The sequence below is a fragment of the Macaca fascicularis genome, chromosome 4, assembly GCF_037993035.2.
Source record: "Macaca fascicularis isolate 582-1 chromosome 4, T2T-MFA8v1.1".
Classification (NCBI taxonomy): domain Eukaryota; kingdom Metazoa; phylum Chordata; class Mammalia; order Primates; family Cercopithecidae; genus Macaca; species Macaca fascicularis.
The window spans coordinates 146,132,697-146,204,785 of NC_088378.1; the positions used below are offsets into that span (position 1 = coordinate 146,132,697).

General features: G+C 41.5%; 8 non-coding genes across 8 annotated transcripts; 2 read left to right on the forward strand and 6 right to left on the reverse strand.

Annotated features, from left to right (window-relative positions):
• Positions 1 to 5,670: 5,670 nt before the first annotated feature.
• TRNAI-AAU (transfer RNA isoleucine (anticodon AAU)) lies at positions 5,671 to 5,744 on the reverse strand. Its single transcript has one exon. It is a non-coding gene; the product is annotated as a tRNA-Ile (tRNA).
• A 13,568-nt stretch (positions 5,745 to 19,312) lies between these two features.
• Positions 19,313 to 19,385, reverse strand: TRNAM-CAU (transfer RNA methionine (anticodon CAU)). Its single transcript has one exon. It is a non-coding gene; the product is annotated as a tRNA-Met (tRNA).
• Positions 19,386 to 25,980: 6,595 nt separating this feature from the next.
• TRNAM-CAU (transfer RNA methionine (anticodon CAU)) lies at positions 25,981 to 26,053 on the forward strand. Its single transcript has one exon. It is a non-coding gene; the product is annotated as a tRNA-Met (tRNA).
• Positions 26,054 to 30,433: 4,380 nt separating this feature from the next.
• On the reverse strand, positions 30,434 to 30,506 carry TRNAA-AGC (transfer RNA alanine (anticodon AGC)). Its single transcript has one exon. It is a non-coding gene; the product is annotated as a tRNA-Ala (tRNA).
• Positions 30,507 to 39,621: 9,115 nt separating this feature from the next.
• On the forward strand, positions 39,622 to 39,695 carry TRNAI-AAU (transfer RNA isoleucine (anticodon AAU)). Its single transcript has one exon. It is a non-coding gene; the product is annotated as a tRNA-Ile (tRNA).
• An 8,850-nt stretch (positions 39,696 to 48,545) lies between these two features.
• TRNAA-AGC (transfer RNA alanine (anticodon AGC)) lies at positions 48,546 to 48,618 on the reverse strand. Its single transcript has one exon. It is a non-coding gene; the product is annotated as a tRNA-Ala (tRNA).
• A 3,809-nt stretch (positions 48,619 to 52,427) lies between these two features.
• Positions 52,428 to 52,500, reverse strand: TRNAM-CAU (transfer RNA methionine (anticodon CAU)). The gene has a single exon. It is a non-coding gene; the product is annotated as a tRNA-Met (tRNA).
• A 16,846-nt stretch (positions 52,501 to 69,346) lies between these two features.
• Positions 69,347 to 69,419, reverse strand: TRNAA-AGC (transfer RNA alanine (anticodon AGC)). The gene has a single exon. It is a non-coding gene; the product is annotated as a tRNA-Ala (tRNA).
• Positions 69,420 to 72,089: the final 2,670 nt, after the last annotated feature.

Consider the following 72,089-nt stretch of genomic DNA (forward strand, 5'->3'; position numbering starts at 1 on the left):
TACAAAAAAAATACAAAAATCAGCCGGGTGTGGTGGTATGCATCTGTAGTTCCAGCTACTCAGGAGGCTGAGGTGGGAGGATCCCTTGACCCGGGAGGCGGAGGCTGCAGTGAACAGAGATCGCACCGGTGCCCTGGCAATAAAGTGAGACCCTGTCTTAAAATAAAATAAAATGTAAAAGTTAAGCCCAGGCCGGGCGCGGTGGCTCACACCTGTAATCCCAGCACTTTGGGAGCCCAATGCAGGCGGATCACCTGAGGTCAGGAGTTTGAGACCAGCCTGGCCAACATGGTGGAACCCCATCTGCACTAAAAATACAAAAATTAGCCAGGCACCTGTAGTCGTAGCTACTTGGGAGGCTGAGGCAGGAGAATCACTTGAACCCGGGAGGCAGAGGTTGCAGTGCGCCAAGATTGCGCCATTATGGCGACCCCTAGACCCCTGGGATGGTGATCCCTAGACCACTTACGAACCAGATTTAAATAAACTGAAATAAACTAGGAACAAGAACATACAAGAATTGAGACAAGGGGAACAAATGATTAATAGATCATTAAAAAGTAGATCTATGGGCGCGGTGGCTCACGCCTGTAACAACAGCACTTTGGGAGGCCCAGGCAGGTGGATCACCTGAGGTCAGGAGATTGAGACCAGCCTGGCCAGCATGGTGAAACCCCGTCTCTACTAAGAATACAAAAAAATTAGCCAGGCATGGGGCCGGGTGCCTGTAATCCCAACTACTCGGGAGGCTGAGACAGGAGAATCACTTGAACCTGGGATGCGGAGGTTGCAGTGAGGGGAGATTGTGCCATTGCACTCCAGCCTGGGTGACAAGAGCAAGACTCCACCTCAAAAAGAAAACCAGTGGATCTATCTAAAAACTTATGTATAAAAACATTAAATGTAAATGATCTAAACCCATGAGTTGAAAACCAGAAATTGTCAGAATGTGTTATAAATGAATATGCTGACTATAGGAAAGTCACTAGTAATATGCTTATATATGACATTAAAAGTTACATAGCATATTGAAAGTAAAGAATGAGAAAAGACATGTCATTTAGGCATTACTCAAAGAAAGCTGTGGTGGATATATTCAAATCAGACAAACCAGATTTTAAATTGTAGAAAACTTCCAGGGATAAAGCTGTTACATAATTAGAGGTGTCAACACACCAGAGAAATAATGTCCCAAATGCATATAAGGACACAGGGCTTCAAAACTCATAAGCAAAATTGGATAATCCAGATAAAAACAGAAAAATCCAATTACATTTGCAGACGTTAACACTCCTCTCTCAGTAATTGATAGATCCAGCAGATAATAAACCAGTAAACACATTTGAGAACTGAACAACACTCATCCAGCAATGGATCTAATCAATCAACTTTCTAAAGCAAAATCACAATTTGGGTAGAAAGAAGAGGAAAAAAAATCAAAGAAAAGCAGGATCATGTTATAACTAGGAAATCAGGCATGTTCAGAGTGCAAAAGAGTGATATATTGAAACTGACATTTTTGAAAGCGTTATTTAGCTGTAAATGACACGGAGACTGAAATGGTATCTTCCCTTGTCCATATTGATCCTGCCTTCTCTTGAGGACTGGGCTGCTTGAATCTTTAGAATCTCCTGAACTTACAACAGTGTCTGGCACAGAGCATCTTCCCTGTGAAAGTGTACTGAATCAACGGAAAGGAATTGACAGATTCAAAAATGTTTTGCGGGAATAATGTTTACTCTTTGACAAATCACTGAATGTGGTGTTTGAAGGAGAAAAATGTGTCAAAAGTTGACTTGGAAACGAAGCCCAAAAGGTAAGTAAAGGGGATTTGGGGAATGAGATATTTGGTGTGTGAATGAATGCGGTGCTGTGGAGAGGAGTAGGCAGTAAGATTGTGAACTGGAGCAGAGAAAGAATCACGTTTTAAGATCTAAAACATCTTCTCCGTTCAAGCTTTGATACTTAGCAGCTCTGGCACCTTAGAAACGAAACTTATCTGAGGTTCCATTACTTCTAGAAAGTGCAGATTAGGACACATAGTTTTGTTGGTGAAGTTCCATTGGACTATATGAAGTAAACTCAATAAATCTCTCAGTATAATGAATGGCATACATGATTTGCTTTATGCTTTTTGTAGCAGGATTGTCTCCAGTCATGTAGATGCAAGTGGAGATAGAGAGTAAGACAAAGTAGTATGGACAGGAGACACCTTTAAAGACTATTTTTTCATTCCTTCATTCATTCAGTTGGTCAGTCAGTGAACTATTATGGACTGAACATGTCCTGTGTGTCTTTTCAAAAAAGGAGACCATGGGAGGTGTAAGAGTGACTAAGATCTCTGAAGGAGGGAGAAGCCAGATGACTGGGCCACAAGAGGGAAAAAGTCAGCAAAACAGGTGCAATTGTTCCTGGCCTCTTGCCTCAAGATGGTTGTATTGTTAGGTGAATACTAGAAATGGGTAGATTCCGCCTGTCCTGAGGAAAAAATTCTTTGGTTGCAGGATTGGATTGGCTGATAAAGAGTGATTTCCAAGCACCATTGATTGTGTTCTTTGAAAGTTAGGAACTGATAAAGCAGCAGTGCTTGGGAAATAACATGTGGGATGTCAACTCTTAGGCGAGAACTGCCTTCTTTCTGCAGCAGGCCACACGTCAATCTCAAAATCTAAAGGTTTTGAGTTTGAACATCAGAAGGGATACAGTTTTTGCTGCTATTTTGGTTGAGGGAAACAAAATGGGTGCACTAAATAATGAAATGCAAATGCTATGAGATAGCAATTTGAAGACTGACTCAGTGTTAGCTTAGAATGGAAAAGTGATTTAGGTTTTCTTTGTTTTTTGGGGGTTTTTTTGGCTTGTCAGTGTAAAATGAGTGGTAAAGGGATATAGATGACACAAGAAACTGCAAGCTATATCATATAATTGGCCTTTCTCGCTAGCTGATGGAAGAAACAGGAACTTTTTCATCCAAATTCCTGCTCTCAAGGTTACCTAATTGTAATTATGAGGTGAGTGGGTGAAGTCATTTCTTTTAACCTACATGTATTTCTCGAGCACATATCTTGTTAAGAGACTGTTTGGGGTACAGCCGTTTAACAGTGAAAAAACACATATATTCCCACCTTTGTGAAACTACCTTCTAGTGGATAGGAGTGAGGGGAGAAACAGAGCAGAAGCAAACAAGAAAAATACATAAGATGTTATGTGACAATGTCTACTGGGAAGGAATCCGTAGGCGGTAAGGGACTTGGGAGTGTGGAGGTGGCCCATTCAGAAGCTTTTAGGAGCGGAATCTGAGAAGTTGTCACCTTGAAGACATCCTTTACCCACTCCCCATCCCCTTCCCCACTCCCCACTCCTGCTTCTTCCTTCAATCATCTTTCTTCACATGGGAAATGAGGACTCTGGGATTCACTGGCTGGATCGCAGCACCTAGAGATGGATCTGATCAGTAAGAACTGCTCAGTAAGCATTAGCTACTGCTTTGGTTGCCTTCCCCCTGTGGAGTGCTGGCCTCTTGGATTGAGCTTGCATCATAGGTGTTCAGTAGGAGCTTGCTTAGTGGACTTACAGGTTGAGGTTAGAACCCACCAGGATTCTTCTCCTGGGAAGAACAGGCTTCCCTCTAAGGCTTCCACAGATGGTGGGTGATGAAAGAGCCCTAAATTGCTTGAAAAATTGATTGCTCTTTGGGCAAAGCAAGAAACCCTCCTACGGAAGGGCATCATTTGGGCATCTATCGGGGTCTCAGTACAAAGATGAGTGCTCAAGAGGTCAAGATGCTCAAGCGGAGAATCTGACCAGAATGTTCGTGGTACAGAGAAGCAATCCTGTTGGGAGAAGGAAGACAATTGAGGCCTTGGAATATAAGCTAAAGAAGCTTCAAAGGGAATACTAAAAAGATTCAGGCACAAATCCTTTACTACATTCTTTTGTACAAATCAAATTTTGCCTAGAAAATCATACCTTACTATACATCCCTATTGTGTTCCTCCACCATCTATTTTATTTTTTTAAGCGTTATTTCATTTTTATGTTCACAGAAGCTTGTTGCTACAACTAAATGAGCAAAACAGCCAGTAGCAACAGAAATGCGTTAATCTCTCTCCTCAGACCTTGAAAGCATTTTCCTTAAAGGTGAACAATATTCCACATACAAGGACTTTTACAGCACTCTGTGCCAGAAATTATACTGAATGTTTATTAATTTTTACGTAAGTCGGTCAATACAGTTTTTCAGCTTCTCCCAGTATTATTACTCCAGTGTTATAAATGACACTGAAGTAAAGGACATATCGCTCTCTTTATTCTGTGTATGTGTGTCTGCTTACAGCTAAGGACTTCCCAAATTATAGTTTTGTAAACATTAGTTCTAAATCATGCCGATCACTTGAATTTTGAAAACGTCAAAGCCAATCACATTAGTGTAGTAGAAAATACGGGTTTGCGGTGCATTGGCTCACTGTTTTATTCGCTATGGATCAGTGGAGTAGAAATTCCCAACGCGGAAAGGGGTTCATTCCTGTCTCTCAGCCTCAGCAAAGTTAAGACATTTCAGACCTTTCCTGACTTTGGATCTATTGCGCATGCTCTGTCCTTTACCACTATCCAATCCTAGGGGCATATAGAGCCACTCAGAGCCTTAGAAGTACATTCAGCGAAATGGAACCAATCACCATATAGTGTAGCCTATTGTTCTTCAGATCAAAACGCACCGTGTTGAGATAGCATGAATTCTACAGACCCGTGAAGCCCATGTGGACCACAAGACACTCTTTCCATCCTGCCTGCACACATATCCCTCACTCTTCATTGATTCATGCAGACTTTTAAAAGTGTTTAGCAATAAGCATCCTACCCCCAAGAAGCTTATGATCTCATGGAGAAGATGGCCAAGCAACAGACAATCACAACGTGGTGAATGCCACAAAACAAATTGTACCTGGATCTCCGTGAGTGCTAGGAGGAAGGCAACCCAAACTCAGAAAACTAGGAGAGGTGTCAGGGAAGACATTTCCCAGAAGATGGTGTTGTGTCTAACAAAGCCGTGAGACCAGCAAAGAGGAGGTGAAAGGCTCAGCGTTCTGTGGGACATTTCCTTAAGTCCTGTATCTCTAGAATTGAGTGTGGGAAGCTAAAAGAGCGGAAATAGAAACGAAAAATGGGAGTTCTTGAGAGGCTTTTTTACCCTGCACAAGCCAAGGACTGGTCTGCAGGAAGTAAGCAGATGCACAGTTAAGAAAGCCCATATCAGGAGTTAGTCATGATAGAGAAGGATTTGTACACTTTGGAAATCGTAAAAGAATGAAAAGCCCAGGTCTTTATTTCCGTGTTTTCGCCTCTGTTTTTCACGTTCCTCCCGGATTTCAATTTCCTTCTGGAATCTCAGCTCTCTTCATCATCTGCTCTTGCAGGAACACTAAACTGCAAACGCAACCCTACGATTCAGGGAACTACGTCCCATCAAGATTAGTGGGTACGTATATATTTTCTTTCTTGTTCTCTTGCGACTTTCTATACCACTGCACACAATTGTTACCGTGAAATAAGCATTAAGAGTCTGCGCAGATTACCGGGTACATATACATTTACTTTCTTGTTCTCTCGTGACTTTCGATATCACTACGCACAATTGTTACTGTGAGATAGACATTAAAAGAGTGCGTGTGGCCCGTACGGGGATCGAACCCGCGACCTTGGCGTTATTAGCACCACGCTCTAACCAACTGAGCTAACCGGCCCCGCTGGCGGAGGGGCACCCTGCGTCTTATGAGAGGCTTAAAGGCGAACGTTATTCCAGTCACCAAAGGAAGTTTCCTGAAAGTTCTCGGAGCTGGAAAGAACCTACGGTCTTTGCTAACTTCTTTACGATCCTCGGCAAATTTCTTCGAACCCTGCAATTTCATTTAAAATACAACTCGGCGGAAGGAAAGTTCAAATGTCACCTGCTTCAGTGTTTCATGACGAGGGGTTTTAGTGACCACCCTTTTAAATGCAACGCCATCACCTTCCGCTGGTACTGTAGCCCGACCCTATCACTCCTTTCTACTTTGCTTCCGTAGCTTCTGAGCGACCCTTGAAGAAATTGACGGAAAACGGGAGGAATTACCGCCAGTTCCTCTCCACGGGCGGTCAAGGCCAATATGAGTCTCCACCCCGGCTCCTCTGCTCGTAACTTCTAGCACAGTTCCCACTGTGTTCGCCCATGTTTCCCGAAAGTGAATATTTGATCCCTACCCCACCCCATTTTTAGCAAACTCAGGAAAACGCTCTCGTTTTTCTACCTGAAAAGGGCACTTTAGAGAAATACGTCCCGTTACAGTCTTTGTGTTCGCATTTTATTCCATCTCGATGAAACAGGTATAAGTTCGTTGGTATTTTATGCACAAGACAACTTTGAAGCCCGACTCATGGCCTTTGGCCTTTAGATTAGGAAACATTCTCCGGGAGCTCTGCTGATGGCTAGGTCTTACGAGGTTGACGCCTTCTGTCCCAAAGAGAACTATTTCTCTGCGTGTTTCCGCCTGGCTGCCCACTTCTCCAGTAGAGAAACGGCTGTTGCTCGGGATTCATTTTTGGAAGTGCTTTGGGTCCTGGGTAATGAGGCCGCATCCTGCAGCATCGACAAGGTGGTTGAATACGCAGGAGCACCCACAGTACCCAGGGACCAATAAATAGCTCAGTAGACCCATTTCGAATAATTGAATAAAGGAAGTCTCAACCAACCCCCTTGTTGTATTACAGATGGTCCATCTCTCTGCCTAGACTATTGTGCTGACGTCCTGTTCCTTCTCCTGGCTTTTGAACTAGATTCTCACCTCTCTCCAATCCATCTTTCGCGGGGCTGGCCTGTCTTTCCGCCTCACTTCTGAAATTCAATCCATTGCCGCCTCTATGCAAACCGACTCTGGTTAATACTTCACTCGGTATGGCTCCCCTCTTCCTTCCGCACTTTGCACTGCGAGAAATGCCCTTCCTTGAGTCAGCTGGAGGCCTCCTTCTGCTGAGAGCTTAGTTGTGGACACAGCCTGGAGTAGAGGCGAAAAGGAAAGAAGGCCGGGAGATAATCGGGGAAACACACACACCTTTCGTGTGGTTTGAAAGCTGGTGCCCGAAAAGGGGAGCGAAAGAAACAAGAAAAAAAAACACGCTCCAGAAGTGTCTGAGATTGCTGCGGCCATAAAGGAGAGAGCACTAACCGCGGTACGGATACGGGAGGGGAGGAGGGCTCCACCCCCGGGCCTGTGCCCACGGACCTAGGTGAGGACGGGCACTCCTGCCTCCGCGCCCAAATGTTGCATTTCCCAAGAGCACCCCGGCCCGCCACGACCCCATCCCGTGCCTATAAAAACCCCCGAGACCCTAGCGGGCACAGACACAAGCGGCTGGATGTGAAGAGGAACACGCCGGCGGGAGAACACAGAACACCCACCCTCTCTTTTAGTCACCCTGGAGGCGTCGGAGAAGGCGGTTTCAGGGATCCGTGAAGAGACCCTGAGTCTTTTACATCCCGGAGAATGACGAGAGAGAGAGAGTACCTAGGCGACGTTTACTTTCTGGGATTTCGGGAGATGCGGTTTTCTACACGCCAGGGGCCAAGCCTGAGAGATAGGTAGACGGCAGGGATAGGAGCTCTCTCCGCGCCCCAAACGCCCCTGTTCATACCTGGGTTCCTTGATTTTCCTGCCTATATAACCGAGCCTCCCATGGCCGGGCTCTGAGCTCTCATTCTGCGAACTGGGACAAAGAGGTTAACTGTGATGCGCTTTGTATAACCCCAGGATTCTGCACTTGCCCAAGGGCGAGGCGCAAATCCAAAACCAGGCACAACTGAACACGGAGATCAGCTGAGCCCTGAGTGTCTCACGACATAAAGTCCCTACGATTTTAACAAGGGCTGTATGTGTGCTAGTACTGTTACTGACAAACGCATGTCAGATCCCATCTGTCTTTAGCTCAATGTGTGACGTTAGACATGTCGTTTTGCTCCTCAACTTTCTTATTTGTAAAAAGAAAAAAAAAAGTGTTCTGGATTTGCAGAGGGCCTCTTCAGAGGTAAGTTTCAGTAGCTGTACTGTAAATTGATCTCTTGGGCAGTCCTGTTGGTGAGGAAAGAGGACAAATTGAGAAATGAACAAACAGAGAAGCTGCGAAAGTCTTGTGACTTACAGCACAGGACAAGTCTACAAACCATGCCACGCCGCACTAAGCTCTAATTGTTTTAACACCAGCTTACTCAGACCGGGTGATCCAAGATAAGACCAAAGCCAAACTGATCCAGCAACTCTGCACAGATCTTCATGTTCCGGCAGCTAAGTTCCGCTGAATAAACCTGTGATTCGCCTAGTTTAGAAATTCTGTCCAGTCCCTCCTGAGAAGGACCTTGCTAACTTTCCCCCTAAAACTGTCCTTTTAATATCTCCAGTCCCCAAACCCTGTAAATTCTGGTCTCTGACTCGCCCTTGTTTTAGGCAGTACTGGGACTCCACAGAGGTGGGGCTCTTTGCTCAGCAAGTTTAATAAATCCAAGGTAGTAGAATCGATTTGTTTTCTTGGTCGTCTTTTTTTGGGGAGTGGGTCTTCTAAATGTTGATTCTGATCCCCGCCTATGGATACTTATAAATAAATAGATATTTGCACTCCATCATTATGTGGAGCTAAAAGTGTTAAATTTAACTATCTAATTACCTCTAAAATAATCATGAAATTCAACGATCTGAAACTTATCTAATGAGTTCCACATTCTGGAATGAAGGGTTGTAATAGGTAATAACAGGTCTCAGTCCTGAATGGAGAAATAATCACACAGACACCAGGTGAAAGATGAGTAAAGTGGAAAGCAATAGGCAGAACAATAATTTGCTTTATGCTACGATTTTTGGAGTGAAGCAAGAAAATTAACCAAGGAAACAAAGAAGAAATCCAAGACATAGTAGTGTTGGAGTTGCGTTTTTGTCATATGACACTACTTCGATTCTACAGGATTCACTTAGTCTCCATCTGACCTCCTCAGAGTAGACTGCTCTTCCCCAATCACTCCTGCAATTACCCTAGGAGATTTGTGATCCTAAAGTAAGGGGGAGTTTTAAATTTACTCCTAAGTACACCTGCATGATGCCATTACTCAGGACAGGGTAGCTGAACAAACTCAGCTCTGAATCCTTTAAGCAGAGGCAATAATTACTGACACTCTATTTAATCAGATTCTGAACATGATGTGCCACTTTTCCTTTTGGGTCTGAAGTGACACCAGCCATTTTCACAGTTTCTTCCACTAGGAGAGTCCTGGGAGAAAAGTGATAAAGGTAGATTCAAGAATGGTTAGTTTGAGAAGAGAAATAAAAAGGCAAGTGTATTTTTCACTCAGTTCACCTTGGTTCTAAGAGTGGGTCTATATAAAGAAATGGAACATGCTTCTGCTAATTAATATTCAGGCAGAAAAAGTCATGAATTTCACTACAAACCCATGTCCCTTCTTCCACATGACAAATTGATGAGGGTATTCTTTCTTCTGTCGGTAAAACGAAGTCTGGGATATAGATTGCAATATTAGCAGTGCCATAGTGCAGAATTTCTCATAATTAACACTTTTTACTTAAATACATAAGAAAACAGAATTGGAATGTAAAGTTAATAAATTAATCAGGTTATAAACAATATGAACATAGAAGCAACAATTGCATGGTCTTTGGCATGCAGTCTTTGATTTGGCGAATGCATTCTTTTCTATTTCTATCAGGAAGGAGGAAGAGAAACAGTTCATATTCACATGGAATAGACAAAAGTATGCATTTATGCTCTTGCTCCAGAGGTATATCAAGTCCCCCAATTTTTCATAATCTAGTCCAAAGAGAATTGAACTGTCTGGACTATCAGCAAAACATTGGTACACACTGTATTGATAGTATCATTTAAATCTTCAGTGAGCAAGAAGTGTCAAGTAAGGTATAGATTTTGTTAAGCCCTGCATGTTCCAGAGGATGGGAGAGAAACACAGAAACCATTCATCGACCTGGTCCGTGAATGAAAGTTTTTAGGATCTGTGAAATTCTCAGACATTTCCTCCAAGGTAAAGACTCATTGTTGCATCTCGAAGTTCCCATCACTTAGAAGGGAGTGCTGTGCTCACCATGTTTCTTTGGGCTGTGAAAGCGGCATGTCCCGCACTTGGAGGCCCTTCTCTGACACACTTACCAACAGATACTGAATTAGAATATTAACAAATTGAATCCAGCATTATCTATAAAGCATAATGCACCATGAGTTAAGGGAGATTGCCTCGGGAATAAAAAATTAGTCAAGCATTGAAAAGTCAATTAAATGTAATATACTACATTAACAAAACAAAAAATACATGTAATCATCTCACTAGATGCAGAAGAAATATTGGACCAAATTTGCCATTCATTCGTGGTTTTTAAAAATTATCTCAGTAAACTAAGAACGGAAGGAAAATTCCTCAGATGAATAATGGGCATTTAAGAAATTCCTACAACTAACAACAGAGTTAATAGTGGAAGAACAAATATGTACCCTTTAATATTGGGGAAAAGTGCAAAATATCTGTTCTCACTTCTTCTACATGTTACAGAAAGTCGTAGCTAGTGCCAGAAAGTAAGGAACGCATGAATAAAGAATAAATGAATAAATAAATCATTTTAGAATAAGAAAAATATATTCATTTGCAAACAACATAATCAGATACACGAAAAATCCTAATGCATCTACAAAAATAAGCATTATAAGTAAATACAGCTATGTCACAGATTACAATATACAAAAATTAATTGGATTTCTATGTACTAGCATCAACAAAAATGGAAAATTAAGTTACCATTTTCAATAGGATTAAAACAAATGAAATATTTAGAGATAAACTTGTCAATGTGCACAAGACTTGTACATAGAAATCTACAAAAGATTGCTGAGAAAAACTCAGGAAAATCTAAATAATTGGTGTTTTTGCCATATTTACAGATTGAAAAATTTAATATTATTAAGACATCATTTTTTTTCTCTGAGTTGATCTGTAGATTTACTACAATCCCAACAAATATCCCAGCAGGAGTTTTGTTTTGCTTTGTTTTGTTTGTTTGTTTCTACAGAAATTGACAAGCTTATTCTGAAGGACCTAGAGTGACCAAAATAATTAGGAAAAGAAAAACAAAGATACAGGACTTACACCAAGTGATTTCAAGACTTACTATAAAGCTAAGGCTAATCAAAATAATGTGGTATTGTCTCAGGGATACTTACACAGATTGATGGAATAGAATAGATAGTCCAGAAATAGACCAACGTTTGTGGTCAACTGATTTATGACACAGGTAAAATGTTACTTAATGAGCTTTTTAAACAAATCGTCCCAGGCAACTGAGTATGGAAAAAATGATTCCCTACCCTTACCTCACATCCTATACAACAATTAAATCAAAATGGTTTATATACATGAAGTTTAATGTTAAAGATATCAAACTTGCAGAAGAAAAGAAGAAAAGAAGTCTGCACATATTTGATGTAGGCAAAGCTTTTTCAGAAGAGACCAGGAAAGCATGAGCCCTTACAAAAAAAGATACATTGGATTTCATAAAATATTAAAATGCTTTTTCTTTGAAAGACAATATTAAGAAATTGAAAAGGCAAGACATAGACTTCAAAAGAAATTTCATATATGTTATATGCACACACAGTTGTTATACATCATATGTGTTATACATACACATATAACAAAGGACTTTTATGGAGAATATAAAACACATTTTAGAACTCAGTGATACAAACACTCAGTAAGGATAAGGGCAAAAAACTTGAGCAGGCATTTCACAAAATAAGATACTTATATGGCCAATAGACACGCTAAAAGTTGTTCAACAACATCAATCAGTACAAAAATGCAAATTAAATCTATCAAAGATTAACAGGAAACAACAGATCTCAAATCCCCTAAATGGAAAAACAATTAGTAACACAGATATTAGATAAAGATAAGTTACTTGAAGGATCAATTGATAAAAAGATACTTGGGTTTATTTCCAGGTTTGCGTTATCAAAAAGTGATGCATTCAACAGAGCATTTGAGGTAACTGCTAATTAGGGACGGTACTTCCTTCTCTTTCATCTAATGGGAGAGTGAAATCGGATTAGAACTAGAGCTTTCCTAATGAGATCTTTTCTCTCTTTGTCAGGATCCCGACTCAGATTGAAAAAGCAGAGGATGGTCACTGCCTTCCAGGTCTGAGGCCGTCTCCCAGAAGCTTCACTCCTGGCTTCGCCCTGGTAAGGAAGTTTCCGGAGGTGTTTGAAAACCTGGACACTTAAGTGGGACATGGAACGATATTTGTACTTGTGTCCCGGTTATAAGAACAGGCAGAAAGGACAAGTGTAATATGGGGGAATTAGCTCAGGTGGTAGAGCGCTTGCTTAGCATGCAAGAGGTAGCAGGATCAACGCCTGCATTCTCCAGCTTCTTTTAATCCCTAGTCTACCAGCGGTGTCTGATAAATACTTTCAGCGGATTTACCGCTCTTTATTCAATTCAGTGTCATCCTGTTATGTACATCTTTTTCTTTTTAAGGAAATGATACGTAGTATTACATGGAAAAGCAAAAAAAAAGGAAGAGATTAGTCACAAATGAGTTTTGCAAATACAGGTTTTGGGGCTTCAGCTCGAAGTTAATAAAATGTATTTTCGTGGGGAAACCAAACCTTAGCCTTTTGGGTTCAAAATATGAGAAACAGCCTAGAAATAGTGTCCCGAGGCAAGAGCAGGAGATTTGAATGTGCCAGTCTTTTGCTTTTAATTACATTGACAACACATGGTCAGGTAGAGGATGAAAATGTGTCTTCTATCAGATTATCTGAGAGTTGGCCAGGTATTTAGAAGAGAGACATGCAGGAGAGAGGTAAGGAAGGAGTATAAGTGAAGGTGGGAACTAGCATATTAACTCTAGTAGTCGGATACACTCACTAAGAAAAGTGACATTCAATCCTTCTATTCAACTCTCTGAAAGCTCGTTGTGACAAAATGTGCTCAAAACAAATTGGGACCTAGGTCTTCCTCTAATTTCCAACACGAACCACAATGTAAAAAATAAATAAATAAATAAATAAAATGTATTTTGGAAACTGCAACACTATCCTCTATTTAAAGAAACTACATGAGGCTCTGTATTAACAACACATAGGTTGACTTTAGCTCAGCTGGCCAAAGCAGAGCTCAAAATGCTGAAGAGAGTGGTCTTTGTGTAGGTGACTCCAGGAAGTTCTTGTAGGTCCCTGGGACGTGCCACTCTTTCCATCCTTCTTTCTTTCCCATCACTCAGATCTCTCTCTGACACCATTTGACTTCTCAGCATTGCCCTTTGTCAATTGTAATAGAAAGACCATGTTATTGATTACATGTTTTTCTATCTTATTTCCTTATTCATAAATGAACTCAAAAATGAATGTCAGACATAATGAACATGTTGTTGAATTTTTGTCCCATAGGAGCAGCCTCTTGCATTCTCAGGATGTGCCCTCCTAATAAACTGGGACCATGAAGGAGGGACCTGAAGCTGCCCCAAACCACCTGCAGCTCCATGAAGGTCATGCCTCCACCCACTAATCACTCTGAAAGTAGCGCCCTCCACTCTTCCCCAACCACATTTCCTTTTCAGGCAAAAACATTTCTACGGGTTTGTTAGACCCTAGCTTCTAATCCTTTCTTCAGTCTTTACTGATCTGAAGCCACTCTCTCCTTTGAGGCTTCTAAATTATCTGTATAGCCTTTCTCCATTCAGCAAATTTTCATCAGGCAAAATCCTACTTGATGCTACTTATACTCAGAGAAAAATGACTATGTTACTGTCTTAAATGAGAATTCTTCATAGGTGGAAAGCAGATTTGGAATCCACTACAACTCCAAGGCAGTGGAGCTAATGTAGCTTCCCCTGGGCTACAGGGGAAGTCTTCTTCGGTGGGCCTGGGAATTGAAGAACTAGACAGGCGTAAGAAGGACAAGTGTGGTGCCCAATGCAGCAAGAGAAGGGGGGAGGAAGCTGACAGGGAAGGAGAATGGCAAGGGAAGCACCTAAACAGCAGACACTGTATAGCCTGCATCTGTTTTTCCTTTTGCCTGAGAGATCCCTGAGCCCTGTGGTGACAAATTTCCATAATTTTTCCATATAAAAAACCGAAGATTAGAAACTATTTCTAGGCATTTTACCTGCATTAATATTAGTATGTGTACAGCATCCAAAATAGGGCCTAGACGACAATTGCACAGTACTACTACTTGTTGTTGTGGCAGTTTCTATGTGGATCATTGGCCTCATCCATTGTGCCTGGTGCTGAAGAAGTGCTTCAGGAATGACTCCACAGATTGAGATTAAAATTCTCAAGCTTTCTCTTTCTCAGCTCCTCCAAGGTTCTCTATCGCTTTCTGAGTCCTACAGGAGGAAAGTGCTCTTGAAGATGCGGCCGCGTACGGCGTAAGGCTCTGGGGCTGGGAGAAGGCGCCCCGCTACTTCCGGGCGGCCTTGCCTGCAAGGAGCAGGTGACGATCACAACTCTAGAGCAGGCTGCAAGAGCCATGCCCGCTAGCCAGGCAGTTCCGGGTGGTGCTTCTCCGTCTGGAATGTGCTCTCTACTTCCGAGAGATGAGGAAGGCGAAACTGGGAAGTGAGGAGAGAGGTCTCCCTCATGACCTTCTTTGGAAATCCCTATTCTTCACACTGTCAGGCTCATAGAACTTTGCTCAAGGCAGTATCTGAGAAGCTCCGCCCTCAATCTTGTCCTACCAGGGGTTTGGCGGCCCAGAGTCCCGGCAGGCTCCTAATAATCAGGAAAATGGGTGGGGTGCGGCGTTCCCCCAGTGGGGAATTAGCTCAGGCGGTAGAGCGCTCGCTTAGCATGCGAGAGGTAGCGGGATCAACGCCCGCATTCTCCAGCTTCTTGTCCGGTTTATGTCTCTTGGTCTGTATACCACGTTCTTTCTCCCGTTGGCGACATCGGTGCTTCTTACCTGGGAGAAGATCAGAGGAACCCGCCGCCTCCCTGGAGCCCGTGTTTCCCTGCTCCCCATACAAGAGTCTTGTTGCCCCTGCTTCCAGCCTCCCTTCTTTTCCACTCCTGCCTCAGGTTTGGCACTTCTAGGTACCCAGGTCTCAAGGCAAATTTCCCGTCTTTCGGCAAGTACAGCTAAAAGTGATGCCACACGATCTCTCAGTTCCTGCTATAGCTTCACAAATATCGTCTCCTCCGGAAAGTATGTCTTTTAAGTTATTCGCTTGTTTTTCTCTCCCCTAGATTGGGAGCTTCCTGAGTACCAAAACACTATGTAGTCTACGTAGTCTGTGTAGACTGTGCTCAACTCACTTCATCCCCATGTGTAGAGTTAAGGTTCTATAAAATACAGTTACTACCTTGAACAGATGAGGTGGGTGGTATAAGGAAACAGGGAGATAAAACACAAAGCAATACTTAAAAACATCATCCTGCCACATTTCTCAAATCTTAATAATAGCATTCACTAATGTATTTTGGTTTTTCTTTCTGCTTTCTCCATATCCATTTATTTATTTATTTATTTATTTTTACATTTGACTGACAATTTTACTTTTTTTTTTTTTTTAAATGACCAATCAGATTTTGCTATTTTCTAGTTAATTCCTGTGTTTCCTTCACCATTCTATTTTCTGGCTTTCTATCAGGCTGCTGATCTTCTTCTTCTTCTTTTTCTTTTTTTTTTTTTTCCTTCTTTTTCTTACTTCGTATATTTAATGCACTGATTTCTTCTAATGTTTTGTAACTTGGGTATTTAAAGGTATAATTTAAAATTAGAAAGCAGTTTCTACAGAATCCTTAGAAATATGTCATTATATTCTAAGGAGCTTGAAGATACACTTTTGATTCGTTTCTAAACTGTGCATTTGAGAATCTCTTCATGTTTACTTTTATGTTCATTCTTTCAATGTTATTTTCTAATTTTTGTGCATCATTTCCTTTATCAACACACAAATATATGAGTTATATATACCTGTATTTATGAACGGCAGCGGAACCACACATTAGTGCTAATATTGGTGTATTAATAATTATTGGTTTACCAATTGTAGCAAATGCACCACAATGATGCAAGATGTTAATAATAGGGGAAATTGTAAGAGAGGGAGAGTGATGGAGTTTATGGAAATTCTATGTATTCTGATCAATTTTTCTTTAAACCCAGAACTTCTCTAAAACATAATGTCTATCAATTTTAAAAACTAATATCAATAAAAGAAAGACCAGGGACCTTTTATGGATGAAAAGAGTCTTAAAAAACATACAAATCTGTAGATTTTAGTTTATTATTTATAATCAGCCATTAAGAGAAATTTTTTTTTTGTATGGGTGACAATCAGAAAAAAAGTTAGTGTTAGATCATATTTATGATCTATTACCAATTTGTTAACAAGTACTTAACACACATACAAACATGGCCCTAAAATTTCCTAGTTCTCTCAAGCGTTGATTTCATCCTTATCTCCACGGCCGAGTTCAAGAAAGCGAAATGTGTAATGGGTATTCCTCCTTTCCAAACTTCCTTCCAGTTCACAACCTAGTGCAGTCTACTTGCATGGGATGTTTCTTTTCCATCACAATGCTCTGAGATAACTAAGTCAAGGGAAGTTTGAGCAGCCCTCCAGACCCTCCAGATTTCAAAGGAAAGCCCACTGCTGCTGGTCTGGGGGAGCTGATGGCCTATTCATGGATGAGATGGACTAAGGACAGTGGGAAGCATAATGGACCAACAGTGTTGTTGGAGGGGACTGGGTGAGGAAGCAGGAGCCTAAACAATACTCTCCAGACACTGCCTGAACACTGTCTCCAGACCGGTCTTGTAGCATCAAAAATTACAGCTAAATATTGATTTCTTTCTGGTAATTATTTTGTTCAGCAACCTGGAAAAACTGACAAAAAATTATCTCATTCCCTTTCCTATCTAAAGTCTGAAATATTTCATTAAAATTTTAAAACTTAAAAAAAGTGCTTATTAGGCCAGGCTCGGTGGGAAGCCGAGGTGGGGGCGTGGCGGGGTGGGAGGTGGGAATCACTTGAGGCCAGGAGTTAGAGACCAGCCTGGCCAACACGGGGAAACCCTGTCTCTACTAAAAATACAAAATTAGCTGGGCGTGGTAGTGCTCGTCTGTAATCCCAGTTAGTCGGGAGGCTGAGGCAGGAGAACCTCTTGAACCTGGAAGGCAGAGGTGACAGTGAACCGAGATCGCACCACCGCACTCTCAAAAAAAAAAAAAAAAAAAAAAAAAAAAAAAAAAAAAAAAAAAAGTGCTTATTGAAATTTTTAAACTTGAAAGTGCTCTGACATATACATAAATCATTTTCTCTATATACATGGTTTTTGCACTTATACATGTCTAGACACCCTAGGAATGGTGGTGCCGTGGTGTGAACATGGAACCTGGAATGGACAGCCCCAAAACCTCCTCCTCCTCAACTGTTGACTCATCAACAGTCAGTCCGTAATCATAACTTCCTTAAAATACAAGAGCTGCAGAACATTCTGGGATATCTGTGCTAATTAATCTGGCAGTTCCCGCTGTGGCTTGCCCCAGGTGTGACGTGCTCTCTTTCGTGAAATTAGTAACTGCGAACTGTAACGGGAACAAGGCAATTGATTGCCTCTGCACTCTTGCCCAAAGCGTTCTCTGAGATGTTTGGTAGTTATTTGGGTCCTTACTTGACCTTCGTGGCCTTAAAACTAAGGGAACATGGCATTTGTGAATCTGAAAGACTTGTGATAATTTTCTCATTTCCTCCAGGCTGTGTGCTGCATCACTTTGAGTTTGCGGAGGGAACAGCCCTTTCTCAGGGCCCCCTCATGTCCTGAGTGTCATCCTCAGAATGTGGAGCTTGGGCTCAATTTGAAGAGGGTGTGAAGGCCAGCCAAAATGCAGTCCTGCTCTGTAAATCCCTTCCTCTGACTAGCTTGATTTTAGGCTCTGAGAATGGATGGGGTGGGATTGCTCTTCAGTACTTTCTGCTGAGACATTTTTGTATATTCATTTCTATCTCAAGGAGCCTCTATAACAAAGGAGAAAAAACTGTCTCGGGTTCTGTGTGTGGCACATGAGTTTGAAGGATTTCTCAGACTATTGTTCAGGACTGGCGTTACAGATGAAACGCCAGTTAGATTCAGGACCAGTGATGATGGGATCCCTGGCAGGCGGATATAACACCTCGTTGAGGACAGACTGCCCACCACTCTCCTTCTTTCTCTCTTTCTGAATTTATTTTCTATAAATTCCACTGGGTATCAGAACCTTCCTTCGGCTGACTGGCGCTTTGCAATTTCCTCTCCAAGCCCGGATCTGTTCCCCCAAATTCTCTCGTTCCCGCTTCTAGCTTCTCTTTTTAGCTCCTCTAGGTTCGCGTCATCGGCTTTCCTTGTTTCCCAGGTTGAATCCCCAGTTCCAAGCAGCGGAGAGGTCTTCTTGTCATAAAATTAACTTCCCTCGGCTCCTGTAACCCTCCCACCCGCCGTGTAGCACTCTGCATCTCTGAGAAGAAAGTGACCACCCCAGCCCAGCACAGATTTTCTTCGTCTTTGAGCACCTGCTCGGAGTTCCCGCCCCTGGTCGCTCCTCGGTTTTCCCGCATGGCACACATACAGTCTGTTGGATGTCGGTCAAAGATATAAAGGTATTGCCAGCCCCCGCCAGGGAACCATTTGGGGGAAAACAGATCAGTGATTCCCTGTCGTCTGTGTACCATAAAAATAAAAACATAAAAATAAGAAGATCAATGTATTCGACATCTGCACCCAAGCGTACAGCTCTGAGGTGATCAACTGGGAAGCGACGGTTGCCCCACCCAGAGGAAAGAAAGGAGCAAAGTCGGAGAATGCGGACGCGGACCCTGCAGGCCGCTGCCTCCCAAGTGAGCTGGTTACAAATTCCGCTATCCCCAGCCCCCACCCCGCTATTGGCTATTTGAGGCGTGCGGGAGTTTTTTCCGGACTAGAAGTCTTATGTTCCACCTGGTTTTTCGGGGCCACTCAACATTCCTGAGCTCCACCCCTGCCAAGGTGGAGCCAGCACAGGACTGCAGGCGGAGTCTCCAGACTCATCCAGAAACAGCCACTGCGCGGAGCCGCGAGCGCGTGTCAAACGAGCACCCATAGACAGCTACTGTGGGAAAGCTCTGGGCCCGACGCAATTCCACTTGCTTGATATTTTAGAAAAGAAGCAATTATACCCCAGCTGTAAAGGGAGTGGGAATTACAGCTACAACAGGTACCAGGAAAGTAAGCGTTCCTTGCAAAAGCTGCCCTCTCTGAGGCTCGAACTCAGGACCTTCAGATTATGAGACTGACGCGCTGCCCACTGCGCTAAGAGGGCGACGAAATGCGGGGCCCCGCCAGATTCTACAGGAATTTCCTAATTTCTTTCCGCAGGCGGGTAGTTTTGGGGCTTCAGTTTTCTTCGCCCGGGGTCGCTAGTTCTCCAAGATTCTTTCCAATAGGCACGCGTAGGCTCCTTTTTAGCCCATCGGAAGAACCTCACACTCGGAAGCCGTAGTGTACTGAACAATTATGCCTGACCTCGTTTTCTATTGATCTGGATCTTCGTCCCCTCAGATGTATTAGGCAATATTTACTGTCCACAGTTTCCTTAGTTGGGATAGCGGGCTCTCACTAAATCGTAGTTGAATGAATGAAAAGCTCCCAAACACGTCTGTAGTTTACACTTAACCTGTCTTAATTTAAATTTGCATTTCCACTTATGTCACCTGAGATATTCCCCTCAAAATACACCAACTGATTTTATGATGAGTCTTCATGTTTTCTTCACCGCTATGTTCCAAAAACCCTATTGAAGATTTTATTCCCATAATTTCATTGAGTCCAGTTTATTGCCATAAATCTATACATCATTATTCCCATCTTACTGATGAAACTGAGGCTCAGCGGAACTAAATCCACAGCTGATAAGGGGCAAAATCAGACCTTGAAAGCAGATTTTGTTTCCAAAAAGTGCGTTGTGCTCTTTCTCCCTCTAGATCATGTAATCTCCCCTTTTCCTCTCCACACCACCACGCTCATTCGTTAAGCAAATAGTTACAGAATTTTAGATTCGTTGGTCCATTCAACAAACGTTAATTCACCATCTGCCGTGTACCCGGCATTTATGTTCTAGATTTGCAAGGCATCCTTGGCCCTTTATCCCTCACTTCCCTACAAACACCTTGAATCATGTGTTCTCAAAGTGCGGTGCCCAGACCCACCACATAATTCTTGAGGACACATTCCATTTCAGGTACTGTGCTACCTGAAGGCTTTGAGGATTCAGAGGAAACTGAGCCATCCCTGACCTCAGGAGCTGACAGGACAAACTGTCCTGTCCGGTCCAGTTCCTATACTCTCAAACTTCCGGATTCTTATAAATGCATCCTCCTAAATATTTTATTTTGATACTGTAACTCTTCTGCTCTGTACTAGTTTGCGAGGGCTGCCATAATAAATATCACAGACCCAGTGGCTTAACCCACAGAAAATGTTCTCAGTTCTGGAGGCTAGAAGGGTTGTTAGCTTTGATTTCTCCTGAGGCCTCGCTCCTTGGCTCGCAGATGGTCACTTACCTTCTCGCTGTATTCTCGCATGCTCTCTCTCTATACACGTATTTCCATCTTTTCTTATAAGAACGCCTGTTGGGAGTTACGGTTTCAACATGAATTTGGTGACGGGTGGGGCGGGACACAATTCTACCAAAACATGCTCAAAATTGTTTACATTTTCACCTTCAAATTTGCCGTAGACTTTGTTACTGGAAAGCACTACGGGTTTTTTTGTTTTTTGTTTTTTGTTTTTTTTTGTTTTGTTTTGTTTTTTTTAACAAATATTTTAAAGTCCCTTAATTAAACAGACCACATACCTTTCCTTATCTAGGAATTCCCACTCCAATGCCCGGTCCACACCCCCATTATTTCTCCTCATCTCCATTCTTCAAGGCCCATTCTTGATTCTTTCATTCTCATTTGAAGCAATGTAGCATGGAGGAATGTAGCACACTAGTTTTTCCCTCTGAATTGCATGAGTCGTTGTCAGTAACTGTCTTACGGTTTTTGCTGTTATGACATTTAGTATGGATGTGTGATATTTTTCATTAATATCCTCCATCTAGTAGTCATTGTTTCCATAAGGAAGCGCAGCCAGTGTGAACTACAGTCCAAAACCTCACATATGCATAGACTGGTTATGTAGTCTAAAGAAATTCCTGGCTCTGAATCCTAATTCTGAAGGTTGTGGTAAACTTCAGTCCTTTGCTGTCTTATTCACTCAGGTTCATGCCAAGCTTATGGGACCCAATGCAGGTCCCAGGAAAAGGAGGGAGGGATGTAATGCTGAACCTGTTCCTATTTCTACCTGCCAGGTTTGTTGTTGTTGTTTGTTTGTTTGTTTTTCAGGTGGAAGCTCAACAGCATCCATGCCATGGGTGATTGATGCTATGTTTCTCTAATGTTAGGAGTATCTTTTTCTAATGAACTCTCTCCTTGATGATCTCTTGTCATCTGTCTTGGCCAATGTCAGTAAGGGGTCTGCATGTAAAAATGCTCATAGGCACCTGAGATGTTCATCTTTTCCTCCTTGTTTGGGTGAATTGTTTCTTTCTTAATGCATATATGCACGTGCACATACATGTGTACATACATGCGCACACAGCTGCACACGCACATGTGTAGATGCATGCACTTGTATGTGTACCTACATGTACGCATACACGTATGCATTCTCATGTACATACATGCACGAATGCTCGCATGCATGTTTAGGTACCTGTATACAAACGTGATTCACACACAAATACGTGTGTGACACGTATTCACACATAAATACGTGTGTGCACAATGCATATATGTATGCAAACACATGTGTGCATGCATGCGTACACACATGCATACGCACATACATGGATGCATACACACGCATGTGGGTAAACACATACACATGTACACACATGCATGCAGACGTGTGTGCACATGTCTATCTGCATGTATATCTACACACATACCTGCATACATAGTGTGTACACACATCCATGCATGCATACATACTGTGTACAAAATGCATGGATACACATACATCCATGCACACACACCCACATGCATTTGCACATACATGTGTACATATCTTTACACACTCACACATGCACACACGTGCACATGTATACATACACCTGTGCACATGTATACGTACACCTATACTCAAGTTAAGATGCATGTACACGTTTGTACACGTGTGTACATACACGTAGGCATCTACACATACACGTATACACGCACATCTACACATACACGTATACACACATACACACATACATGGACACATACATACTGCATACATAATACGTGAATACACATAAATGCATGCCACACACACGTATTTTTACACGTTCATGTGTGTATGTATGTGTGCGCACACATGTATGTGTGTATACGTGTTTGTATGTACGTATAGGTGTACATATACATGTGCACAGACGTCTGCATGCATGTGTGGGTACACATGTGTATTTGTGTGTATGTGCAGGTGCATATGCATATGCATACATGCATGTAAATGCTGTGCACACGTAGCTATACATTCCAGCTTGTATGTACACATATACACACATATACACACTGGGATGTACAGCTATGTGTGTGTATGTGCACATACACACTGGGATGTACAGCTGTGTGTGTGTATGTGCACATACACACTGGGATGTATAGCTGTGTGTGTATGTGCACATACACAATGGGATGTATAGCTGTGTGTGTGTATGTGCACATACACAATGGGATGTATAGCTGTGTGTGTGTATGTGCACATACACACTGGGATGTATAGCTGTGTGTGTGTATGTGCACATACACACTGGAATGTATAGCTGTGTGTGTGTATGTGCACATACACACTGGAATGTATAGCTATGCAGTATGTATATGTATTATGTATGCAGTATGTATGTGTCCATGTATGTGTGTATGTGTGTATACGTGTATGTGTAGATGTGCGTGTATACGTGTATGTGTAGATGCCTACGTGTATGTACACACGTGTACAAACGTGTACATGCATCTTAACTTGAGTATAGGTGTACGTATACATGTGCACAGGTGTATGTATACATGTGCACGTGTGTGCATGTGTGAGTGTGTAAAGATATGTACACATGTATGTGCAAATGCATGTGGGTGTGTGTGCATGGATGTATGTGTATCCATGCATTTTGTACACAGTATGTATGCATGCATGGATGTGTGTACACACTATGTATGCAGGTATGTGTGTAGATATACATGCAGATAGACATGTGCACACACGTCTGCATGCATGTGTGTACATGTGTATGTGTTTACCCACATGCGTGTGTATGCATCCATGTATGTGCGTATGCATGTGTGTACGCATGCATGCACACATGTGTTTGCATACATATATGCATTGTGCACACACGTATTTATGTGTGAATACGTGTCACACACGTATTTGTGTGTGAATCACGTTTGTATACAGGTACCTAAACATGCATGCGAGCATTCGTGCATGTATGTACATGAGAATGCATACGTGTATGCGTACATGTAGGTACACATACAAGTGCATGCATCTACACATGTGCGTGTGCAGCTGTGTGCGCATGTATGTACACATGTATGTGCACGTGCATATATGCATTAAGAAAGAAACAATTCACCCAAACAAGGAGGAAAAGATGAACATCTCAGGTGCCTATGAGCATTTTTACATGCAGACCCCTTACTGACATTGGCCAAGACAGATGACAAGAGATCATCAAGGAGAGAGTTCATTAGAAAAAGATACTCCTAACATTAGAGAAACATAGCATCAATCACCCATGGCATGGATGCTGTTGAGCTTCCACCTGAAAAACAAACAAACAAACAACAACAACAAACCTGGCAGGTAGAAATAGGAACAGGTTCAGCATTACATCCCTCCCTCCTTTTCCTGGGACCTGCATTGGGTCCCATAAGCTTGGCATGAACCTGAGTGAATAAGACAGCAAAGGACTGAAGTTTACCACAACCTTCAGAATTAGGATTCAGAGCCAGGAATTTCTTTAGACTACATAACCAGTCTATGCATATGTGAGGTTTTGGACTGTAGTTCACACTGGCTGCGCTTCCTTATGGAAACAATGACTACTAGATGGAGGATATTAATGAAAAATATCACACATCCATACTAAATGTCATAACAGCAAAAACCGTAAGACAGTTACTGACAACGACTCATGCAATTCAGAGGGAAAAACTAGTGTGCTACATTCCTCCATGCTACATTGCTTCAAATGAGAATGAAAGAATCAAGAATGGGCCTTGAAGAATGGAGATGAGGAGAAATAATGGGGGTGTGGACCGGGCATTGGAGTGGGAATTCCTAGATAAGGAAAGGTATGTGGTCTGTTTAATTAAGGGACTTTAAAATATTTGTTAAAAAAAACAAAACAAAACAAAAAAAAACAAAAAACAAAAAACAAAAAAACCCGTAGTGCTTTCCAGTAACAAAGTCTACGGCAAATTTGAAGGTGAAAATGTAAACAATTTTGAGCATGTTTTGGTAGAATTGTGTCCCGCCCCACCCGTCACCAAATTCATGTTGAAACCGTAACTCCCAACAGGCGTTCTTATAAGAAAAGATGGAAATACGTGTATAGAGAGAGAGCATGCGAGAATACAGCGAGAAGGTAAGTGACCATCTGCGAGCCAAGGAGCGAGGCCTCAGGAGAAATCAAAGCTAACAACCCTTCTAGCCTCCAGAACTGAGAACATTTTCTGTGGGTTAAGCCACTGGGTCTGTGATATTTATTATGGCAGCCCTCGCAAACTAGTACAGAGCAGAAGAGTTACAGTATCAAAATAAAATATTTAGGAGGATGCATTTATAAGAATCCGGAAGTTTGAGAGTATAGGAACTGGACCGGACAGGACAGTTTGTCCTGTCAGCTCCTGAGGTCAGGGATGGCTCAGTTTCCTCTGAATCCTCAAAGCCTTCAGGTAGCACAGTACCTGAAATGGAATGTGTCCTCAAGAATTATGTGGTGGGTCTGGGCACCGCACTTTGAGAACACATGATTCAAGGTGTTTGTAGGGAAGTGAGGGATAAAGGGCCAAGGATGCCTTGCAAATCTAGAACATAAATGCCGGGTACACGGCAGATGGTGAATTAACGTTTGTTGAATGGACCAACGAATCTAAAATTCTGTAACTATTTGCTTAACGAATGAGCGTGGTGGTGTGGAGAGGAAAAGGGGAGATTACATGATCTAGAGGGAGAAAGAGCACAACGCACTTTTTGGAAACAAAATCTGCTTTCAAGGTCTGATTTTGCCCCTTATCAGCTGTGGATTTAGTTCCGCTGAGCCTCAGTTTCATCAGTAAGATGGGAATAATGATGTATAGATTTATGGCAATAAACTGGACTCAATGAAATTATGGGAATAAAATCTTCAATAGGGTTTTTGGAACATAGCGGTGAAGAAAACATGAAGACTCATCATAAAATCAGTTGGTGTATTTTGAGGGGAATATCTCAGGTGACATAAGTGGAAATGCAAATTTAAATTAAGACAGGTTAAGTGTAAACTACAGACGTGTTTGGGAGCTTTTCATTCATTCAACTACGATTTAGTGAGAGCCCGCTATCCCAACTAAGGAAACTGTGGACAGTAAATATTGCCTAATACATCTGAGGGGACGAAGATCCAGATCAATAGAAAACGAGGTCAGGCATAATTGTTCAGTACACTACGGCTTCCGAGTGTGAGGTTCTTCCGATGGGCTAAAAAGGAGCCTACGCGTGCCTATTGGAAAGAATCTTGGAGAACTAGCGACCCCGGGCGAAGAAAACTGAAGCCCCAAAACTACCCGCCTGCGGAAAGAAATTAGGAAATTCCTGTAGAATCTGGCGGGGCCCCGCATTTCGTCGCCCTCTTAGCGCAGTGGGCAGCGCGTCAGTCTCATAATCTGAAGGTCCTGAGTTCGAGCCTCAGAGAGGGCAGCTTTTGCAAGGAACGCTTACTTTCCTGGTACCTGTTGTAGCTGTAATTCCCACTCCCTTTACAGCTGGGGTATAATTGCTTCTTTTCTAAAATATCAAGCAAGTGGAATTGCGTCGGGCCCAGAGCTTTCCCACAGTAGCTGTCTATGGGTGCTCGTTTGACACGCGCTCGCGGCTCCGCGCAGTGGCTGTTTCTGGATGAGTCTGGAGACTCCGCCTGCAGTCCTGTGCTGGCTCCACCTTGGCAGGGGTGGAGCTCAGGAATGTTGAGTGGCCCCGAAAAACCAGGTGGAACATAAGACTTCTAGTCCGGAAAAAACTCCCGCACGCCTCAAATAGCCAATAGCGGGGTGGGGGCTGGGGATAGCGGAATTTGTAACCAGCTCACTTGGGAGGCAGCGGCCTGCAGGGTCCGCGTCCGCATTCTCCGACTTTGCTCCTTTCTTTCCTCTGGGTGGGGCAACCGTCGCTTCCCAGTTGATCACCTCAGAGCTGTACGCTTGGGTGCAGATGTCGAATACATTGATCTTCTTATTTTTATGTTTTTATTTTTATGGTACACAGACGACAGGGAATCACTGATCTGTTTTCCCCCAAATGGTTCCCTGGCGGGGGCTGGCAATACCTTTATATCTTTGACCGACATCCAACAGACTGTATGTGTGCCATGCGGGAAAACCGAGGAGCGACCAGGGGCGGGAACTCCGAGCAGGTGCTCAAAGACGAAGAAAATCTGTGCTGGGCTGGGGTGGTCACTTTCTTCTCAGAGATGCAGAGTGCTACACGGCGGGTGGGAGGGTTACAGGAGCCGAGGGAAGTTAATTTTATGACAAGAAGACCTCTCCGCTGCTTGGAACTGGGGATTCAACCTGGGAAACAAGGAAAGCCGATGACGCGAACCTAGAGGAGCTAAAAAGAGAAGCTAGAAGCGGGAACGAGAGAATTTGGGGGAACAGATCCGGGCTTGGAGAGGAAATTGCAAAGCGCCAGTCAGCCGAAGGAAGGTTCTGATACCCAGTGGAATTTATAGAAAATAAATTCAGAAAGAGAGAAAGAAGGAGAGTGGTGGGCAGTCTGTCCTCAACGAGGTGTTATATCCGCCTGCCAGGGATCCCATCATCACTGGTCCTGAATCTAACTGGCGTTTCATCTGTAACGCCAGTCCTGAACAATAGTCTGAGAAATCCTTCAAACTCATGTGCCACACACAGAACCCGAGACAGTTTTTTCTCCTTTGTTATAGAGGCTCCTTGAGATAGAAATGAATATACAAAAATGTCTCAGCAGAAAGTACTGAAGAGCAATCCCACCCCATCCATTCTCAGAGCCTAAAATCAAGCTAGTCAGAGGAAGGGATTTACAGAGCAGGACTGCATTTTGGCTGGCCTTCACACCCTCTTCAAATTGAGCCCAAGCTCCACATTCTGAGGATGACACTCAGGACATGAGGGGGCCCTGAGAAAGGGCTGTTCCCTCCGCAAACTCAAAGTGATGCAGCACACAGCCTGGAGGAAATGAGAAAATTATCACAAGTCTTTCAGATTCACAAATGCCATGTTCCCTTAGTTTTAAGGCCACGAAGGTCAAGTAAGGACCCAAATAACTACCAAACATCTCAGAGAACGCTTTGGGCAAGAGTGCAGAGGCAATCAATTGCCTTGTTCCCGTTACAGTTCGCAGTTACTAATTTCACGAAAGAGAGCACGTCACACCTGGGGCAAGCCACAGCGGGAACTGCCAGATTAATTAGCACAGATATCCCAGAATGTTCTGCAGCTCTTGTATTTTAAGGAAGTTATGATTACGGACTGACTGTTGATGAGTCAACAGTTGAGGAGGAGGAGGTTTTGGGGCTGTCCATTCCAGGTTCCATGTTCACACCACGGCACCACCATTCCTAGGGTGTCTAGACATGTATAAGTGCAAAAACCATGTATATAGAGAAAATGATTTATGTATATGTCAGAGCACTTTCAAGTTTAAAAATTTCAATAAGCACTTTTTTTTTTTTTTTTTTTTTTTTTTTTTTTTTTTTTTTTTTTTGAGAGTGCGGTGGTGCGATCTCGGTTCACTGTCACCTCTGCCTTCCAGGTTCAAGAGGTTCTCCTGCCTCAGCCTCCCGACTAACTGGGATTACAGACGAGCACTACCACGCCCAGCTAATTTTGTATTTTTAGTAGAGACAGGGTTTCCCCGTGTTGGCCAGGCTGGTCTCTAACTCCTGGCCTCAAGTGATTCCCACCTCCCACCCCGCCACGCCCCCACCTCGGCTTCCCACCGAGCCTGGCCTAATAAGCACTTTTTTTAAGTTTTAAAATTTTAATGAAATATTTCAGACTTTAGATAGGAAAGGGAATGAGATAATTTTTTGTCAGTTTTTCCAGGTTGCTGAACAAAATAATTACCAGAAAGAAATCAATATTTAGCTGTAATTTTTGATGCTACAAGACCGGTCTGGAGACAGTGTTCAGGCAGTGTCTGGAGAGTATTGTTTAGGCTCCTGCTTCCTCACCCAGTCCCCTCCAACAACACTGTTGGTCCATTATGCTTCCCACTGTCCTTAGTCCATCTCATCCATGAATAGGCCATCAGCTCCCCCAGACCAGCAGCAGTGGGCTTTCCTTTGAAATCTGGAGGGTCTGGAGGGCTGCTCAAACTTCCCTTGACTTAGTTATCTCAGAGCATTGTGATGGAAAAGAAACATCCCATGCAAGTAGACTGCACTAGGTTGTGAACTGGAAGGAAGTTTGGAAAGGAGGAATACCCATTACACATTTCGCTTTCTTGAACTCGGCCGTGGAGATAAGGATGAAATCAACGCTTGAGAGAACTAGGAAATTTTAGGGCCATGTTTGTATGTGTGTTAAGTACTTGTTAACAAATTGGTAATAGATCATAAATATGATCTAACACTAACTTTTTTTCTGATTGTCACCCATACAAAAAAAAAATTTCTCTTAATGGCTGATTATAAATAATAAACTAAAATCTACAGATTTGTATGTTTTTTAAGACTCTTTTCATCCATAAAAGGTCCCTGGTCTTTCTTTTATTGATATTAGTTTTTAAAATTGATAGACATTATGTTTTAGAGAAGTTCTGGGTTTAAAGAAAAATTGATCAGAATACATAGAATTTCCATAAACTCCATCACTCTCCCTCTCTTACAATTTCCCCTATTATTAACATCTTGCATCATTGTGGTGCATTTGCTACAATTGGTAAACCAATAATTATTAATACACCAATATTAGCACTAATGTGTGGTTCCGCTGCCGTTCATAAATACAGGTATATATAACTCATATATTTGTGTGTTGATAAAGGAAATGATGCACAAAAATTAGAAAATAACATTGAAAGAATGAACATAAAAGTAAACATGAAGAGATTCTCAAATGCACAGTTTAGAAACGAATCAAAAGTGTATCTTCAAGCTCCTTAGAATATAATGACATATTTCTAAGGATTCTGTAGAAACTGCTTTCTAATTTTAAATTATACCTTTAAATACCCAAGTTACAAAACATTAGAAGAAATCAGTGCATTAAATATACGAAGTAAGAAAAAGAAGGAAAAAAAAAAAAAAGAAAAAGAAGAAGAAGAAGATCAGCAGCCTGATAGAAAGCCAGAAAATAGAATGGTGAAGGAAACACAGGAATTAACTAGAAAATAGCAAAATCTGATTGGTCATTTAAAAAAAAAAAAAAAGTAAAATTGTCAGTCAAATGTAAAAATAAATAAATAAATAAATAAATGGATATGGAGAAAGCAGAAAGAAAAACCAAAATACATTAGTGAATGCTATTATTAAGATTTGAGAAATGTGGCAGGATGATGTTTTTAAGTATTGCTTTGTGTTTTATCTCCCTGTTTCCTTATACCACCCACCTCATCTGTTCAAGGTAGTAACTGTATTTTATAGAACCTTAACTCTACACATGGGGATGAAGTGAGTTGAGCACAGTCTACACAGACTACGTAGACTACATAGTGTTTTGGTACTCAGGAAGCTCCCAATCTAGGGGAGAGAAAAACAAGCGAATAACTTAAAAGACATACTTTCCGGAGGAGACGATATTTGTGAAGCTATAGCAGGAACTGAGAGATCGTGTGGCATCACTTTTAGCTGTACTTGCCGAAAGACGGGAAATTTGCCTTGAGACCTGGGTACCTAGAAGTGCCAAACCTGAGGCAGGAGTGGAAAAGAAGGGAGGCTGGAAGCAGGGGCAACAAGACTCTTGTATGGGGAGCAGGGAAACACGGGCTCCAGGGAGGCGGCGGGTTCCTCTGATCTTCTCCCAGGTAAGAAGCACCGATGTCGCCAACGGGAGAAAGAACGTGGTATACAGACCAAGAGACATAAACCGGACAAGAAGCTGGAGAATGCGGGCGTTGATCCCGCTACCTCTCGCATGCTAAGCGAGCGCTCTACCGCCTGAGCTAATTCCCCACTGGGGGAACGCCGCACCCCACCCATTTTCCTGATTATTAGGAGCCTGCCGGGACTCTGGGCCGCCAAACCCCTGGTAGGACAAGATTGAGGGCGGAGCTTCTCAGATACTGCCTTGAGCAAAGTTCTATGAGCCTGACAGTGTGAAGAATAGGGATTTCCAAAGAAGGTCATGAGGGAGACCTCTCTCCTCACTTCCCAGTTTCGCCTTCCTCATCTCTCGGAAGTAGAGAGCACATTCCAGACGGAGAAGCACCACCCGGAACTGCCTGGCTAGCGGGCATGGCTCTTGCAGCCTGCTCTAGAGTTGTGATCGTCACCTGCTCCTTGCAGGCAAGGCCGCCCGGAAGTAGCGGGGCGCCTTCTCCCAGCCCCAGAGCCTTACGCCGTACGCGGCCGCATCTTCAAGAGCACTTTCCTCCTGTAGGACTCAGAAAGCGATAGAGAACCTTGGAGGAGCTGAGAAAGAGAAAGCTTGAGAATTTTAATCTCAATCTGTGGAGTCATTCCTGAAGCACTTCTTCAGCACCAGGCACAATGGATGAGGCCAATGATCCACATAGAAACTGCCACAACAACAAGTAGTAGTACTGTGCAATTGTCGTCTAGGCCCTATTTTGGATGCTGTACACATACTAATATTAATGCAGGTAAAATGCCTAGAAATAGTTTCTAATCTTCGGTTTTTTATATGGAAAAATTATGGAAATTTGTCACCACAGGGCTCAGGGATCTCTCAGGCAAAAGGAAAAACAGATGCAGGCTATACAGTGTCTGCTGTTTAGGTGCTTCCCTTGCCATTCTCCTTCCCTGTCAGCTTCCTCCCCCCTTCTCTTGCTGCATTGGGCACCACACTTGTCCTTCTTACGCCTGTCTAGTTCTTCAATTCCCAGGCCCACCGAAGAAGACTTCCCCTGTAGCCCAGGGGAAGCTACATTAGCTCCACTGCCTTGGAGTTGTAGTGGATTCCAAATCTGCTTTCCACCTATGAAGAATTCTCATTTAAGACAGTAACATAGTCATTTTTCTCTGAGTATAAGTAGCATCAAGTAGGATTTTGCCTGATGAAAATTTGCTGAATGGAGAAAGGCTATACAGATAATTTAGAAGCCTCAAAGGAGAGAGTGGCTTCAGATCAGTAAAGACTGAAGAAAGGATTAGAAGCTAGGGTCTAACAAACCCGTAGAAATGTTTTTGCCTGAAAAGGAAATGTGGTTGGGGAAGAGTGGAGGGCGCTACTTTCAGAGTGATTAGTGGGTGGAGGCATGACCTTCATGGAGCTGCAGGTGGTTTGGGGCAGCTTCAGGTCCCTCCTTCATGGTCCCAGTTTATTAGGAGGGCACATCCTGAGAATGCAAGAGGCTGCTCCTATGGGACAAAAATTCAACAACATGTTCATTATGTCTGACATTCATTTTTGAGTTCATTTATGAATAAGGAAATAAGATAGAAAAACATGTAATCAATAACATGGTCTTTCTATTACAATTGACAAAGGGCAATGCTGAGAAGTCAAATGGTGTCAGAGAGAGATCTGAGTGATGGGAAAGAAAGAAGGATGGAAAGAGTGGCACGTCCCAGGGACCTACAAGAACTTCCTGGAGTCACCTACACAAAGACCACTCTCTTCAGCATTTTGAGCTCTGCTTTGGCCAGCTGAGCTAAAGTCAACCTATGTGTTGTTAATACAGAGCCTCATGTAGTTTCTTTAAATAGAGGATAGTGTTGCAGTTTCCAAAATACATTTTATTTATTTATTTATTTATTTTTTACATTGTGGTTCGTGTTGGAAATTAGAGGAAGACCTAGGTCCCAATTTGTTTTGAGCACATTTTGTCACAACGAGCTTTCAGAGAGTTGAATAGAAGGATTGAATGTCACTTTTCTTAGTGAGTGTATCCGACTACTAGAGTTAATATGCTAGTTCCCACCTTCACTTATACTCCTTCCTTACCTCTCTCCTGCATGTCTCTCTTCTAAATACCTGGCCAACTCTCAGATAATCTGATAGAAGACACATTTTCATCCTCTACCTGACCATGTGTTGTCAATGTAATTAAAAGCAAAAGACTGGCACATTCAAATCTCCTGCTCTTGCCTCGGGACACTATTTCTAGGCTGTTTCTCATATTTTGAACCCAAAAGGCTAAGGTTTGGTTTCCCCACGAAAATACATTTTATTAACTTCGAGCTGAAGCCCCAAAACCTGTATTTGCAAAACTCATTTGTGACTAATCTCTTCCTTTTTTTTTGCTTTTCCATGTAATACTACGTATCATTTCCTTAAAAAGAAAAAGATGTACATAACAGGATGACACTGAATTGAATAAAGAGCGGTAAATCCGCTGAAAGTATTTATCAGACACCGCTGGTAGACTAGGGATTAAAAGAAGCTGGAGAATGCAGGCGTTGATCCTGCTACCTCTTGCATGCTAAGCAAGCGCTCTACCACCTGAGCTAATTCCCCCATATTACACTTGTCCTTTCTGCCTGTTCTTATAACCGGGACACAAGTACAAATATCGTTCCATGTCCCACTTAAGTGTCCAGGTTTTCAAACACCTCCGGAAACTTCCTTACCAGGGCGAAGCCAGGAGTGAAGCTTCTGGGAGACGGCCTCAGACCTGGAAGGCAGTGACCATCCTCTGCTTTTTCAATCTGAGTCGGGATCCTGACAAAGAGAGAAAAGATCTCATTAGGAAAGCTCTAGTTCTAATCCGATTTCACTCTCCCATTAGATGAAAGAGAAGGAAGTACCGTCCCTAATTAGCAGTTACCTCAAATGCTCTGTTGAATGCATCACTTTTTGATAACGCAAACCTGGAAATAAACCCAAGTATCTTTTTATCAATTGATCCTTCAAGTAACTTATCTTTATCTAATATCTGTGTTACTAATTGTTTTTCCATTTAGGGGATTTGAGATCTGTTGTTTCCTGTTAATCTTTGATAGATTTAATTTGCATTTTTGTACTGATTGATGTTGTTGAACAACTTTTAGCGTGTCTATTGGCCATATAAGTATCTTATTTTGTGAAATGCCTGCTCAAGTTTTTTGCCCTTATCCTTACTGAGTGTTTGTATCACTGAGTTCTAAAATGTGTTTTATATTCTCCATAAAAGTCCTTTGTTATATGTGTATGTATAACACATATGATGTATAACAACTGTGTGTGCATATAACATATATGAAATTTCTTTTGAAGTCTATGTCTTGCCTTTTCAATTTCTTAATATTGTCTTTCAAAGAAAAAGCATTTTAATATTTTATGAAATCCAATGTATCTTTTTTTGTAAGGGCTCATGCTTTCCTGGTCTCTTCTGAAAAAGCTTTGCCTACATCAAATATGTGCAGACTTCTTTTCTTCTTTTCTTCTGCAAGTTTGATATCTTTAACATTAAACTTCATGTATATAAACCATTTTGATTTAATTGTTGTATAGGATGTGAGGTAAGGGTAGGGAATCATTTTTTCCATACTCAGTTGCCTGGGACGATTTGTTTAAAAAGCTCATTAAGTAACATTTTACCTGTGTCATAAATCAGTTGACCACAAACGTTGGTCTATTTCTGGACTATCTATTCTATTCCATCAATCTGTGTAAGTATCCCTGAGACAATACCACATTATTTTGATTAGCCTTAGCTTTATAGTAAGTCTTGAAATCACTTGGTGTAAGTCCTGTATCTTTGTTTTTCTTTTCCTAATTATTTTGGTCACTCTAGGTCCTTCAGAATAAGCTTGTCAATTTCTGTAGAAACAAACAAACAAAACAAAGCAAAACAAAACTCCTGCTGGGATATTTGTTGGGATTGTAGTAAATCTACAGATCAACTCAGAGAAAAAAAATGATGTCTTAATAATATTAAATTTTTCAATCTGTAAATATGGCAAAAACACCAATTATTTAGATTTTCCTGAGTTTTTCTCAGCAATCTTTTGTAGATTTCTATGTACAAGTCTTGTGCACATTGACAAGTTTATCTCTAAATATTTCATTTGTTTTAATCCTATTGAAAATGGTAACTTAATTTTCCATTTTTGTTGATGCTAGTACATAGAAATCCAATTAATTTTTGTATATTGTAATCTGTGACATAGCTGTATTTACTTATAATGCTTATTTTTGTAGATGCATTAGGATTTTTCGTGTATCTGATTATGTTGTTTGCAAATGAATATATTTTTCTTATTCTAAAATGATTTATTTATTCATTTATTCTTTATTCATGCGTTCCTTACTTTCTGGCACTAGCTACGACTTTCTGTAACATGTAGAAGAAGTGAGAACAGATATTTTGCACTTTTCCCCAATATTAAAGGGTACATATTTGTTCTTCCACTATTAACTCTGTTGTTAGTTGTAGGAATTTCTTAAATGCCCATTATTCATCTGAGGAATTTTCCTTCCGTTCTTAGTTTACTGAGATAATTTTTAAAAACCACGAATGAATGGCAAATTTGGTCCAATATTTCTTCTGCATCTAGTGAGATGATTACATGTATTTTTTGTTTTGTTAATGTAGTATATTACATTTAATTGACTTTTCAATGCTTGACTAATTTTTTATTCCCGAGGCAATCTCCCTTAACTCATGGTGCATTATGCTTTATAGATAATGCTGGATTCAATTTGTTAATATTCTAATTCAGTATCTGTTGGTAAGTGTGTCAGAGAAGGGCCTCCAAGTGCGGGACATGCCGCTTTCACAGCCCAAAGAAACATGGTGAGCACAGCACTCCCTTCTAAGTGATGGGAACTTCGAGATGCAACAATGAGTCTTTACCTTGGAGGAAATGTCTGAGAATTTCACAGATCCTAAAAACTTTCATTCACGGACCAGGTCGATGAATGGTTTCTGTGTTTCTCTCCCATCCTCTGGAACATGCAGGGCTTAACAAAATCTATACCTTACTTGACACTTCTTGCTCACTGAAGATTTAAATGATACTATCAATACAGTGTGTACCAATGTTTTGCTGATAGTCCAGACAGTTCAATTCTCTTTGGACTAGATTATGAAAAATTGGGGGACTTGATATACCTCTGGAGCAAGAGCATAAATGCATACTTTTGTCTATTCCATGTGAATATGAACTGTTTCTCTTCCTCCTTCCTGATAGAAATAGAAAAGAATGCATTCGCCAAATCAAAGACTGCATGCCAAAGACCATGCAATTGTTGCTTCTATGTTCATATTGTTTATAACCTGATTAATTTATTAACTTTACATTCCAATTCTGTTTTCTTATGTATTTAAGTAAAAAGTGTTAATTATGAGAAATTCTGCACTATGGCACTGCTAATATTGCAATCTATATCCCAGACTTCGTTTTACCGACAGAAGAAAGAATACCCTCATCAATTTGTCATGTGGAAGAAGGGACATGGGTTTGTAGTGAAATTCATGACTTTTTCTGCCTGAATATTAATTAGCAGAAGCATGTTCCATTTCTTTATATAGACCCACTCTTAGAACCAAGGTGAACTGAGTGAAAAATACACTTGCCTTTTTATTTCTCTTCTCAAACTAACCATTCTTGAATCTACCTTTATCACTTTTCTCCCAGGACTCTCCTAGTGGAAGAAACTGTGAAAATGGCTGGTGTCACTTCAGACCCAAAAGGAAAAGTGGCACATCATGTTCAGAATCTGATTAAATAGAGTGTCAGTAATTATTGCCTCTGCTTAAAGGATTCAGAGCTGAGTTTGTTCAGCTACCCTGTCCTGAGTAATGGCATCATGCAGGTGTACTTAGGAGTAAATTTAAAACTCCCCCTTACTTTAGGATCACAAATCTCCTAGGGTAATTGCAGGAGTGATTGGGGAAGAGCAGTCTACTCTGAGGAGGTCAGATGGAGACTAAGTGAATCCTGTAGAATCGAAGTAGTGTCATATGACAAAAACGCAACTCCAACACTACTATGTCTTGGATTTCTTCTTTGTTTCCTTGGTTAATTTTCTTGCTTCACTCCAAAAATCGTAGCATAAAGCAAATTATTGTTCTGCCTATTGCTTTCCACTTTACTCATCTTTCACCTGGTGTCTGTGTGATTATTTCTCCATTCAGGACTGAGACCTGTTATTACCTATTACAACCCTTCATTCCAGAATGTGGAACTCATTAGATAAGTTTCAGATCGTTGAATTTCATGATTATTTTAGAGGTAATTAGATAGTTAAATTTAACACTTTTAGCTCCACATAATGATGGAGTGCAAATATCTATTTATTTATAAGTATCCATAGGCGGGGATCAGAATCAACATTTAGAAGACCCACTCCCCAAAAAAAGACGACCAAGAAAACAAATCGATTCTACTACCTTGGATTTATTAAACTTGCTGAGCAAAGAGCCCCACCTCTGTGGAGTCCCAGTACTGCCTAAAACAAGGGCGAGTCAGAGACCAGAATTTACAGGGTTTGGGGACTGGAGATATTAAAAGGACAGTTTTAGGGGGAAAGTTAGCAAGGTCCTTCTCAGGAGGGACTGGACAGAATTTCTAAACTAGGCGAATCACAGGTTTATTCAGCGGAACTTAGCTGCCGGAACATGAAGATCTGTGCAGAGTTGCTGGATCAGTTTGGCTTTGGTCTTATCTTGGATCACCCGGTCTGAGTAAGCTGGTGTTAAAACAATTAGAGCTTAGTGCGGCGTGGCATGGTTTGTAGACTTGTCCTGTGCTGTAAGTCACAAGACTTTCGCAGCTTCTCTGTTTGTTCATTTCTCAATTTGTCCTCTTTCCTCACCAACAGGACTGCCCAAGAGATCAATTTACAGTACAGCTACTGAAACTTACCTCTGAAGAGGCCCTCTGCAAATCCAGAACACTTTTTTTTTTCTTTTTACAAATAAGAAAGTTGAGGAGCAAAACGACATGTCTAACGTCACACATTGAGCTAAAGACAGATGGGATCTGACATGCGTTTGTCAGTAACAGTACTAGCACACATACAGCCCTTGTTAAAATCGTAGGGACTTTATGTCGTGAGACACTCAGGGCTCAGCTGATCTCCGTGTTCAGTTGTGCCTGGTTTTGGATTTGCGCCTCGCCCTTGGGCAAGTGCAGAATCCTGGGGTTATACAAAGCGCATCACAGTTAACCTCTTTGTCCCAGTTCGCAGAATGAGAGCTCAGAGCCCGGCCATGGGAGGCTCGGTTATATAGGCAGGAAAATCAAGGAACCCAGGTATGAACAGGGGCGTTTGGGGCGCGGAGAGAGCTCCTATCCCTGCCGTCTACCTATCTCTCAGGCTTGGCCCCTGGCGTGTAGAAAACCGCATCTCCCGAAATCCCAGAAAGTAAACGTCGCCTAGGTACTCTCTCTCTCTCGTCATTCTCCGGGATGTAAAAGACTCAGGGTCTCTTCACGGATCCCTGAAACCGCCTTCTCCGACGCCTCCAGGGTGACTAAAAGAGAGGGTGGGTGTTCTGTGTTCTCCCGCCGGCGTGTTCCTCTTCACATCCAGCCGCTTGTGTCTGTGCCCGCTAGGGTCTCGGGGGTTTTTATAGGCACGGGATGGGGTCGTGGCGGGCCGGGGTGCTCTTGGGAAATGCAACATTTGGGCGCGGAGGCAGGAGTGCCCGTCCTCACCTAGGTCCGTGGGCACAGGCCCGGGGGTGGAGCCCTCCTCCCCTCCCGTATCCGTACCGCGGTTAGTGCTCTCTCCTTTATGGCCGCAGCAATCTCAGACACTTCTGGAGCGTGTTTTTTTTTCTTGTTTCTTTCGCTCCCCTTTTCGGGCACCAGCTTTCAAACCACACGAAAGGTGTGTGTGTTTCCCCGATTATCTCCCGGCCTTCTTTCCTTTTCGCCTCTACTCCAGGCTGTGTCCACAACTAAGCTCTCAGCAGAAGGAGGCCTCCAGCTGACTCAAGGAAGGGCATTTCTCGCAGTGCAAAGTGCGGAAGGAAGAGGGGAGCCATACCGAGTGAAGTATTAACCAGAGTCGGTTTGCATAGAGGCGGCAATGGATTGAATTTCAGAAGTGAGGCGGAAAGACAGGCCAGCCCCGCGAAAGATGGATTGGAGAGAGGTGAGAATCTAGTTCAAAAGCCAGGAGAAGGAACAGGACGTCAGCACAATAGTCTAGGCAGAGAGATGGACCATCTGTAATACAACAAGGGGGTTGGTTGAGACTTCCTTTATTCAATTATTCGAAATGGGTCTACTGAGCTATTTATTGGTCCCTGGGTACTGTGGGTGCTCCTGCGTATTCAACCACCTTGTCGATGCTGCAGGATGCGGCCTCATTACCCAGGACCCAAAGCACTTCCAAAAATGAATCCCGAGCAACAGCCGTTTCTCTACTGGAGAAGTGGGCAGCCAGGCGGAAACACGCAGAGAAATAGTTCTCTTTGGGACAGAAGGCGTCAACCTCGTAAGACCTAGCCATCAGCAGAGCTCCCGGAGAATGTTTCCTAATCTAAAGGCCAAAGGCCATGAGTCGGGCTTCAAAGTTGTCTTGTGCATAAAATACCAACGAACTTATACCTGTTTCATCGAGATGGAATAAAATGCGAACACAAAGACTGTAACGGGACGTATTTCTCTAAAGTGCCCTTTTCAGGTAGAAAAACGAGAGCGTTTTCCTGAGTTTGCTAAAAATGGGGTGGGGTAGGGATCAAATATTCACTTTCGGGAAACATGGGCGAACACAGTGGGAACTGTGCTAGAAGTTACGAGCAGAGGAGCCGGGGTGGAGACTCATATTGGCCTTGACCGCCCGTGGAGAGGAACTGGCGGTAATTCCTCCCGTTTTCCGTCAATTTCTTCAAGGGTCGCTCAGAAGCTACGGAAGCAAAGTAGAAAGGAGTGATAGGGTCGGGCTACAGTACCAGCGGAAGGTGATGGCGTTGCATTTAAAAGGGTGGTCACTAAAACCCCTCGTCATGAAACACTGAAGCAGGTGACATTTGAACTTTCCTTCCGCCGAGTTGTATTTTAAATGAAATTGCAGGGTTCGAAGAAATTTGCCGAGGATCGTAAAGAAGTTAGCAAAGACCGTAGGTTCTTTCCAGCTCCGAGAACTTTCAGGAAACTTCCTTTGGTGACTGGAATAACGTTCGCCTTTAAGCCTCTCATAAGACGCAGGGTGCCCCTCCGCCAGCGGGGCCGGTTAGCTCAGTTGGTTAGAGCGTGGTGCTAATAACGCCAAGGTCGCGGGTTCGATCCCCGTACGGGCCACACGCACTCTTTTAATGTCTATCTCACAGTAACAATTGTGCGTAGTGATATCGAAAGTCACGAGAGAACAAGAAAGTAAATGTATATGTACCCGGTAATCTGCGCAGACTCTTAATGCTTATTTCACGGTAACAATTGTGTGCAGTGGTATAGAAAGTCGCAAGAGAACAAGAAAGAAAATATATACGTACCCACTAATCTTGATGGGACGTAGTTCCCTGAATCGTAGGGTTGCGTTTGCAGTTTAGTGTTCCTGCAAGAGCAGATGATGAAGAGAGCTGAGATTCCAGAAGGAAATTGAAATCCGGGAGGAACGTGAAAAACAGAGGCGAAAACACGGAAATAAAGACCTGGGCTTTTCATTCTTTTACGATTTCCAAAGTGTACAAATCCTTCTCTATCATGACTAACTCCTGATATGGGCTTTCTTAACTGTGCATCTGCTTACTTCCTGCAGACCAGTCCTTGGCTTGTGCAGGGTAAAAAAGCCTCTCAAGAACTCCCATTTTTCGTTTCTATTTCCGCTCTTTTAGCTTCCCACACTCAATTCTAGAGATACAGGACTTAAGGAAATGTCCCACAGAACGCTGAGCCTTTCACCTCCTCTTTGCTGGTCTCACGGCTTTGTTAGACACAACACCATCTTCTGGGAAATGTCTTCCCTGACACCTCTCCTAGTTTTCTGAGTTTGGGTTGCCTTCCTCCTAGCACTCACGGAGATCCAGGTACAATTTGTTTTGTGGCATTCACCACGTTGTGATTGTCTGTTGCTTGGCCATCTTCTCCATGAGATCATAAGCTTCTTGGGGGTAGGATGCTTATTGCTAAACACTTTTAAAAGTCTGCATGAATCAATGAAGAGTGAGGGATATGTGTGCAGGCAGGATGGAAAGAGTGTCTTGTGGTCCACATGGGCTTCACGGGTCTGTAGAATTCATGCTATCTCAACACGGTGCGTTTTGATCTGAAGAACAATAGGCTACACTATATGGTGATTGGTTCCATTTCGCTGAATGTACTTCTAAGGCTCTGAGTGGCTCTATATGCCCCTAGGATTGGATAGTGGTAAAGGACAGAGCATGCGCAATAGATCCAAAGTCAGGAAAGGTCTGAAATGTCTTAACTTTGCTGAGGCTGAGAGACAGGAATGAACCCCTTTCCGCGTTGGGAATTTCTACTCCACTGATCCATAGCGAATAAAACAGTGAGCCAATGCACCGCAAACCCGTATTTTCTACTACACTAATGTGATTGGCTTTGACGTTTTCAAAATTCAAGTGATCGGCATGATTTAGAACTAATGTTTACAAAACTATAATTTGGGAAGTCCTTAGCTGTAAGCAGACACACATACACAGAATAAAGAGAGCGATATGTCCTTTACTTCAGTGTCATTTATAACACTGGAGTAATAATACTGGGAGAAGCTGAAAAACTGTATTGACCGACTTACGTAAAAATTAATAAACATTCAGTATAATTTCTGGCACAGAGTGCTGTAAAAGTCCTTGTATGTGGAATATTGTTCACCTTTAAGGAAAATGCTTTCAAGGTCTGAGGAGAGAGATTAACGCATTTCTGTTGCTACTGGCTGTTTTGCTCATTTAGTTGTAGCAACAAGCTTCTGTGAACATAAAAATGAAATAACGCTTAAAAAAATAAAATAGATGGTGGAGGAACACAATAGGGATGTATAGTAAGGTATGATTTTCTAGGCAAAATTTGATTTGTACAAAAGAATGTAGTAAAGGATTTGTGCCTGAATCTTTTTAGTATTCCCTTTGAAGCTTCTTTAGCTTATATTCCAAGGCCTCAATTGTCTTCCTTCTCCCAACAGGATTGCTTCTCTGTACCACGAACATTCTGGTCAGATTCTCCGCTTGAGCATCTTGACCTCTTGAGCACTCATCTTTGTACTGAGACCCCGATAGATGCCCAAATGATGCCCTTCCGTAGGAGGGTTTCTTGCTTTGCCCAAAGAGCAATCAATTTTTCAAGCAATTTAGGGCTCTTTCATCACCCACCATCTGTGGAAGCCTTAGAGGGAAGCCTGTTCTTCCCAGGAGAAGAATCCTGGTGGGTTCTAACCTCAACCTGTAAGTCCACTAAGCAAGCTCCTACTGAACACCTATGATGCAAGCTCAATCCAAGAGGCCAGCACTCCACAGGGGGAAGGCAACCAAAGCAGTAGCTAATGCTTACTGAGCAGTTCTTACTGATCAGATCCATCTCTAGGTGCTGCGATCCAGCCAGTGAATCCCAGAGTCCTCATTTCCCATGTGAAGAAAGATGATTGAAGGAAGAAGCAGGAGTGGGGAGTGGGGAAGGGGATGGGGAGTGGGTAAAGGATGTCTTCAAGGTGACAACTTCTCAGATTCCGCTCCTAAAAGCTTCTGAATGGGCCACCTCCACACTCCCAAGTCCCTTACCGCCTACGGATTCCTTCCCAGTAGACATTGTCACATAACATCTTATGTATTTTTCTTGTTTGCTTCTGCTCTGTTTCTCCCCTCACTCCTATCCACTAGAAGGTAGTTTCACAAAGGTGGGAATATATGTGTTTTTTCACTGTTAAACGGCTGTACCCCAAACAGTCTCTTAACAAGATATGTGCTCGAGAAATACATGTAGGTTAAAAGAAATGACTTCACCCACTCACCTCATAATTACAATTAGGTAACCTTGAGAGCAGGAATTTGGATGAAAAAGTTCCTGTTTCTTCCATCAGCTAGCGAGAAAGGCCAATTATATGATATAGCTTGCAGTTTCTTGTGTCATCTATATCCCTTTACCACTCATTTTACACTGACAAGCCAAAAAAACCCCCAAAAAACAAAGAAAACCTAAATCACTTTTCCATTCTAAGCTAACACTGAGTCAGTCTTCAAATTGCTATCTCATAGCATTTGCATTTCATTATTTAGTGCACCCATTTTGTTTCCCTCAACCAAAATAGCAGCAAAAACTGTATCCCTTCTGATGTTCAAACTCAAAACCTTTAGATTTTGAGATTGACGTGTGGCCTGCTGCAGAAAGAAGGCAGTTCTCGCCTAAGAGTTGACATCCCACATGTTATTTCCCAAGCACTGCTGCTTTATCAGTTCCTAACTTTCAAAGAACACAATCAATGGTGCTTGGAAATCACTCTTTATCAGCCAATCCAATCCTGCAACCAAAGAATTTTTTCCTCAGGACAGGCGGAATCTACCCATTTCTAGTATTCACCTAACAATACAACCATCTTGAGGCAAGAGGCCAGGAACAATTGCACCTGTTTTGCTGACTTTTTCCCTCTTGTGGCCCAGTCATCTGGCTTCTCCCTCCTTCAGAGATCTTAGTCACTCTTACACCTCCCATGGTCTCCTTTTTTGAAAAGACACACAGGACATGTTCAGTCCATAATAGTTCACTGACTGACCAACTGAATGAATGAAGGAATGAAAAAATAGTCTTTAAAGGTGTCTCCTGTCCATACTACTTTGTCTTACTCTCTATCTCCACTTGCATCTACATGACTGGAGACAATCCTGCTACAAAAAGCATAAAGCAAATCATGTATGCCATTCATTATACTGAGAGATTTATTGAGTTTACTTCATATAGTCCAATGGAACTTCACCAACAAAACTATGTGTCCTAATCTGCACTTTCTAGAAGTAATGGAACCTCAGATAAGTTTCGTTTCTAAGGTGCCAGAGCTGCTAAGTATCAAAGCTTGAACGGAGAAGATGTTTTAGATCTTAAAACGTGATTCTTTCTCTGCTCCAGTTCACAATCTTACTGCCTACTCCTCTCCACAGCACCGCATTCATTCACACACCAAATATCTCATTCCCCAAATCCCCTTTACTTACCTTTTGGGCTTCGTTTCCAAGTCAACTTTTGACACATTTTTCTCCTTCAAACACCACATTCAGTGATTTGTCAAAGAGTAAACATTATTCCCGCAAAACATTTTTGAATCTGTCAATTCCTTTCCGTTGATTCAGTACACTTTCACAGGGAAGATGCTCTGTGCCAGACACTGTTGTAAGTTCAGGAGATTCTAAAGATTCAAGCAGCCCAGTCCTCAAGAGAAGGCAGGATCAATATGGACAAGGGAAGATACCATTTCAGTCTCCGTGTCATTTACAGCTAAATAACGCTTTCAAAAATGTCAGTTTCAATATATCACTCTTTTGCACTCTGAACATGCCTGATTTCCTAGTTATAACATGATCCTGCTTTTCTTTGATTTTTTTTCCTCTTCTTTCTACCCAAATTGTGATTTTGCTTTAGAAAGTTGATTGATTAGATCCATTGCTGGATGAGTGTTGTTCAGTTCTCAAATGTGTTTACTGGTTTATTATCTGCTGGATCTATCAATTACTGAGAGAGGAGTGTTAACGTCTGCAAATGTAATTGGATTTTTCTGTTTTTATCTGGATTATCCAATTTTGCTTATGAGTTTTGAAGCCCTGTGTCCTTATATGCATTTGGGACATTATTTCTCTGGTGTGTTGACACCTCTAATTATGTAACAGCTTTATCCCTGGAAGTTTTCTACAATTTAAAATCTGGTTTGTCTGATTTGAATATATCCACCACAGCTTTCTTTGAGTAATGCCTAAATGACATGTCTTTTCTCATTCTTTACTTTCAATATGCTATGTAACTTTTAATGTCATATATAAGCATATTACTAGTGACTTTCCTATAGTCAGCATATTCATTTATAACACATTCTGACAATTTCTGGTTTTCAACTCATGGGTTTAGATCATTTACATTTAATGTTTTTATACATAAGTTTTTAGATAGATCCACTGGTTTTCTTTTTGAGGTGGAGTCTTGCTCTTGTCACCCAGGCTGGAGTGCAATGGCACAATCTCCCCTCACTGCAACCTCCGCATCCCAGGTTCAAGTGATTCTCCTGTCTCAGCCTCCCGAGTAGTTGGGATTACAGGCACCCGGCCCCATGCCTGGCTAATTTTTTTGTATTCTTAGTAGAGACGGGGTTTCACCATGCTGGCCAGGCTGGTCTCAATCTCCTGACCTCAGGTGATCCACCTGCCTGGGCCTCCCAAAGTGCTGTTGTTACAGGCGTGAGCCACCGCGCCCATAGATCTACTTTTTAATGATCTATTAATCATTTGTTCCCCTTGTCTCAATTCTTGTATGTTCTTGTTCCTAGTTTATTTCAGTTTATTTAAATCTGGTTCGTAAGTGGTCTAGGGATCACCATCCCAGGGGTCTAGGGGTCGCCATAATGGCGCAATCTTGGCGCACTGCAACCTCTGCCTCCCGGGTTCAAGTGATTCTCCTGCCTCAGCCTCCCAAGTAGCTACGACTACAGGTGCCTGGCTAATTTTTGTATTTTTAGTGCAGATGGGGTTCCACCATGTTGGCCAGGCTGGTCTCAAACTCCTGACCTCAGGTGATCCGCCTGCATTGGGCTCCCAAAGTGCTGGGATTACAGGTGTGAGCCACCGCGCCCGGCCTGGGCTTAACTTTTACATTTTATTTTATTTTAAGACAGGGTCTCACTTTATTGCCAGGGCACCGGTGCGATCTCTGTTCACTGCAGCCTCCGCCTCCCGGGTCAAGGGATCCTCCCACCTCAGCCTCCTGAGTAGCTGGAACTACAGATGCATACCACCACACCCGGCTGATTTTTGTATTTTTTTTGTAGAGACAGGGTTTCACTGTGTTGCCCAGGCTGGTCTCAAACTCCTGGCGTCAAGGGATCCACCCATCTCGGCCTCCCAAAGGGCTGGGATTACAGTAATGAGCCACCACGTCTGGCCTTGGGCTTACCTTTCTAGTCAACCTTGATTCATTGTCTTCCTTCAAACACCACATTCGATGATTTGCCAAATAACGGACACTATTCTTGCACAACTCTTTTGAATCTATCAATCACTATCCACTCATTTAATACATCTTCACTGGGGAGATGCTCTGTGCCAGACACTGTAGTAGGGTCAGGTAATTCAGAGGAAGTATAGACACCCCAGACCTCAAAAGAAGACAAGATAAATACAGACAATGGAAGATCCACCTCCAGATTCACCATCGTCAGTCTTTCTGTCATTTCCAGCTAAATAACACCTTCAAAAATGTTTCAAAATAACTAAGTCACTATTTCCAACTCTTTCAGTAATAGCACCCTTCTGTGTGCTGGACCACTCTTAATTTCCTGGTTATAACATGATCTTACTTTTCTTTTAATTTTTGTCTTTGCTTTCTGGCTAAATTTTTATTTTGCGTTATGAAGTTGATTAGATCCATTGGTGGATGGTGTGGTTCAGTTCTCCAACATGTTTGTCGATTTGTTGTCTACTAAGTCTACCAATTACTGAGAGAGGAGTTTTAGTGTCTTCAACTTTAATTGGATGTTGCTATTTTTACCTGGCTTATCTAATTTTGTTTATGTGTTTTGAAAATCTGTGTCCTCATATACATTTGGAACAGTATTACCCGGAGAATGGACAATCATAGTTATTTAGCAGCCCTCATTATTCCTGAACAGTTTCTCGGCTTTCAAATCTACTTTGTCCGATTTTAATGTAAACATCACAGCTGTCTTTGATTAATGCTTGCATGAGGTATCTCTTCCACTCTTTTCCTTCAATCTGCTATATAACTTTTATTCTTATATATAAGTGTACTGTAGGTGGCTTTCTTATAGTCAGCATATTTATTTTTAATACATTCTGATGATCTCTAGTTTTTAATGAAGTACTTAGATCATTTACATGTAATGCTATTATAGATAAGTTTTTAGATAGATCTGCTATTTAATAATTTATTCACCTTTGTTCCCTCCGTTTTAATTCTTCTATGTTCCCCTTTCTGTCTTGTTTTGGTTTATTTAAATCTGGTTAGTAAGTGGTCTAGGGATTACCATACACATATGTAACTTTTCACAATATACTTAGAAGCAATATTTTACCACTCAAGTTGAATATAGAAACTTCATCAAGACTTAGGCCCATTACACTTACCCTTTTGTCTTATTTATGTAGTACGTCTACATACAATGACAACTGTTTCTGATAGAGTTACAATTTTCGCTTTCAATCACCAAACATACCTTAAGGAACTCAAGAGAAGAATAAGAGTCTGTTATGTCTACCCAGACATTTTCTATTTCTGCTGTTGTTCCTTCATTGATGACGTTCTAAGTTTCCTTCTGGTATCACTTTTCTCATCTCAAATCTTTGCTAATTATTTTCTAGCATTCTCGCTAAGAATGAGAATGGATTTACTCACCTTCCAATGAGAATGCATTTATTTGCCTTTATGTCTGAAAGATACTTTTGCTCCGCATAGTATTCTGGGTTGATAGGTCTTTTTCTTTTGTTACTTACTAAATACTATGACATTTTTTTTCTGGCCCCTGTGGTTCCTGAAGAGAAATCTACACTCATTCACATGGTAGTTTCTTTTCCATTTTCCTTTGACCACTTTCAAGATTGTTTTGTGCTTTCCTCGTTTTCAGCAGTTTGATTATGATATGTTTTGCAATGGGTTTCTTTGGGTTTGTCCTGCTTGACCTTTGCCAAACTTTAAAAACCTGGTTTATATCTTTTGACAAATTGGATACATTTTCAGCCATTAATTCTTCAAAGTTCTATCCCACAAAGTCCTCTTTGTCCTCATCTTTTCAGATTACAATAATGTGAATGTTAGATTTGTTGTTTTTATTTGTCCCTGAGGCTCTGTTCATTTACAAAAATCCTCCTTTCTCTCTATCATTCAGATTATGTAGGTATTCTTGTTCTGTTTTCAAGTTCGTTGGCTTTTTCTTAGCATCTGCATTCTGTTATTGAGATCATCCAGTTAAGCTTTTTATTTCCCCTAAGAGTTTTGGTTAATACATTTTTTTTTAATTCTTAAGTTTAAAATTGGTTTTATATATTCCAGATATTTGCTGACACTTTCCAACTTTCCATTCACTTCACGAATGTTATCCCCTAATTCTAGGAGCATTGTTATCATGACTGCTCTAATGTATGCGTCTGATGATTTTGACATCTGTGTCCTCTCAGTATAGTTATTCGAGGAGTCTCTTTGCCATGTGAATTAAGATCTCCCTGATTTTTCATAATGCTGAATATTTTGGGGCTTGTAACCTGGACTTCTTTGGATTATGTGATGAGACGCTGTGTTTTGTTGAAATCTTAAGAATAATATTGCTATTTTTGTTTTTGCAGACACAAAAATTGCCTTGTATTCAAGTTCCAAGTACCAACCAGCCTTCCATGTGTTGTTGTTTCAAAGATAACCCTATTTGCAAAGCCTTTGCACTGCTGTTCTGAGATCTCCGGAATGTGTGCAACCCAGTGGTCAGTGAGGACTGGAAAGTTGGCCATTGCGCAGTTCAGCTCTCAGGCTCTTTTTTGGTAAGCTGTTTGGGATTAGAGCCACTTATTCACAGCTGGCAGGTGCGTCCACAAGCTCATGAACAACTTTATGGGTTTGCTTTCTATAGTATCTGTCCAGGCACATTCTAGTTACTTGACACAACCTGGTTTCAGTCCCCTGACCAGAAAGCCGGGGTGGTATTTACCCAGGTGACGCTGCCCTGCACTTTTCACAATTGTCTCACATTTAGGACCAAGCTGCAGGCAGAAACAGGGAGAAAAGAACAGGTGTATATGTCCCTTGGCTTCACAGCTCCTTGAAGAAACAGAAAATGAATTACACAGTAGATCTACACTATACTGAATGCCAGGAGGGAGCCGTCACCAGCCCTGTATTGTTGCTGCTCCTATGTCTTGAACCAAAGCAGCATCCTCCTCTCAGACACTAATTTGGGTTTGGAGATCTGAGTTTTTGGAGACCCAAGGTCCGAATAATAAAGCTTGGAGAATGTGGGCATCGATCCCACTACCTCTTGCATGCTAAGCAAGCGCTCTACCACTTGAGCTAACTCCCCACATCAGGGGAGCTTTATTTATCCTTAGTGGGTGGCATGGAACACAGGTGATTTCAGGGACTTCAGCGCAAAAGCAGGACTCTACTAAGAGCAGATCTTCTCATTGATAGCCCAGGGCAAGGCCCAGTGGCTACTCATTCTCTGCAAAGAAGGAGAAAAGGGAAAAAGGAGAAAATCACAAAGGGAAAACACGTGCTTCCAAAATGCCAAGTTTAGGATATTCTGGGAATATCCTAAACTTAGAAAAAGGCACATCCCAGCAAAGGAGGACTTGCCTAGACCTGCCCAGCTAAGGTGTCACAGATTTTTAAGAAAGGATTAAATGATAAAAAATGATTGAATGATTTTATATGTGTGTGTGTGTGTGTGTGTGTGTGTGTTTATAAAAGTGGGATGGCATTATCACTTGTTCCTTGTAGCTGAGACTGTCTGGGGGTTGTGAGATGGTACGCATTTCTGGAAGGCAGAAAGCTCCTGTTGTTTTCATAACTAGGCCCTTTCACGAATGAGGCCAGTGTGCTGACCACTCCCCTAGGAAACCCCTGAAGAGTGCTTCTTTCACTTACATCTGAGATATGGGTTGCCTCCTTGCATGTACAAGTTACGTCAGAACAACAACAACAAAATTACAGAGCAGAGCCATGAAGAATAAGAGACAAGATCATATCAGAGTGTAAGAATATGTATAATATCAGAGTGTAAGAATCAAAATTGAGCTATGCAGAGAAGGAGTGGACATATGTTGGAGAAAACCAGGCTGTTTTTAGGAATTCCTGTGGGAAGAAATAAATCTGTTCGATTTAAGTGGAGTGTGTGTGTGTGTGTGTGTGTGTGTGTGTGTGTGTGAGAGAGAGAGAGAGAGAGAGAGAGAGAAATACACATGGAGGGAAGCAGTGATTGAAAAGCCTGGCCCCTTAGAAATATGTTGGGAGAGTTCTATGAAAACTTAAGATAAATTGAAAAAATCCCAGGCAAAATGCTTAAATAATTCAAGCAACATGTTAGAGAAAGGTATTTAGTTTTGAATGTCCGAGCTCGAACATGAGAAAACAGGAACTGGGGAGAAAGGGAAAGAAGTCATAAAGATATTAAAGGATTGAGATTTATCTACATTTATCGTGTCAGCTCCTGAGGTGGACAGCAGGAGTCTTTCCGCAGCACCAGTGCCCATCACACTTCAGGGTGCAGAAACATCCTGCATAAATAGTGTAGCACGGATGATGACAGAGGTGAATGAAAATGAAGAAAAAGATTCTGGGGACGTTGTGCAGGAAGGATCTACAGTATTTGTCAAGACATTGGGTGGAGAGATTTGAGGGAGAGGAGACAAAGGCACTGGGAAGTTTGACCTAGTGTGGTAGACACAAAAGAGATTCTGAATTAATATCTGATGAATGAATCCACTCATTCATTTGTATTTGTTATGTGAATGAATGTTACAGGAATGCCCTGGTGTGGAGAAAACAGATGGTGAGACTATGTGCTAGGGTAAAGCAAGAGCTCAAGTTTTTTTGGTTTTGTTTTTTAATTTAGAAAGAAATCTGCTTTTCATATCTGGTTTTCCTGTTTAAAACTACATAATTTGAGGAAAATGGTTGAACTCCTCCGAGCTTTAGTGTCATCTACAAAATTTGGATAATGTTACTGAGGGAAACTGAAAAGACACATCAACCAACTTATATAAAGAATAATAAACATTCACTTCCATTTCTAATGCGTGGTGCTGAAAAGTCCTTGTATGTGGAATGTTGTTCACCTTTAAGGAACCTGCTCTCAAGAGCTGATGAGGGACTATTTTAGTGCAGCTCTGTTGTCACCGGCTGTTGTGCTCATTTAGTTGGCACCAAGAAGTCTCTGTGAACATAAAATAAAATAAAGATTGCGGAGGAATAGAATACAAACACATCGTAAGGTGAGATTTGCACCACAGAATATAGTAAAGGATTTGTGCCTGATTCTTTTTGCATTCTCTTGGAATCATTTTTAGCCTTTATTCTAAGTCCCCCATTATCGTCATCCTTCTTCCAACAAGATTGTTTCTCTTCACCATGGATATTCTGGTCAGACTGTCTGCTTAACCATCTTGACCTCCCGAGCACTCTGTTTGTACTGAGACCCTGATTTATGTTCAAATGATGCTCTTCCATAGCAGGGCTTCCTGCTTTGCCCAAAGAGCATTCAATTTTTCAAGCCATTTAGGGCTCTTTCCTCACCCAGTATCTATGTGAAACCTTAGAGGGAAGCCTATTCTTTTCAGGAAGAGAACCCTACTGGGTTCTAACCTCAATCTGTAAATCTGCTGGGGTAACTGGGATTAGCTCAGATTAACAACTGGGGTTAGCTCAGCTACTCCAGAGCTTACTCTCTGAGAACGGATGGTGCTGCTACTTCCCATGAAGGCTGAATAAAAAGAGGCATCTTCAGGCAGGCGAAAGCGCTATGGTAGTTGCTGGCAGATTCCTTCTGACCGTTGGCTATCTCTCTGACCTGATGGGTGAAGGGTGACAAAAATTGGAGACTTGAAAAACAGGCAAAAAAAAAAAAAAAAAAAAAAACCTCAAAGAAATTTTAAAAGAACCATGCACAAATTCATAGATTCTTTTATCCAAATCCTTTTTGTCTGGAAAATAATACCTTACTATATATCTGTATTCTATTCCTCCATAGTTTATTTTATTTTATTTTATTTCAATGTTCACAAGAAGCTGGATGCTAGCTACCAAATGAGCAAATCAGCCATGACAACAGAACTTCACTAAAACCTCTCATCAGATATTGATACAGTCAAGGCCCTCATGAATGCCTATGTGTATACAAATTCAGTGGGAGAGGCCAGAATTCCACAGGGAGAAAGCAACAAAAGCAGTAGCTAACACTTGGCTGAGCAGTTCCTACTGCCCAGATCCACCTCTAGGTGCTGAGAACCAGCCAGAGAATCCCACAGTCCTCATTTTTCATATGAAGAAGCATGCGAGGGATTGACCACCCCAGTCCTCATGTATCATCAGTTTTCCAACGAAGCCAAGTAGCCTTCTGTGCAAAAAGCTCTCCTAACCCCCGGTTGCCTTGATGGTAAAAGTACTCTGAAGACAGTGTTAGAAAAACATGAGCACAGGTGTCCCGGCAAGATGACTAGAAGAAGGCGAGGCTAAAGTTGTCAAGGTGACAGAGTCCCTGATTGTCCTCCTGAAAGCTGAATGTGCCACCTCCACATTCCCAAACACTTTACTGCCTAGCGATTCCCTCACAGTAGACATCGTCAAATCACTTCTTACGTATTTTGTGTTGTTTCCTGTCTGTTTCTCCCCACTCCTCCCAGGTAGGATGTAGTTTCACAATGGTAGGAATATTTGTGTTGTATACACTTTCTCCCCACTCCTCTCAACTAGGACATAGTTTCACAAAGGTGGGAATGTTTGCGTTGTGTTCACTCTTGACCCAAAACAGCCTCTTAACAAGATACGTGTTCAAGAAATATTTGTTGGATGATGAAAAGAATAAATGACTTCACCAATCCACCCAATAATTACTGTTAGATGAACCTGAGAGCGGGAAGTTGGAAGAGAAGTTTCCCCTGCTTCCTGTGTCAGCTAGAAAGACCGATGATATGACATAGCTTGTAGTTTCTGGTGTAATCTACTCTTCTGTTTTCACCACTCATTTTACTCCAACCAGTGGAAAGTCGAAGAAACAAGAAAACTTAAATAATCTTTCCATTTTCTACGAATATCGTGTCAGTCTTCAAATCCTTATCTGGTACAGCATTTATGTTCCGATATTTAGTGTATGGAACTAATATACTAAAACAATGCCCTCTCTGAGGCTTGAACTCAGGACCTTCAGATTATGAGACTGACGCGCTGCCAGCTGCGCTAAGAGGGCTCCCGTTTATAGTTTTACAACATCCAATTTATCAAAGTTCATTTCCCACCTGCTTTACGGTTTCAGCTTTTAAAAACCACAATCAATTCTACTTGAAAGTTACTCTGTATCAATCCATGCCGCACTAGGAAGATTCCACACCCAAGACCAGAGGGGTCTACGCCTTTCCAGTATTTCATAGGACCGTCTGGGTTCTGCGTTACCAGGATCAATTGTACCTGTCTTTTGCTACTCTTTTTCCCTCTTGCAGCCCAGTGATACGGCTTTTCCTTCCCTCAGAGATCTTAGTCACTCTTACACTTTCCATGGTCTCCTCTGTTGAAAAAAGACACGAGGTTCTCAGTTCATGATAGTTCACTGACCACCTGGATAAGTGAATGAAGAAATGGTCATCAAACATGTCTCTTGACCATACTACTGTCTTCCTTCATATCTCCACTTGCATCTACACGACTGAAGACATTGCCGCTACAAAAAGCACAAACCGCTTATAATAGTACCGTCCTTGTTTCTTACTCCTTTGTTTTTTCCTGTGTGCTATTAATTACACTACGAGATTTATTACGTTTACGTGGTCCCATTGAATTTCGCTAACGAAACCATGTGCCCTAATGTGCACTTTCTAGATGTAATGGATTCTCAGATAATTATTGTTTCTAAGGTGCCACAGATGCTAGGTGGCAAACCCTGAACTGAGAAGTAGATTTATTTTAGATTCCAAAATGGGAGTCTTTTCTCTGCTCCTGTTCATTATCTCTCTGCCTGTTTTTCTCCACAGTGGTCCACAGTAGTCCATTCATGCATACACCAAATTCTCAACCTCCTCCTGGGCCTAGACTTCCAAGTCATCTTTGACTCATTGTCCTCCTTCAAACACCACATTCAATGATTTGCCAAATACTGAAAATTATTCTTGCACATCTCTTTTGAATTTGTCAGACAGAAAGCCAGAGTCAGGGAATGAAGGATTTGGCACAAACTCAATTCTTAGAAAAAGGTCCCACAGGCAGATCAGGAATAGGGTGTATGTGGCAGCAGGCAGTGAACTGTGGTTATTTCCATCTGCCTTGGGCCTCACCATTGCAGTACCCTGTCTACTATTTAATGTAATAACATCCAGGGAAAATTCCTCTGGATAACCTCCTATATTACAAACAGAACAAATGAGGACATTTTTCAGGGTCACACATGAAACCTGGCAGATTTTTTTTTCTCTAAGTGGACAATGAGCCGGACATCGACCTAATCTTGCAGTAAATGCTCAGCAGAACATGCTGTAAAGCAATTCCTTCCTCATCAATCCTCAGAATCTGGTGAGGGTGAGCTAAAGGGGAAGGGCAGGAAGGTGATGATCCACATTGAGCTGAGCAGAGGGACCGTCCCTGCATTTCACCTCAGGAAAAGTCTGCAAGGAACTGAGATGAAGCTCTGATACAAGGGTCCTCTGGAAATGGAGTGACCTTGATTGCTCGGGACTTTGGTGTGCAGTCTCAAGGCTTGAGAGAAAAAGAACATTTTCATATTTGGCTCTGCTGTCAGTCTGGTAACTGGGGTCCTCCATTGGCTCGTCCTCTGATTGCCCACAGAGGCCCAGACCCCAGCTGTAGGCCTCTGCACTCTACCAGTCTTGCTCCAGACCCAGAACAGTGGACTCATTTTCATCACTGAGGCCACAACTCGAATGTCACTGTCTCAGAGAGTCCTTCTTTGACCTCTCTGGCTGAATCAATGTCCTGCCTCTCTCTCCATCTTTTAAATAAAATTTTTAATAAATTGGAAAGCATCTTAAATTATTTTTTATTTTCGATCTCTCCCCTGGAATATAAGTTTCTTGAAAAGCTGACAATCTAGATTTCCCAGTTTATGCCCAGCGTCTACAGTTGTGATGATACTTTCTTGTATTTTCTTGTTCAGAAATCAATGACATGCAGAGGGAAAGCTTTCTTCTGTGTGTTTTCTTTCATAGGGTAAGTTCAAAAAGAATTCTTAAACCAAGATAAGATGGCAAGCTGTGAGCTTTTCTGGAATGAGCAAGATAATTGGTCACAGGTGAAAAGAAGCAAGATCAATCTACCCATGAAGATTTCGCAGTTATTTCTACTTTGTAATCATAAAGTATGCTCTTTTGAGCTCTTACTAGTTTGAGGAAAACGCAATTGGCATGACAAATTTGTAATAAATAGAAGTCATCAGCTTTTCCCAGTGGCCTGCCATGATCATACAGTGGTTAGTATTCTGCATTGTGGCTGCCACATCTGTGGGAATCTGAATATGGCAGTCTGAAATCTACTGCTTTGTTTTTTTTTTCAATCCCAGAAACTGATTCTAAGGCTTTAATGGGGAGCTAGGTTTTGTGTTATTTAGATGTAGAAAGAAAACCTTCTTTGACTCCTTTCTAGGCACTGATTATCAAACCAGACAAGAATGATAAAGCATAGATTTTTACAATCCATTATCCTTCAGCTTCCCTTTTCTCTCTATCTCCACTCAAGGCAGTATCCACAGTTACATTTAAAAATGAGGAGCTATCCAGACGCCTTGCTCAAAGGTATTGGCAAAGTCTCAGAAGAATAAAACAACAGGTTTTGAAGCTGAATTAACAATGATTTTGTTTTCTGAGAGTGTGCATAGGATTGAATTCCAGGAGTAAAGCTGGAAGACAGGCCAGGTTTTTACGAAGGGCTTTGAATGTCAGGATAAAATGTTTAAGCACTATAAGCAAAGTTTGCTGGTAAATGAATTTAGGACAGACTGTAACTGAATTTGCATTTCAGTATCATTCCATTAGGGCACAGAGTTGAGAGTTGAGTGCAAAGATCATGAGGAAGGTCAGGGCATTACCGTAACGGTCTAGGCAGAGAAAGTATACATCTTTAATATGGCAGGGTAATGGAGTGAGACAACTGCATTCATTCAACAAATCTTTATGTGGGGGCATAAGGCATGCCGGTAGGCTCTGGGGACGCTGAGTGACTGAGGATTCAGCCACTGAATGGTTGCTAGATGGCATTGACCCATGGGTCACGAATATGAGACTCTTTCAAAATTTAATCTCATGTGAAATTATATGGGGAGATTCCAAGGAACCACTGTTTCTCTACATGGAGAAATAACATTCTGTAAAACAGTATTTGGTACATGGGAGGAGATATTAGGTCTAAGTTTTGAAGTTGAATGTGACAACCTCATCTGTTGATTGACTGGGGGAATTGGTAGAACTTTCCTTTCTTAATCTGAAGATCCTGGTGTGGGGGTTTAAAGCAAGTTCATTATTCTGTGCATAAAATGTCAATTCACTTACCTGATCAACAAGAATATGAATCCAATCAACACAGATGTTAAGCAAACATATACAGTCCCTAATTTAGGATGGTTCAACTTCCAATTTTTCAATGTTACAATGGTGCAAATATGATATGCACTCAGTAGAAACCCTACTTCAAATTTTACATTTTAATATTTTCTTGTACTAATGATACGTGGTATAATCCTCTCTTTTGATGCTGGGCAGCGGCAGTAAGTCACAGCTTCCAGTCAGCCACATGATCATAAAGGTAAAAAACTGATATGCTACAATGTAATGTGTTGTCAGATGATTTTGCCCAGATGTAAGCTAAAGTGTTCTGGACACACTTAAGGTAGGCTAGGCTAAGCTATGATGTTTGACTAGATGTATTAAATGCATTTTCAATGTATGATGCATTTATTGGAATGTAACTCCATTGTAAATCATGGAGCATCTGTACTTCCATAATTCCTTTTACAAAAGCAGGTTGGGTTTGCAATCAGAAGTTGGTGCAAATTTCAGGAGAATCAAAATATTTCCCTTTCAGAAAAATGGGTAGAGTTGAAAGAGGAAATTGGGAGAGAACCCAGGAGCAGAGAGGCTAAAGTGTGTTTCTTTGCCTTTGCACCCTTGCAACTTTGCTCAACTTGACAGGCTGGGAAAAGGAAGAAATTTTATCTTCAGTCAGCCTCTGAGGATCATCAAGGTACTATGGAGACAAAGCAGGAAGAAGGTCTAGAGACAGACCAGGCTATGGGGGTAGCAGGGTACGTTGTATTATGACAAGGGTCATCACACGAAGCAGATGACATCTGAAGTTTCCCACTGCAGAGTTTCATAGTGACCAAAATTTCGGGTTAGCAATAAAGAGAAGAGGATAAACTTTTGTCTTAGTAATGAACCTGAGGAGGCGAAAAGTAACTCTGAAGTACGTATTATTATTGACCATTCAGGGAAACGCCTTAGAGATCTGATCAAAGCTGTTAGTATTCTTGTAGTTCAGTTTGTTACCATGGGCTGTCTTCAGCGCCTAGGGAGTAATATTACCTTGTTAGAAATCTCAAGACAAAGTGAAGCGTAACTATAACAGAAGATCTGGTACCAATGATTTTGCAAGCAGGAAGAGAATGCGAAAGCAAATTCATAAATACTTTTCTCCTGCGCGCACCCACAGTGCTACTGAAAATGGTTGTCAGTGACGGGGCAACCTGGGCAGTGGTATTAGTGGCGTCTGTCTTTTCACCCCTGGAGCGTATCTCACCTTCTAAACGTTTAAAAAGAACACTTGGGCTCTATTAACCTACAAGGCCACGACAGAGACAGGAGATAGGGCCCTGTTCAGAGAACCCGGGTCGCCCTCCCTGTCTCCGACTCCTTTTCTGTTTTCTGTCGCCGGAATTATTTCAGCCGCCTCCCGCACGCTTTCAGCGTCTCGCTCATTCGAACAGGATGGAAAAACCCGACCATTCACTGCCTGGGGTTTGTCTCCTGCTTCTCTTCTGCGAACTGACCGGCCCGCTGGTGCGTCTGCGTCCGTCGCGAGGCGTCGGTCCTTCCCCCACCGCGAGCGCCGGGCGTCGGCAGGTACTCGCCACCCGCAGCTCTGGAGTCGGGCCGTGAGCGCCTGCGCGGCGCTGGGTCGCTGTCCAGCAGATGTCTGCGCGGGAGACCCAGCTAAGTCTTGTGCGGTACCTCCTCCCAGCTGATCCCAACCCGGTCCCCCAGCCACTCTATAGAAACACGATTCACATCGTCCCCGTTCCTGAGTGAAGATCTCGTCCCCCACGACCTGCTTCGCCTCGCTCGTGATGATTTCTTACACTTGACTGGGGATCCCGGTGCGTTCGGCCCTCCCTCCTTAAGCTTCTGTCCTCTATCCGTTATGAAATTGTGTAACTTGTTTTGGTGTGAACTGATATAGCTGAACTTCGGAAGAAATTAGGCAGGATTCCCTGAAAAATGTGTGTGTGTGTGTGTGTGTGTGTGTGTGATATATACATATAACTGCCCCTTGCGGAGCAGGGCTAACCAGGTAGTGTGCCCAGAGTAATCAAAATTTTTGTTGATTCTTAGGAGGGAGCATTAAAACAAAGAGCCAAAAGTTCTAAAACGGGGGACTTTTCACTCAAAATGGGCTGATGCAGAAGATACTATTAGTCAATTTGTACCAGATTCTTGTTTTAATCTGTTGTAAATCTTTTCCAGCCTTCTTCACCTTCCCGCACCCAATCTTTCTCAGGTGTGTGATGATCCAAAAAGAGTAACAATGTAAGTTTTATGAAGACCTCCTCATAAAAGGTTTCAGAAATACTGTTTTCTGTTTACTTTTTGATATGTGGATGAGAAACAACACCCCATCTTTCCAGAACACAAGGAGGGGGCAACTTCAAGCTAGCAGTTGAATTGGGAATCTTCTGATACATGATGCATTGCATCATTGGCCCTACTTAAGTCAACATCGTTTTTCAAAAAAATTGTTTTGTGTTAAATTTTATCTGTAAAACTTTCTACCAAACAAAGATGTGCAGATTAAATAAAATTTCTAAAAGTGGTTGATAACACTTGGCCTCCCTCCATTTGTCCTCTTTCAGCTGTCCAGCTGAAAAAAATGTAAAGATACACGGTCTACTTGAAGCGTCATTAGTTCGTTTCCTGCCAGCCTCAGGTCATTAACCTCAGTGGTGAGGAACCTGAAAGCAGCAGATGATGGAGATTTTAGGATTTTGTTGTTGGAAAAGGAAACCAGGTGTCAGGGACCGGTATAAACAAATGAAATAACAGAAACACTGGCAAATCCTATCAGGCTACTCATCCTCAAGAGTAGTATTCCTTTCTGTACTTCTAGTGTGTAGAGTATGTATCTCAATGGTGACTTTTATCAGAATTGTAAACAGCTGTTTTCTCAACTGTCTTCCCTACTCCATTGTAATATTCCTTGGGGGCAGCACATTCAGTGTCTACAAAAAATAATTTTACCTTAAAACTCTGCACACATGCATGAAGAGTTGAGTGAGGAAAAAAATGCTTGCAAGCATCAGGAAAAAGTTTAACTTGTGAAACAGGTAGGCTCACAGGTGTATGATCCTATGCTATTCCAACCCACGTGTTTAAATGAAAAAACTGTGGGCTGCTATACACATAAATGGTTTTCTGGGTTTCTTGAATATAATAACTTTGAGGCTCACAGTGGTGCTTATATCCTTAAGGTAGGAGAGAGTTGGGGCTGGGCATGTCTCAGTTAAATCTAAAGCCACTGACAGATCGTAGGGCTAGGCTGGAGCCAGTGGCTGAGAAGTTGGCCTCCTAAGGGAAGAGAATGTCTAATTTATTGACAGGAAAGCAAAAACTTAGTGAACGAAGTGCACGCCAGACAGACATTTTTTATACCGTTTATATGGCTGGTTTGAGTTAATGCTGGTGATTAGGATTTAGAACACAATATCCACCAAATTTGTTAATGAAATATTTAGCACAAAGATCTCTACATTACTAGAAAAAACTCAGGAAACTCTCAGCAATAGCTCCGCAACATTAAAAACACTCAACTGGCTTAAACAAAGTAGATTTATTACCACACATAGTAAGTCCAGAGAACAGAGAGATTCCATCATGACATCAAGACCCATGATAAATCTTTAAATATTTTGAGTTTCTTGAACTTTACACTCTGTCACTCTCAACATATGGGTCTCATACTTTAGCTGGTTCCTCTGCAGTGCCTCAAACTCTGTCCCCTGAGCAGAAAACCAGGGCTGTATTTACCCAGGTGGCTCTGCCCTGCACTTTTCACAATTGTCTCACATTTAGGATGAAGCTTCAGGTAGAAACAGGGAGAAAAGAGCAGTTGTGTATGTCCCTTGGTTTCACAGCTCCTCGAAGAAACAGAAAATAATTTACACGGTAGATCTACGCTATACTGAATGCCAAGAGGGAGCCATCACCAGCCCTCTATTATTGTTGTTCATATGTATTGAACCAAAGCAGCATCCTGCTCTCAGACACCAACTTGGGTTTGGAGATCTGAGTGTTTGGAGACACCACGTCTAAATAAAAAAGCTTGGAGAATGTGGGCATCGATCCCACTACCTCTTGTATGCTAAGCAAGTGCTCTACCACTTGAGCTAATTCCCCATATCAAGGAAGCTTTATTTATCCTTAGTGGGTGGCCGGGAATGCAGCTTTTAGTGTGAAAGCAGGGCTCCACTAAGAGCAGATCTTCTCAGTGATGGCCCAGGGAAAGAGCACAGTGGCTACCCATTCTCTGCAAAGAAGGAGGAGAAGAAGGAGGAGAAAGTCACAAAGGGAAAACTCGTGCTGCCAAAATGTCAAGTTTAGGTTATTCCGGGACAGAAAAAGGCACATCCCAGCAAAGGAGGATCTGTCTAGATCTGCCCAGCTAAAGCGTCACAGATTTTTAAAAAATGATTAAATAAATAAAAACGATTAAATGATCTTATGTGTGTGTGTGTGTGCGTGTGTGAGTGTGTGTATATAAGTGGGATGGCATTATCACTTGTTCCTTGTAGCTGAGACTGTCTGGGGATTGTGAGATGGCACACATTTCTGGAAGGCAAAAAGCTCCTGCGGTTTTCATAATTAGGCCCTTTCATGAATGAGGCCAGTGTGCTGACCACTCCCCTAGGTAACCCCTGAAGAGTGCTTCTTTCACTTACATCTGAGAAATGGGTTGCCTCCTTGCTAAGGTGTGTCATGTACAAGTTACCTGTCCAACTATATGTCAGAACAACAACAACAAAATTATAGAGCAGAGCCATAAAGAATAAGAGACAAAATCATATCAGAGTGTAAGAATATGTAAAATATCAGAGTGTAAGAATCAAAATTTAGCTATGCAGAGAAGGAGTGGACATATGATGGAGAAAACCGGGCTGTTTGTAGGAATTCCTGTGTGAATAAATGAACCTATTCAATTTAAGTGGAGTGTGTCTGTGTGTGTGTGTGTGTGTGTGTGTGTGTGTGTGTGTGTGAAATACACATGGAGGGAAGCAGTGATTGAAAAGCCTGGTCCCTTAGAAATATATTGGGAGAGCTTTATGAAAACTTAAGAGAAATTGAAAAAATCCCAGGCAAAATGCTTAAATAATTAAAGCAACATGTTAGAGAAAGGTGTTTAGTTTTGAATGTCAGAGCTTGAACATGAGAAAACAGGAACTGGGGAGAAAGGGAAGGAAGTCATAAAGATACTAAAGGATTGAGGTTTACCCACATTTATCATGTCAGCTCCTGAGATGGACAGCAGGAATCTTTCCGCAGCGCCAGTGCCCATCACACTCCATGCTGCAGAAACATCCTGCATAAATAGTATAGCATGGATGATGACAGAGGTGAATGAAAAGGAAGAAAAAGATTCTGGAGAGGTTATACAGGAAGGATCTACAGTATTTGTCAAGATGTTGGGTGGAGAGATTTGAGGGAGAGGAGACCAAGACACTGGGAAGTCTTGAGCCTAGTGTTGTAGACACAAAAGAGATTCTGAATTAATATCTATGAATGAATCCACTTATTTATTTGCATTTGATATGTGAATGAATGTTACAGGAATGACCTAGTGTGGAGAAAACAGATGGCGAGACTATGTGCTAGGGTAAAGCAAGAGCTCAAGGGTTTTTTGTTTGTTTTTTAATTTGGGAAGAAATCTGCTTTTCTTATCTGGTTTTCCTATTTAAAGCTATGTGATTTGAGGAAAATGGTTTAACTCCTCCAAGCTTTAGTGTCATCTACAAAATTTGGATAATGATACTGAGGGAAGCTGAAAAGCCATATCAACCAACTTACATAAAAAATAATAAACATTCACTTCCATTTCCAATGCGTGGCGCTGAAAAAGTCCTTGTATGTGGAATATTGTTCACCTTTAAGGAATCTGCTCTCAAGAGCTGATGAGGGACTATTTTAGTGCAGTTCTGTTGTCACTGGCTGTTGTGCTCATTTAGTTGCCACCAACACATCTCTGTGAACATAAAAATAAAATAAAATAAAATAAAATAAAGATTGTGGAGGAATAGAACACAAACACATGATAAGGTGATATTTGCACCACAGAATATAGTGAAGGATTTGTGTCTGATTCTTTTTGCATTCCCTTGGAATCATTTTTAGCCTTTATTCTAAGTCCCCAATTACTGTCATCCTTCTCCCAACAAGATTGTTTCTCTCCACCATAGATATTCTGGTCAGGCTCTCTGGTTGACCATCTTGACCTCCTGAGCACTCTATTTGTACTGAGACCCTGACTTATGTTCAAATGATGCTCTTCCATAGCAGGGCTTCCTGCTTTGCCCAAAGAACATTCAATTTTTTGAGCCATTTAGGGCTCTTTTCTCACCCAGTATATATGTGAAACCTTAGAGGGAAGCCTATTCTTTGCAGGAAGATAATCCTGCTGGGTTCTAACCTCAATCTGTAAATCCACTGGGGTAACTGGGAAACAAGTCCTAATGATATTAAAGGATTGAGGTTTATCCGCATTTACTGTGTCAGCTACTGAGGTGAACAGCATGAGTCTTTCTGCAGCTTCAACCCCCATCACACTCCATGTGTGAAGAAAACATCCTCCATAAACACTGTAGCATGGAGAACAGAAGAAAAAGATTCTGGAGAGGTTATGCGAGAAAGATCTACTGTATTTGTCAAGACATGGAGGGGAGAGACTTGAGGGAGAGGAGACAAAGACACTGGGAAGTCTTGAGCCCAGTGTGGCAGACACAGAAGAGATTTTGAATTAATATCTGATAAATGCAAGAATAAAATCACTCATTTATCTGTATTTGGTAAATGAACGAATGTTACATGCGTGAGCTGGTGTGAAGAAAACAGATGATGAGACTATGTGCTAAGTGAAAGCAAGAGCTTGTGATATTTTCATTGAGAAAGAAATCTGCTTCTCGTATCTGGTTTCCCTCTTTAAAGTTACGTGATCTGAGGAAAATGGTTTAACTCCTCTGAGCTTCAGCGTCATCTATAACACTGGGGTAATAATACTTGGGGAAGCTGGGAAACTGTATCGACCAACTTACATTAAAAATTAATAAACAGTCAGTATAATTTCTAGCACATAGTGCTGAAAAAGTCCTTGAACATGCAGTATTGTTCACCTTTAAGGAAAAGGCTCTCAAGGTCTAAGGAGAGGTATCAGCACAGTTTTGTTGCCATTGGCTGATTTGCTCATTTATTTTGTAGCAACAAGCTTCTGTGATGATAAAAATGAAATAAAGTTTAAAAAGCAAAATAGATGGTGGAGAAACACAATGGGGATGCATAGCAAGGTGTGATTTTCTAGGCAAAATGGATTTGTACAAAAGAATATAGTAGTAAAGGATTTGTGCCTGATTCTTGTTGTATTATTTTTGAATCTCATTTAGCCTGTGTTCTAATTCCCCAATTGTGGTAATCCTTCTCCCAACAAGATTATTTCTTTGCACCATGAACATTCTGGTCAGATTCTCTGCTTAACCATCTTGACCTCCTGAGCACTCATCTTTGTACTGAGACCCTGATATATGCCCAAATCATGCCCTTCCATAGGAGGGCTTCTTGCTTTGCCCAGGGAGCATTCAATTTTTCAAGCCATTTAGGGCTCTTTCCTCACCCAGGGTCTATATGAAACCTTAGAGGGAAGCCTGTTCTTTCCAGGAAGAGAATCCTGGTGGGTTCTAACCTCAACCTGTAAATCCACTAAGCAAGCTCCTACTGAACACTGATGATGCAAGCTCAATCCAAGAAGCCAGCACTCCACAGGGGGAAGGCAACCAAAGCAGTAGCTAATGCTTACTGAGCAGTTCTTATTGATCAGATCCATCTCTAGGTGGTGTGATCCACCCCAAAAATCCCACAGTCCTTATTTCCCATGTAAAGAAAGAAGAATGGAAGAAGGGGAAGCTAAATGAGAGCTTCAAAATGACAACTTCCCTGATTCTTCCCCTGAAAACTGAGTGTGTCACCTCCACACTGCGAAATCCTTTACTGTCTAATGATTCTCTCCCAGTAGATATCATCACATGACTTCTTATTTATTTTTCTTGTTTGCTTCCTGACTGTTTCTCCCCACTCCTCCCAAATATGATGTAGTATCACAAAGGTGAGAATATCTGAGTTTTATTCACTGTGAATTGATGTACCCAAAACAGTCTCTTAACAAGGTATGTGCTTGAGAAATATTTGTTGGATGATTAAAAAAATAAGTGTTCACCCACCCCACTCCATAATTATGGCTGGATGACATTCAGAGCAGACAATTGGAAGAGAACTTTCCCCTGCTTCCCCTGTCAGCTAGAGAGGTAGACATATGACATAGCTTGCAGTTTCTCGTGTAATTTATATCTCTTCACCACCCCTTGTACTCAAACCACTGAGAAGTCAAAAGAAGGAAAAAGTGAAAGAGAGAGAAAAGAAAGAAAGAAAGAAAGAAAAAAAGAAAGAAAGAAAGAAAGAAAGAAAGAAAGAAAGAAAGAAAGAAAGAAAGAAAGAAAGAAAGAAAAGAAAAGAAAGAAATCTCACTTTTAAATTTTAAGCTAATATTTGGTCTGTCTTGAAATCATTATCTCATAGCATTTGTGTTCCATTATTTATCACACCTATTTTGTTTCCCTTAAAGGAAATAATGGCAAAAGCTGTATCTTGTCTGATGTTCAAACTCAGGACCTTCAGAATATGAGATTGACAGGTGGCCTGCTACTCTAAGAGAGCAACTGTTCCCAAGAGCTGACATTCAGATTATCACATCTCATTTCCCACACGCTGCTGCTTTATCAATTCCTAGCTTTTAAAGAACACAATCAATGCTACTTGGAAATCACTCCTTATCAACCAATGATGCACTGGAAGACTTTCCCACTCAGGACAGGTGGAGTCCACCTGTTTCCAGTATTCTCATAATGATAGGACCTTCTGGCCTGGGGGACCAGAAACAATTGTACCTCTTACTGCCTTTTTTCCCTCTTGTGGCCCAATGATGTAGCTTTTCCCTTCTTCAGAGATCTTATTCACTCTTCCTTTCCATAGTCTCCTTTGTTGATAAGAAACAGAGATAGTGCTCAATTCATGATAGTTCATTGAGTGACCAACTGAATGAATGAAGGAAGAAATAGCGTTCCAAGGTGTCTCCCGTTCATACTACTCTTACTGTGTGTCTCCACTTGCATCTATATGACTGGAGACATTCACTCAACAAAAAACACAAGCTGAAATTATAGTCAAATCCTCCCTTTTTTTCCCCCAATTTTTTGTGCCATGAATTATACTAGGAGACTTAGGGAGTTTACTGGATGTAGTCTGACTGAATTCTGCCAAAAGAGCTATGTCTTAGTCTGCACTTTATGCACTTTTTAGAAGTAATAGAGGCTGAGATAAGTTAACTATTGTTTCTAAGGTGCCAAAGCTGCTAAGTGGGAAAGCCCGAATTGAGAAGCAAATATTTTTACATTTTAAATGTGATTTTTTTCCCGCTGTACCAGCTCAGTTATTCTGCCCATTTTTTTGCACTTTAGCCCATTCTTTTGCATTTTAGCCCATTCATTCATACACCAAATATCTAATTCCAGAGCTCTACTTACTTTTTGGCTTAACTTTTTTTGTTGTTGTTGTTTTGCTTTTTGTTTTTTGACAGAGTGTCCTCTGTCACCCAGGCTGCAGTGCAATGGTAAGACCTTGGCTCATTGCAACCTCTGCCTCCCGGGTTCTAGTAATTCTCCTGTCTCAGCCTCCTGAGTAGCTGGGACTACAGGTGCCTGCCACGATGCCTGGCTAATTTTTGTATTTTTAGTACAGATGGGGTTTCACCATGTTAGCCAGGCTAGTCTCAAACTCCTGACCTCAGGTGGTCGGCCCACCTTGGCCTCCCAAAGTGATAGGATTACAGGCATGAGCCACCCCTCCCGGCCTGGGTTTTAATTTCATTTTAATTTAATTTTATTTTATTTTACTTTTTTTTGTGTGTGACAGGGTCTCACTTTGCTGTCCAGGCACTACTGACAGGATCTCCATTCGCTGCAACTTCCGCCTCCCGAGTTCAAGTGATCCTCCCACCTCAGCCTCCTGAGTAGCTGTGAATACAGATGTATACCACCACACTCATTTTTGTATTTTTTGTAGAGACAGGGTATCACTGTGTTGTCCAGGCTGGTCTCAAACTCCTGACGTCAACAGATCCGCCCATCTCGGCCTCCCAAAGTGCTGGGATTATAGAAATGAGCCACCACATCTGGCCTTGGACTTATCTTTCAAGTCAACTTTGGCTCATTGTCTTCCTTCAAACACCATATTCAGGGATTTGTCAAATAATGAACACTATTCTTCCACAACTCTTTTGAATCTATCAATTACTCTCCACTCATTTAGTACATATTCACTGGGGAGATGCTCTGTGCCAGACACTGTAGTAGGATCAGGTAATTCGGAGGAAGTATAGACACCCCACACCTCAAAAGAAGACAATATAAATATGGACGATGGAAGAGCCACTTCGAGATTCACCGTTTTCAGTCTTTCTGTCATTTTTTAACTAAATAACTCCTTCAAAAATATCTTAAAATAACTAAATAACTCTTTCAATAATAGCACTCTTCTATATGCTGGACTACTCTTAATTTTCTGGTTATAACATGATCTTACTTTTTTTTAAATTTTTTTCTCTGCTTTCTGCCTAAATTTTTATTTTGCGTTATGAAGTTGATAGGTCCTTTACTGGATGGTGTGGTTCAATTCTCCAATATGCTTGCTGATTTGTTTTCTACTAAGTCTACCAATTACTGAGAGAGGAGTGTTAATGACAGCAACTATAATTGGATATTTCTGTTTTTACTTGGCATATCCAATTTTGTTTATGAGTTTTGAAGCTCTGTGTTCTCGTATACATTTGGGACAGTATTCCCCTGGAAAACTGACAATCATTTGGCAGCCCTCATTATTCCTGAAAAGTTTCTCTACTTTCAAATCTACTTTGTCTGATTTTTTATATATACTTCACAGCTGTCTTTGATTAATGGTTGCATGAGGTATCTTTTCCCACTCTTTTCTTTCAATCTGCTATATGACTTTGATTCTTATATGTAAGTGTATTGCAGGTGGCTTTCTTTAGTGAGCATATTTATTTTTAACACATTCTGATGATCTCTAGTTTTTAGTTAATGCATTTAGATAATTTACATGCAATTTTATAGATAAATTTTTAGATAGGTCTATTATTTAATAATTTATTAACCTTTTTTCCCTTTGTTTTAACTCATCTATGTTCCTCTTTCTATCTTGTTTTGGTTTATTCAAATCTTGTTAGTAAGTGGTCTAGGGTCTACCATATACATATATAACCTTTCACAGTATAGTTAGAATCAATATTTTACCATTCAAATTGATTATAGAAACTTCATCAAGATTTAGGCCCATTACACTTACCCTTTTATCTTATGTATGTAGTACATCTAGATACAATGACAACTGCTTCAGATACAGTTACAATTTTTGCTTTCAATTATCAAGCATACCTTAAGGATATCAAGGGAAGAATAACAGTCTGTTAGGTCTACCTAGACATTTTCTATTTCTGCTTTTGTGTCTTCATTGATGATGTTCTAAGTTTCCTTGTGGTATCACTTTTCTTTTTTTTTTTTTTTTTTTTAGAGACAGAGTCTCGCTCTGCCGCCCAGGCTGGAGTGCAGTGGCCGGATCTCAGCTCACTGCAAGCTCCGCCTCCCGGGTTCACGCCATTCTCCTGCCTCAGCCTCCCGAGTAGCTGGGACTACAGGCGCCCGCCACCTCGCCCGGCTAGTTTTTTGTATTTTTTAGTAGAGACGGGGTTTCACCATGTCAGCCAAGATGGTCTCGATCTCCTGACCTCATGATCCGCCCGTCTCGGCCTCCCAAAGTGCTGGGATTACAGGCTTGAGCCACTGCGCCCGGCCAGTATCACTTTTCTTATCTCAAATCTTTGCTAATTATTTTCCAGCAGTCTTGCTAGGATTGAGAATGTATTTATTTACCTTCCAATGAGAATGCATTTATTTGCCTTTATGTCTGGAAGATACTTTTGCTCCACATAGCATTCTGGGTTGACATGTCTTTTTCTTTTGGTACTTACTGAATGTTATGACATTTTTTTCTGGCTCCTGGGATTCCTGATGAGAAATCTACAATCATTCATATAGTAGTTTCTCTTTCACTTCCCTTTAGCTGCTTTCAAATTGTTTTATATTTTCTTAGTTTTCAGCAGTTTGATTATGATATGTCTTGCTATGGGTTTCTTTGGGTTTATCGTGCTTGACGTTTACTGAACTTTAAAAATCCGGTTTATATCTTTCGATAAATTTGATACATTTTCAGCTATTAATTCTTCAAAGTTTTATCCCACAAAGACCTCTCTGTCCTCTTCTTTCCAGATTATAATAATGTGAATGCTAGATGTGTTATTTTTTATTTTTCCCTGAGCCTCTGTTCAGGGACGAATAAAATCCTCCTTTCTCTCTGTAGTTCAGATTATGTGTGTATCCTTGTTCTGTTTTCAAGTTCACTGACTTTTTCCTTAGTCTTCTGCATTCTGTTATTCAGATCTTCCAATTAAGCTTTTTATTTCCCCTAATAGTTTTGGTTAATACATTTTTTAATTCTTAAGTTAAAATTGGTGTTTATATATTCCAAATATTTGGTGAGACTTTCCAACTTTTGATTCACTTCATGAATGCTATCCCGTAATTCTAGGAGCATTGGTATAATAACTGCTTTAATGTATGTGTCAGATGATTTTGACATCTGCGTCCTCTCAGTATTGTTATTTGAGGGTTCTCTTTGCCTTGTGAATTAAGATCTCCCTGTTTTTTCAAATGCTGAATATTTTGGGGTTGTAACCTCCTGGGCTTCTTTGGATTATGTGATGAGACACTGTGTCTTGTTGAAATCTTAAGGATAATATTGCTGTTTTTGTTTTTGCAGGCACACAATGGCCTTGTATTTAAGTTCCAAGTACCAACTAGCCTTCCATGTGTTGTTCTTTCAAAGACAACTCTATTTGAAAGCCTTGACACTACTGTTCAGAGATCTCTGGAGTGTGTGCCACCCAGTGGTCAGGGAGGACTGGAAAATGGGCCATTGCTCAGTTCAGCTCTCAGGCTCTTTTTTGGTAAGATGTTTGGGATTAGAGCCACTTATTCACAGCTGACAGGTGCATCTACAAGTTCACAAACAACTTTATGTGTTTGCTTTCTACAGTATCTGTCCAGGCACATTCTAGTGACTTGAAACATCCTGGTTTCAGTCCTCTCACCAGAAAGCTGGGGCTGTACTTACCCAAGTGGCTTTGCCCTGCCCTTTTCACAATTGTCTCACATTCAAGCTGCAGGCAGAAACAGGGAGAAAAGAGCAATTGCATACGTCCCTTGGTTTCGCAGCTCCTCGAAGAAACAGAAAATTAATTACACAGTAGATCTACGCTATGCTGAATACCAAGAGTGAGCTGTCACCAGCACTGTGTTGTTGCTGCTCCTACAACTCGGACCAAAGCAGCATCCTGCTCTCAGACACTAACTTGCGTTTGGAGACCCAAATAATAAAGTTTGGAGAATGTGGGCATCGATCCCACTACCTCTTGCATGCTAAGCAAGCGCTCTACCACTTGAGCTAACTCCCCATATCAGAGGAGCTTTATTTATCCTTAGTGGGTGACCTGGAACACAGGTGATTTCAGGGCCTTCACTGCAAGACCAGGGCTTTACTAAGAGCAGATCTTCTCATTGATGGTCCAGGGCAAGAGCGCAGTGGCTACTCATTCTCTGCAAAGAAGGAGGAGAAAATGGAACAAGGAGAAAGTCACAAAGGGAAAACTTGTGCTGCCAAAATGTCAAATTTAGGGTATTCCAGGACAGAAAAAGGCATGTCCTGGCAAAGGAGGAGGTGCCTACACCTGCCCAGCTAAAGTGTCACTGATTTTTTAAAAATGATTAAATAACTGAAAATGATTAAATGATTTTGTGTGTGTGTGTTGTGCGTGTGTGTGTTTATAAAAGTGGGATTGCATTATCACTTCTTCCTTGTAGCTGAGAGTTGTGAGATGGTACACATTTCTGGAAGGCAAAAAGCTCCTGTTGTTTTCATAACTAGGCCCTTTCACGAATGAGGCCAGCGTGCTAACCACTCCCCTAGGAAATTTCTGGAGATTGCTTCTTTCACTTACATCTGAGAAATGGGTTGCCTCCTTGCTAAGGTGTGTCATGTACTAGTTACATGTCCAAGTATATGTCAGAACAACAACAACAAAATTACAGAGCAGAGCCATAAAGAATAAGAGACAAGATCATATCAGAGTGTAAGAATATGTAAAATATCAGCGTGTAAGAATCAAAATTTAGCTATGCAGAGAAGGAGTGGACATATGTTGGAGAAAACCAGGCTGTTTGTAGGAATTTCTGTGTGAATAAATAAAACTGTTCAATTTAAGTGGAGAGAGAGAGAGAGAGAGAGAGTGAAATACACATGGAGGGAAGCAGTGATTGAAAAGCTTGGTCTCTTAGAGATATGTTGGGAGAGTATTATGAAAACTTAAGATAAATTGAGAAAATCCCAGGCAAAATGCTTAAATAATTAAAACAACATGTTATAAAAAGTGTTTAGTTTTGAATGTCAGAGCTTAAACGAAGAAAACAAGAATTGGATTTAAAGGGAAAGAAGTCATAAAGATATTAAAGGATTGAAGTTTACCCACATTTATTGTGTCAGCTCCTGAGGTGGACAGCAGGAGTCTTTCTGCAGTGCCCATAACACTTCATGCTGAAGAATACATCTTTCATAAACACCGTAGCATGGATGACAGCAAAGGAAGAAAAACATTCTGGAGATGTTGTGCAGGAAGGATTTACAGTATTTGTCAAGACATAGGGTGGAGAGATTTGAGGGAGAGGAGACAAAGACACTGGGAAGTCTTGAGCCCAGTGTGGCAGACACAGAAGAGATTTTGAATTAGTATCTGATGAATGCAAGAATAAATCCACTCATTTATCTGTATTTGGTAAATGAACGAATGTTACATGCGTGAGCTGGTGTGAAGAAAACAGATGATGAGACTATGTGCTAAGTGAAAGCAAGAGCTTATGACTTTTTCACTGAGAAAGAAATCTGCTTCTCGTATCTGGTTTCCCTCTTTAAAGTTATGTGATCTGAGGAAAATGGTTTAACTCCTCTGAGCTTCAGTGTCATCTATAACACTGGGGTAATAATACTTGGGAAACATGAGAAACTATGTCGACCAACTTACATAAAAATTAATAAACAGTCAGTATAATTTCTAGCACATAGTGCTGAAAAAGTCCTTGAACATGCAGTATTGTTCACCTTTAAGGAAAAGGCTCTCAAGGTCTAAAGAGAGATATCAGTGCAGTTTTGTTGCCATTGGCTGATTTGCTCATTTATTTTGTAGCAACAAGCTTCTGTGATGATAAAAATGAAATAAAGTTTAAAAAGCAAAATAGATGGTGGAGAAACACAATGGGGATGCATAGTAAAGTATGATTTTCTAGGCAAATTAGATTTGTACAAAAGAATGCAGCAGTAAAGGATTCGTGCCTGATTCTTGTTGTATTATTTTTGAATCTCATTTACCCTGTATTGTAATTCCCCAATTGTGGTAATCCTTCTCCCAACAAGATTATTTCTTTGCACCATGAACATTCTGATCAGATTCTCTGCTTAACCATCTTGACCTCCTGAGCACTCACCTTTGTACTGAGACCCTGATATATGCCCAAATCATGCCCTTCCATAGGAGGGCTTCTTGCTTTGCCCAGGGAGCATTCAATTTTTCAAGCCATTTAGGGCTCTTTCCTCACCCAGGGTCTATATGAAACCTTAGAGGGAAGCCTGTTCTTTCCAGGAAGAGAATCCTGGTGGGTTCTGACCTCAACCTGTAAATCCACTAAGCAAGCTCCTACTGAATACCGAGGATGCAAGCTCAATCCCGGAGGCCAGCAGTCCACAGGAGGAACGCAACCAAAGCAGTAGCTAATGCTTACTGCGCCATTTCTATTGATCAGATCCATCTCTAGGTGCTGTGATCCACCCAAAGAATCCCACAGTCTTTATATCCCATGTAAAGAAAGAAGATTGGAAGAAAGGGAAGTTAAATGATAGCTTCAAAATAACAACTTCCCCGATTCCTCTCCTGAAATCTGAATGTGTCACCTCCACATTGTTGAGTCCTTTACTGCCTAATGATTCTCTCCCAGTAGATATCATCACATGACTTCTTATTTATTTTCTTATTTGCTTCCTGTCTGTTTCTCCCCTCTCCTTCCAACTATGAGGTAGT